Source organism: Agelaius tricolor, unplaced genomic scaffold (assembly GCF_023055355.1).
Source record: "Agelaius tricolor isolate 1412-34295 unplaced genomic scaffold, bAgeTri1.0.p SCAF_31, whole genome shotgun sequence".
In the NCBI taxonomy this organism is placed as follows: domain Eukaryota; kingdom Metazoa; phylum Chordata; class Aves; order Passeriformes; family Icteridae; genus Agelaius; species Agelaius tricolor.
Genome location: NW_027269291.1, coordinates 6653979 through 6725133, shown reverse-complemented (window position 1 = coordinate 6725133; position 71155 = coordinate 6653979).

The window sequence follows — 71155 nt, the reverse complement described above, 5'->3', positions numbered from 1 at the left end:
GCTTAGAGCCTGAAAGGCCACCTTGAATATATTACTGTGACCCTGGGTAAAGGACATTTTTCCCATGGGAGATGGCCTTCAATTGTGGCCACTTGGCCTGGCAGGCAGGGCAGTGCCAAGCGAGAAATTTGCAATCTGTGCTGGATTCTTCCAAAACTAAAGCTGGCAGCAACTAGGACCCTGCAAGTCCTTAGAGCCCCAGATGCCACCTTTCATCTGATACCCAGACCCTGGGGACAAGACTTATTTTCCCCATGGAACATGGGGTCAGTTTGTGGCCACTCGCCCGGGCCATCTGCTTTGTTCCCTGTCTGAAATTTGCAAACTTGGCTGATTTTCTCCAAAACTAAAGCTGCTGGCAACGAGGAGCCTGCAGCTCCTTAGAGCCCCAAACATCACCTCTCTGCTGATACCCCGATCATGGGGAAATTACTTCTTTTTCCCATGGGAAATAGTATCCCTGTTTGGCCCCCTGCCCTGGCAGAAAGTGGGGAGCCAAGGAGGAAATTTGAAAATTCTGCTGGATTTCCCTAAAAGTAAAGCTGGCAGCAACTCGGACCCTGCAAGTCCTTAGAGCCCCAGATGCCACCTTTCATCTGATACCCAGACCCTGGGCCAATGACTTCATTTTCCCCATGGAAAATGGCCTCCATTTCTGGCCTCTCGCCCTGGCCAATAGGGTGGTGCCCAGCAAGAAATTTGCAATCTTTGCTGGATTTCTCCAAATCTAAAGCTGCCAGTAAGAAGTACCCTGCATGTCCTTAGAGCCCCAAAGGCCACCTTTCATTTGATTTGCAGACCGTGGGGAAAGGACTTCTTTTTCCCATGGGAAATGGCCTCGGTTTGCAGCCAATCACCCTTGCAGAAAGTGGGCAGCAGAGCTAGAGTGATGCAATCTTTGCTGGATTTTTCCAAACCTAAAGCTGGCGGCAACTCGGACCCTGTAAGTCCTTAGAGCCCCAGATGCCACCTTTCATCTGATACCCAGACCCTGGGCCAATGACTTCATTTTCCCCGTGGAAAATGGCCTCCATTTGTGGCCACTTGGCCTGGCAGGCAGGGCAGTGCCAAGCGAGAAATTTGCAAACTGTGCTGGGTTTCCCTAAATTAAAGCTGGCAGCAACTAGGACCCTGCAAGTGCTTAGAGCCCCAGATGCCACCTTTCATCTGATACCCAGACCCTGGGGACATGACTTCTTTTCCCCATGGAACATGGGGTCAGTTTGGGGCCACTCGCCCTGGCCATCTGCTTCGTTCCCTGTCTGAAATTTGCAAACTTGGCTGATTTTCTCCAAAACTAAAGCTGCTGGCAACGAGGAGCCTGCAGCTCCTTAGGGCCCCAAACATCACCTCTCTGCTGATACCCAAATCATGGGGAAATTACTTCTTTTTCCCATACAAATAGTATCCCTGTGCGGCCACTTGCCCTGGCAGAAAGTGGGGTGCCAAGTAGGAAATTTGAAAATTCTCCTGGATTTCCCTAAAAGTACAGCTGGCAGCTACTCGGACCCTGCAAGTCCTTAGAGCCCCAGATGCCACCTTTCATCTGATACCCAGACCCTGGGCCAATGACTTCATTTTCCCCATGGAAAATGGCCTCCATTTCTGGCCTCTCGCCCTGGCCAATAGGGTGGTGCCCAGCAAGAAATTTGCAATCTTTGCCGGATTTCTCCAAATCTAAAGCTGCCTGTAAGATATACCCTGCATGTCCTTAGAGCCCCAAAGGCCACCTTTCATTTGATTTGCAGACCGTGGGGAAAGGACTTCTTTCTCCCATGGGAAATGGCCTCGGTTTGCAGCCAATCACCCTTGCAGAAAGTGGGCAGCAGAGCTAGAGTGATGCAATCTTTGCTGGATTTTTCCAAACCTAAAGCTGGCAGCAACTCAGACCCTGTAAGTCCTTAGAGCCCCAGAGGCCACCTTTCATCTGATACCCAGACCCTGGGTAAAGGACATTTTTCCCATGGAAACTGGCCTTCATTTGTGGCCACTTGGCCTGGGAGGCAGGGCAGTGCCAAGCGAGAAATTTGCAAACTGTGCTGGGTTTCCCTAAATTAAAGCTGGCAGCAACTAGGACCCTGCAAGTGCTTAGAGCCCCAGATGCCACCTTTCATCTGATACCCAGACCCTGGGGACATGACTTCTTTTCCCCATGGAACATGGGGTCAGTTTGGGGCCACTCGCCCTGACCATCTGCTTAGTTCCCTGTCTGAAATTTGCAAACTTGGCTGATTTTCTCCAAAACTAAAGCTGCTGGCAACGAGGAGCCTGCAGCTCCTTAGGGCCCCAAACATACCCGCTCTGCTGATACCCAAATCATGGGGAAATTACTTCTTTTTCCCATACAAATAGTATCCCTGTGCGGCCGCTTGCCCTGGCAGAAAGTGGGGTGCCGGGCAGGAAATTTGAAAATTCTCCTGGATTTCCCTAAAAGTACAGCTGGCAGCAACTAGGACCCTGCAAGTTCTTAGAGCCCCAGATGCCACCTTTCATCTGATACCCAGACCCTGGGCCAATGACTTCATTTTCCCCATGGAAAATGGCCTCCATTTGTGGCCTCTCGCCCTGGCCAATAGGGTGGTGCCCAGCAAGAAATTTGCAATCTTTGCCGGATTTCTCCAAATCTAAAGCTGTCAGTAAGAAGTACCCTGCATGTCCTTAGAGCCCCAAAGGCCACCTTTCATTTGACTTCAGACCATGGGGAAAGGACTTCTTTTTCCCATGGGAAATGGCCTCCGTTTGCAGCCACTCACCCAGGCAAAAAGAGGGCACCCAAGCTAGAGTGATGCAATCTTTGCTGGTTTTTTCCAAACCTAAAGCTGGCAGCAACTGGGACCCTGCAAGTGCTTAGAGCCTGAAAGGCCACCTTGAATATATTACTGTGACCCTGGGTAAAGGACATTTTTCCCATGGGAGATGGCCTTCAATTGTGGCCACTTGGCCTGGCAGGCAGGGCAGTGCCAAGCGAGAAATTTGCAATCTGTGCTGGATTCTTCCAAAACTAAAGCTGGCAGCAACTAGGACCCTGCAAGTCCTTAGAGCCCCAGATGCCACCTTTCATCTGATACCCAGACCCTGGGGACAAGACTTATTTTCCCCATGGAACATGGGGTCAGTTTGTGGCCACTCGCCCGGGCCATCTGCTTTGTTCCCTGTCTGAAATTTGCAAACTTGGCTGATTTTCTCCAAAACTAAAGCTGCTGGCAACGAGGAGCCTGCAGCTCCTTAGAGCCCCAAACATCACCTCTCTGCTGATACCCCGATCATGGGGAAATTACTTCTTTTTCCCATGGGAAATAGTATCCCTGTTTGGCCCCCTGCCCTGGCAGAAAGTGGGGAGCCAAGGAGGAAATTTGAAAATTCTGCTGGATTTCCCTAAAAGTAAAGCTGGCAGCAACTCGGACCCTGCAAGTCCTTAGAGCCCCAGATGCCACCTTTCATCTGATACCCAGACCCTGGGCCAATGACTTCATTTTCCCCATGGAAAATGGCCTCCATTTCTGGCCTCTCGCCCTGGCCAATAGGGTGGTGCCCAGCAAGAAATTTGCAATCTTTGCTGGATTTCTCCAAATCTAAAGCTGCCAGTAAGAAGTACCCTGCATGTCCTTAGAGCCCCAAAGGCCACCTTTCATTTGATTTGCAGACCGTGGGGAAAGGACTTCTTTTTCCCATGGGAAATGGCCTCGGTTTGCAGCCAATCACCCTTGCAGAAAGTGGGCAGCAGAGCTAGAGTGATGCAATCTTTGCTGGATTTTTCCAAACCTAAAGCTGGCGGCAACTCGGACCCTGTAAGTCCTTAGAGCCCCAGATGCCACCTTTCATCTGATACCCAGACCCTGGGCCAATGACTTCATTTTCCCCGTGGAAAATGGCCTCCATTTGTGGCCACTTGGCCTGGCAGGCAGGGCAGTGCCAAGCGAGAAATTTGCAAACTGTGCTGGGTTTCCCTAAATTAAAGCTGGCAGCAACTAGGACCCTGCAAGTGCTTAGAGCCCCAGATGCCACCTTTCATCTGATACCCAGACCCTGGGGACATGACTTCTTTTCCCCATGGAACATGGGGTCAGTTTGGGGCCACTCGCCCTGGCCATCTGCTTCGTTCCCTGTCTGAAATTTGCAAACTTGGCTGATTTTCTCCAAAACTAAAGCTGCTGGCAACGAGGAGCCTGCAGCTCCTTAGGGCCCCAAACATCACCTCTCTGCTGATACCCAAATCATGGGGAAATTACTTCTTTTTCCCATACAAATAGTATCCCTGTGCGGCCACTTGCCCTGGCAGAAAGTGGGGTGCCAAGTAGGAAATTTGAAAATTCTCCTGGATTTCCCTAAAAGTAAAGCTGGCAGCTACTCGGACCCTGCAAGTCCTTAGAGCCCCAGATGCCACCTTTCATCTGATACCCAGACCCTGGGCCAATGACTTCATTTTCCCCATGGAAAATGGCCTCCATTTCTGGCCTCTCGCCCTGGCCAATAGGGTGGTGCCCAGCAAGAAATTTGCAATCTTTGCCGGATTTCTCCAAATCTAAAGCTGCCTGTAAGATATACCCTGCATGTCCTTAGAGCCCCAAAGGCCACCTTTCATTTGATTTGCAGACCGTGGGGAAAGGACTTCTTTCTCCCATGGGAAATGGCCTCGGTTTGCAGCCAATCACCCTTGCAGAAAGTGGGCAGCAGAGCTAGAGTGATGCAATCTTTGCTGGATTTTTCCAAACCTAAAGCTGGCAGCAACTCAGACCCTGTAAGTCCTTAGAGCCCCAGAGGCCACCTTTCATCTGATACCCAGACCCTGGGTAAAGGACATTTTTCCCATGGAAACTGGCCTTCATTTGTGGCCACTTGGCCTGGGAGGCAGGGCAGTGCCAAGCGAGAAATTTGCAAACTGTGCTGGGTTTCCCTAAATTAAAGCTGGCAGCAACTAGGACCCTGCAAGTGCTTAGAGCCCCAGATGCCACCTTTCATCTGATACCCAGACCCTGGGGACATGACTTCTTTTCCCCATGGAACATGGGGTCAGTTTGGGGCCACTCGCCCTGACCATCTGCTTAGTTCCCTGTCTGAAATTTGCAAACTTGGCTGATTTTCTCCAAAACTAAAGCTGCTGGCAACGAGGAGCCTGCAGCTCCTTAGGGCCCCAAACATACCCGCTCTGCTGATACCCAAATCATGGGGAAATTACTTCTTTTTCCCATACAAATAGTATCCCTGTGCGGCCGCTTGCCCTGGCAGAAAGTGGGGTGCCGGGCAGGAAATTTGAAAATTCTCCTGGATTTCCCTAAAAGTACAGCTGGCAGCAACTAGGACCCTGCAAGTTCTTAGAGCCCCAGATGCCACCTTTCATCTGATACCCAGACCCTGGGCCAATGACTTCATTTTCCCCATGGAAAATGGCCTCCATTTGTGGCCTCTCGCCCTGGCCAATAGGGTGGTGCCCAGCAAGAAATTTGCAATCTTTGCCGGATTTCTCCAAATCTAAAGCTGTCAGTAAGAAGTACCCTGCATGTCCTTAGAGCCCCAAAGGCCACCTTTCATTTGACTTCAGACCATGGGGAAAGGACTTCTTTTTCCCATGGGAAATGGCCTCCGTTTGCAGCCACTCACCCAGGCAAAAAGAGGGCACCCAAGCTAGAGTGATGCAATCTTTGCTGGTTTTTTCCAAACCTAAAGCTGGCAGCAACTGGGACCCTGCAAGTGCTTAGAGCCTGAAAGGCCACCTTGAATATATTACTGTGACCCTGGGTAAAGGACATTTTTCCCATGGGAGATGGCCTTCAATTGTGGCCACTTGGCCTGGCAGGCAGGGCAGTGCCAAGCGAGAAATTTGCAATCTGTGCTGGATTCTTCCAAAACTAAAGCTGGCAGCAACTAGGACCCTGCAAGTCCTTAGAGCCCCAGATGCCACCATTCATCTGATACCCAGACCCTGGGGACAAGACTTATTTTCCCCATGGAACATGGGGTCAGTTTGTGGCCACTCGCCCGGGCCATCTGCTTTGTTCCCTGTCTGAAATTTGCAAACTTGGCTGATTTTCTCCAAAACTAAAGCTGCTGGCAACGAGGAGCCTGCAGCTCCTTAGAGCCCCAAACATCACCTCTCTGCTGATACCCCGATCATGGGGAAATTACTTCTTTTTCCCATGGGAAATAGTATCCCTGTTTGGCCCCCTGCCCTGGCAGAAAGTGGGGAGCCAAGGAGGAAATTTGAAAATTCTGCTGGATTTCCCTAAAAGTAAAGCTGGCAGCAACTCGGACCCTGCAAGTCCTTAGAGCCCCAGATGCCACCTTTCATCTGATACCCAGACCCTGGGCCAATGACTTCATTTTCCCCATGGAAAATGGCCTCCATTTGTGGCCTCTCGCCCTGGCCAATAGGATGGTGCCCAGCAAGAAATTTGCAATCTTTGCTGGATTTCTCCAAATCTAAAGCTGCCAGTAAGAAGTACCCTGCATGTCCTTAGAGCCCCAAAGGCCACCTTTCATTTGATTTGCAGACCGTGGGGAAAGGACTTCTTTCTCCCATGGGAAATGGCCTCGGTTTGCAGCCAATCACCCTTGCAGAAAGTGGGCAGCAGAGCTAGAGTGATGCAATCTTTGCTGGATTTTTCCAAACCTAAAGCTGGCAGCAACTCAGACCCTGTAAGTCCTTAGAGCCCCAGATGCCGCCTTTCATCTGATACCCAGACCCTGGGCCAATGACTTCATTTTCCCCGTGGAAACTGGCCTCCATTTGTGGCCACTTGGCCTGGCAGGCAGGGCAGTGCCAAGCGAGAAATTTGCAAACTGTGCTGGATTTCCCTAAAAGTAAAGCTGGCAGCAACTAGGACCATGCAAGTCCTTAGAGCCCCAGATGCCACCTTTCATCTGATACCCAGACCCTGGGGAGAAGACTTCTTTTCCCCATGGAACATGGGGTCAGTTTGGGGCCACTCGCCCTGGCCATCTGCTTCGTTCCCTGTCTGAAATTTGCAAACTTGGCTGATTTTCTCCAAAACTAAAGCTGCTGGCAACGAGGAGCCTGCAGCCCCTTAGGGCCCCAAACATCACCTCTCTGCTGATACCCAAATCATGGGGAAATTACTTCTTTTTCCCATACAAATGGTATCCCTGTGCGGCCACTTGCCCTGGCAGAAAGTGGGGTGCCGAGCAGGAAATTTGAAAATTCTCCTGGATTTCCATAAAAGTAAAGCTGGCAGCAACTCGGTCCCTGCAAGTCCGTAGAGCCCCAGATGCCACCTTTCATCTGATACCCAGACCCTGGGGACATGACTTCATTTTCCCCATGGAAAATGGCCTCCATTTGTGGCCTCTCGCCCTGGCCAATAGGGTGGTGCCCAGCAAGAAATTTGCAACCTTTGCTGGATTTCTCCAAATCTAAAGCTGCCAGTAAGAAGTACCCTGCATGTCCTTAGAGCCCCAAAGGCCACCTTTCATTGGATTTGCAGACCGTGGGGAAAGGACTTCTTTTTCCCATGGCATATGGCCTCCGTTTGCAGCCACTCACGCTGGCAGAAAGTGGGCAGCCAAGCTAGAGTGATGCAATCTTTGCTGGTTTTTTCCAAACCTAAAGCTGGCAGCAACTGGGACCCTGTACGTCCTTAGAGCCTGAAAGGCCACCTTGAATATATTACTGTGACCCTGGGTAAAGGACATTTTTCCCATGGGAGATGGCCTTCAATTGTGCCCACTTGGCCTGGCAGGCAGGGCAGTGCTAAGCGAGAAATTTGCAAACTGTGCTGGATTCTTCCAAAACTAAAGCTGGCAGCAACTAGGACCCTGCAAGTGCTTAGAGCCCCAGATGCCACCTTTCATCTGATACCCAGACCCTGGGCCAATGACTTCATTTTCCCCATGGAAAATGGCCTCCATTTCTGGCCTCTCGCCCTGGCCAATAGGATGGTGCCCAGCAAGAAATTTGCAATCTTTGCCGGATTTCTCCAAATCTAAAGCTGCCAGTAAGAAGTACCCTGCATGTCCTTAGAGCCCCAGATGCCACCTTTCATCTGATACCCAGACCCTGGGGACATGACTTCATTTTTCCCATGGGAAATGGCCTCGGTTTGCAGCCAATCACCCTTGCAGAAAGTGGGCAGCAGAGCTAGAGTGATGCAATCTTTGCTGGATTTGTCCAAACCTAAAGCTGGCGGCAACTCGGACCCTGTAAGTCCTTAGAGCCCCAGATGCCACCTTTCATCTGATACCCAGACCCTGGGCCAATGACTTCATTTTCCCCGTGGAAAATGGCCTCCATTTGTGGCCACTTGGCCTGGCAGGCAGGGCAGTGCCAAGCGAGAAATTTGCAAACTGTGCTGGGTTTCCCTAAATTAAAGCTGGCAGCAACTAGGACCCTGCAAGTGCTTAGAGCCCCAGATGCCACCTTTCATCTGATACCCAGACCCTGGGGACATGACTTCTTTTCCCCATGGAACATGGGGTCAGTTTGGGGCCACTCGCCCTGGCCATCTGCTTCGTTCCCTGTCTGAAATTTGCAAACTTGGCTGATTTTCTCCAAAACTAAAGCTGCTGGCAACGAGGAGCCTGCAGCTCCTTAGGGCCCCAAACATCACCTCTCTGCTGATACCCAAATCATGGGGAAATTACTTCTTTTTCCCATACAAATAGTATCCCTGTGCGGCCGCTTGCCCTGGCAGAAAGTGGGGTGCCGGGCAGGAAATTTGAAAATTCTCCTGGATTTCCCTAAAAGTACAGCTGGCAGCAACTAGGACCCTGCAAGTTCTTAGAGCCCCAGATGCCACCTTTCATCTGATACCCAGACCCTGGGGACATGACTTCATTTTCCCCATGGAAAATGGCCTCCATTTGTGGCCTCTCGCCCTGGCCAATAGGGTGGTGCCCAGCAAGAAATTTGCAATCTTTGCCGGATTTCTCCAAATCTAAAGCTGTCAGTAAGAAGTACCCTGCATGTCCTTAGAGCCCCAAAGGCCACCTTTCATTTGACTTCAGACCATGGGGAAAGGACTTCTTTTTCCCATGGGAAATGGCCTCCGTTTGCAGCCACTCACCCAGGCAAAAAGAGGGCACCCAAGCTAGAGTGATGCAATCTTTGCTGGTTTTTTCCAAACCTAAAGCTGGCAGCAACTGGGACCCTGCAAGTGCTTAGAGCCTGAAAGGCCACCTTGAATATATTACTGTGACCCTGGGTAAAGGACATTTTTCCCATGGGAGATGGCCTTCAATTGTGGCCACTTGGCCTGGCAGGCAGGGCAGTGCCAAGCGAGAAATTTGCAATCTGTGCTGGATTCTTCCAAAACTAAAGCTGGCAGCAACTAGGACCCTGCAAGTCCTTAGAGCCCCAGATGCCACCTTTCATCTGATACCCAGACCCTGGGGACAAGACTTATTTTCCCCATGGAACATGGGGTCAGTTTGTGGCCACTCGCCCGGGCCATCTGCTTTGTTCCCTGTCTGAAATTTGCAAACTTGGCTGATTTTCTCCAAAACTAAAGCTGCTGGCAACGAGGAGCCTGCAGCTCCTTAGAGCCCCAAACATCACCTCTCTGCTGATACCCCGATCATGGGGAAATTACTTCTTTTTCCCATGGGAAATAGTATCCCTGTTTGGCCCCCTGCCCTGGCAGAAAGTGGGGAGCCAAGGAGGAAATTTGAAAATTCTGCTGGATTTCCCTAAAAGTAAAGCTGGCAGCAACTCGGACCCTGCAAGTCCTTAGAGCCCCAGATGCCACCTTTCATCTGATACCCAGACCCTGGGCCAATGACTTCATTTTCCCCATGGAAAATGGCCTCCATTTGTGGCCTCTCGCCCTGGCCAATAGGATGGTGCCCAGCAAGAAATTTGCAATCTTTGCTGGATTTCTCCAAATCTAAAGCTGCCAGTAAGAAGTACCCTGCATGTCCTTAGAGCCCCAAAGGCCACCTTTCATTTGATTTGCAGACCGTGGGGAAAGGACTTCTTTCTCCCATGGGAAATGGCCTCGGTTTGCAGCCAATCACCCTTGCAGAAAGTGGGCAGCAGAGCTAGAGTGATGCAATCTTTGCTGGATTTTTCCAAACCTAAAGCTGGCAGCAACTCAGACCCTGTAAGTCCTTAGAGCCCCAGATGCCGCCTTTCATCTGATACCCAGACCCTGGGCCAATGACTTCATTTTCCCCGTGGAAACTGGCCTCCATTTGTGGCCACTTGGCCTGGCAGGCAGGGCAGTGCCAAGCGAGAAATTTGCAAACTGTGCTGGATTTCCCTAAAAGTAAAGCTGGCAGCAACTAGGACCATGCAAGTCCTTAGAGCCCCAGATGCCACCTTTCATCTGATACCCAGACCCTGGGGAGAAGACTTCTTTTCCCCATGGAACATGGGGTCAGTTTGGGGCCACTCGCCCTGGCCATCTGCTTCGTTCCCTGTCTGAAATTTGCAAACTTGGCTGATTTTCTCCAAAACTAAAGCTGCTGGCAACGAGGAGCCTGCAGCCCCTTAGGGCCCCAAACATCACCTCTCTGCTGATACCCAAATCATGGGGAAATTACTTCTTTTTCCCATACAAATGGTATCCCTGTGCGGCCACTTGCCCTGGCAGAAAGTGGGGTGCCGAGCAGGAAATTTGAAAATTCTCCTGGATTTCCATAAAAGTAAAGCTGGCAGCAACTCGGTCCCTGCAAGTCCGTAGAGCCCCAGATGCCACCTTTCATCTGATACCCAGACCCTGGGGACATGACTTCATTTTCCCCATGGAAAATGGCCTCCATTTGTGGCCTCTCGCCCTGGCCAATAGGGTGGTGCCCAGCAAGAAATTTGCAACCTTTGCTGGATTTCTCCAAATCTAAAGCTGCCAGTAAGAAGTACCCTGCATGTCCTTAGAGCCCCAAAGGCCACCTTTCATTGGATTTGCAGACCGTGGGGAAAGGACTTCTTTTTCCCATGGCATATGGCCTCCGTTTGCAGCCACTCACGCTGGCAGAAAGTGGGCAGCCAAGCTAGAGTGATGCAATCTTTGCTGGTTTTTTCCAAACCTAAAGCTGGCAGCAACTGGGACCCTGTACGTCCTTAGAGCCTGAAAGGCCACCTTGAATATATTACTCACACCCTGGGTAAAGGACATTTTTCCCATGGGAGATGGCCTTCAATTGTGCCCACTTGGCCTGGCAGGCAGGGCAGTGCTAAGCGAGAAATTTGCAAACTGTGCTGGATTCTTCCAAAACTAAAGCTGGCAGCAACTAGGACCCTGCAAGTGCTTAGAGCCCCAGATGCCACCTTTCATCTGATACCCAGACCCTGGGCCAATGACTTCATTTTCCCCATGGAAAATGGCCTCCATTTGTGGCCTCTCGCCCTGGCCAATAGGGTGGTGCCCAGCAAGAAATTTGCAATCTTTGCCGGATTTCTCCAAATCTAAAGCTGCCAGTAAGAAGTACCCTGCATGTCCTTAGAGCCCCAGATGCCACCTTTCATCTGATACCCAGACCCTGGGGACATGACTTCATTTTTCCCATGGGAAATGGCCTCGGTTTGCAGCCAATCACCCTTGCAGAAAGTGGGCAGCAGAGCTAGAGTGATGCAATCTTTGCTGGATTTTTCCAAACCTAAAGCTGGCGGCAACTCGGACCCTGTAAGTCCTTAGAGCCCCAGATGCCACCTTTCATCTGATACCCAGACCCTGGGCCAATGACTTCATTTTCCCCGTGGAAAATGGCCTCCATTTGTGGCCACTTGGCCTGGCAGGCAGGGCAGTGCCAAGCGAGAAATTTGCAAACTGTGCTGGGTTTCCCTAAATTAAAGCTGGCAGCAACTAGGACCCTGCAAGTGCTTAGAGCCCCAGATGCCACCTTTCATCTGATACCCAGACCCTGGGGACATGACTTCTTTTCCCCATGGAACATGGGGTCAGTTTGGGGCCACTCGCCCTGGCCATCTGCTTCGTTCCCTGTCTGAAATTTGCAAACTTGGCTGATTTTCTCCAAAACTAAAGCTGCTGGCAACGAGGAGCCTGCAGCTCCTTAGGGCCCCAAACATCACCTCTCTGCTGATACCCAAATCATGGGGAAATTACTTCTTTTTCCCATACAAATAGTATCCCTGTGCGGCCACTTGCCCTGGCAGAAAGTGGGGTGCCAAGTAGGAAATTTGAAAATTCTCCTGGATTTCCCTAAAAGTAAAGCTGGCAGCTACTCGGTCCCTGCAAGTCCTTAGAGCCCCAGATGCCACCTTTCATCTGATACCCAGACCCTGGGCCAATGACTTCATTTTCCCCATGGAAAATGGCCTCCATTTCTGGCCTCTCGCCCTGGCCAATAGGGTGGTGCCCAGCAAGAAATTTGCAATCTTTGCCGGATTTCTCCAAATCTAAAGCTGCCTGTAAGATATACCCTGCATGTCCTTAGAGCCCCAAAGGCCACCTTTCATTTGATTTGCAGACCGTGGGGAAAGGACTTCTTTCTCCCATGGGAAATGGCCTCGGTTTGCAGCCAATCACCCTTGCAGAAAGTGGGCAGCAGAGCTAGAGTGATGCAATCTTTGCTGGATTTTTCCAAACCTAAAGCTGGCAGCAACTCAGACCCTGTAAGTCCTTAGAGCCCCAGAGGCCACCTTTCATCTGATACCCAGACCCTGGGTAAAGGACATTTTTCCCATGGAAACTGGCCTTCATTTGTGGCCACTTGGCCTGGGAGGCAGGGCAGTGCCAAGCGAGAAATTTGCAAACTGTGCTGGGTTTCCCTAAATTAAAGCTGGCAGCAACTAGGACCCTGCAAGTGCTTAGAGCCCCAGATGCCACCTTTCATCTGATACCCAGACCCTGGGGACATGACTTCTTTTCCCCATGGAACATGGGGTCAGTTTGGGGCCACTCGCCCTGACCATCTGCTTAGTTCCCTGTCTGAAATTTGCAAACTTGGCTGATTTTCTCCAAAACTAAAGCTGCTGGCAACGAGGAGCCTGCAGCTCCTTAGGGCCCCAAACATACCCGCTCTGCTGATACCCAAATCATGGGGAAATTACTTCTTTTTCCCATACAAATAGTATCCCTGTGCGGCCGCTTGCCCTGGTAGAAAGTGGGGTGCCGGGCAGGAAATTTGAAAATTCTCCTGGATTTCCCTAAAAGTACAGCTGGCAGCAACTAGGACCCTGCAAGTTCTTAGAGCCCCAGATGCCACCTTTCATCTGATACCCAGACCCTGGGCCAATGACTTCATTTTCCCCATGGAAAATGGCCTCCATTTGTGGCCTCTCGCCCTGGCCAATAGGGTGGTGCCCAGCAAGAAATTTGCAATCTTTGCCGGATTTCTCCAAATCTAAAGCTGTCAGTAAGAAGTACCCTGCATGTCCTTAGAGCCCCAAAGGCCACCTTTCATTTGACTTCAGACCATGGGGAAAGGACTTCTTTTTCCCATGGGAAATGGCCTCCGTTTGCAGCCACTCACCCAGGCAAAAAGAGGGCACCCAAGCTAGAGTGATGCAATCTTTGCTGGTTTTTTCCAAACCTAAAGCTGGCAGCAACTGGGACCCTGCAAGTGCTTAGAGCCTGAAAGGCCACCTTGAATATATTACTGTGACCCTGGGTAAAGGACATTTTTCCCATGGGAGATGGCCTTCAATTGTGGCCACTTGGCCTGGCAGGCAGGGCAGTGCCAAGCGAGAAATTTGCAATCTGTGCTGGATTCTTCCAAAACTAAAGCTGGCAGCAACTAGGACCCTGCAAGTCCTTAGAGCCCCAGATGCCACCTTTCATCTGATACCCAGACCCTGGGGACAAGACTTATTTTCCCCATGGAACATGGGGTCAGTTTGTGGCCACTCGCCCGGGCCATCTGCTTTGTTCCCTGTCTGAAATTTGCAAACTTGGCTGATTTTCTCCAAAACTAAAGCTGCTGGCAACGAGGAGCCTGCAGCTCCTTAGAGCCCCAAACATCACCTCTCTGCTGATACCCCGATCATGGGGAAATTACTTCTTTTTCCCATGGGAAATAGTATCCCTGTTTGGCCCCCTGCCCTGGCAGAAAGTGGGGAGCCAAGGAGGAAATTTGAAAATTCTGCTGGATTTCCCTAAAAGTAAAGCTGGCAGCAACTCGGACCCTGCAAGTCCTTAGAGCCCCAGATGCCACCTTTCATCTGATACCCAGACCCTGGGCCAATGACTTCATTTTCCCCATGGAAAATGGCCTCCATTTGTGGCCTCTCGCCCTGGCCAATAGGATGGTGCCCAGCAAGAAATTTGCAATCTTTGCTGGATTTCTCCAAATCTAAAGCTGCCAGTAAGAAGTACCCTGCATGTCCTTAGAGCCCCAAAGGCCACCTTTCATTTGATTTGCAGACCGTGGGGAAAGGACTTCTTTCTCCCATGGGAAATGGCCTCGGTTTGCAGCCAATCACCCTTGCAGAAAGTGGGCAGCAGAGCTAGAGTGATGCAATCTTTGCTGGATTTTTCCAAACCTAAAGCTGGCAGCAACTCAGACCCTGTAAGTCCTTAGAGCCCCAGATGCCGCCTTTCATCTGATACCCAGACCCTGGGCCAATGACTTCATTTTCCCCGTGGAAACTGGCCTCCATTTGTGGCCACTTGGCCTGGCAGGCAGGGCAGTGCCAAGCGAGAAATTTGCAAACTGTGCTGGATTTCCCTAAAAGTAAAGCTGGCAGCAACTAGGACCATGCAAGTCCTTAGAGCCCCAGATGCCACCTTTCATCTGATACCCAGACCCTGGGGAGAAGACTTCTTTTCCCCATGGAACATGGGGTCAGTTTGGGGCCACTCGCCCTGGCCATCTGCTTCGTTCCCTGTCTGAAATTTGCAAACTTGGCTGATTTTCTCCAAAACTAAAGCTGCTGGCAACGAGGAGCCTGCAGCCCCTTAGGGCCCCAAACATCACCTCTCTGCTGATACCCAAATCATGGGGAAATTACTTCTTTTTCCCATACAAATGGTATCCCTGTGCGGCCACTTGCCCTGGCAGAAAGTGGGGTGCCGAGCAGGAAATTTGAAAATTCTCCTGGATTTCCATAAAAGTAAAGCTGGCAGCAACTCGGTCCCTGCAAGTCCGTAGAGCCCCAGATGCCACCTTTCATCTGATACCCAGACCCTGGGGACATGACTTCATTTTCCCCATGGAAAATGGCCTCCATTTGTGGCCTCTCGCCCTGGCCAATAGGGTGGTGCCCAGCAAGAAATTTGCAACCTTTGCTGGATTTCTCCAAATCTAAAGCTGCCAGTAAGAAGTACCCTGCATGTCCTTAGAGCCCCAAAGGCCACCTTTCATTGGATTTGCAGACCGTGGGGAAAGGACTTCTTTTTCCCATGGCATATGGCCTCCGTTTGCAGCCACTCACGCTGGCAGAAAGTGGGCAGCCAAGCTAGAGTGATGCAATCTTTGCTGGTTTTTTCCAAACCGAAAGCTGGCAGCAACTGGGACCCTGTACGTCCTTAGAGCCTGAAAGGCCACCTTGAATATATTACTCACACCCTGGGTAAAGGACATTTTTCCCATGGGAGATGGCCTTCAATTGTGCCCACTTGGCCTGGCAGGCAGGGCAGTGCTAAGCGAGAAATTTGCAAACTGTGCTGGATTCTTCCAAAACTAAAGCTGGCAGCAACTAGGACCCTGCAAGTGCTTAGAGCCCCAGATGCCACCTTTCATCTGATACCCAGACCCTGGGCCAATGACTTCATTTTCCCCGTGGAAAATGGCCTCCATTTGTGGCCACTTGGCCTGGCAGGCAGGGCAGTGCCAAGCGAGAAATTTGCAAACTGTGCTGGGTTTCCCTAAATTAAAGCTGGCAGCAACTAGGACCCTGCAAGTGCTTAGAGCCCCAGATGCCACCTTTCATCTGATACCCAGACCCTGGGGACATGACTTCTTTTCCCCATGGAACATGGGGTCAGTTTGGGGCCACTCGCCCTGGCCATCTGCTTCGTTCCCTGTCTGAAATTTGCAAACTTGGCTGATTTTCTCCAAAACTAAAGCTGCTGGCAACGAGGAGCCTGCAGCTCCTTAGGGCCCCAAACATCACCTCTCTGCTGATACCCAAATCATGGGGAAATTACTTCTTTTTCCCATACAAATAGTATCCCTGTGCGGCCACTTGCCCTGGCAGAAAGTGGGGTGCCAAGCAGGAAATTTGAAAATTCTCCTGGATTTCCCTAAAAGTAAAGCTGGCAGCTACTCGGTCCCTGCAAGTCCTTAGAGCCCCAGATGCCACCTTTCATCTGATACCCAGACCCTGGGCCAATGACTTCATTTTCCCCATGGAAAATGGCCTCCATTTGTGGCCTCTCGCCCTGGCCAATAGGGTGGTGCCCAGCAAGAAATTTGCAATCTTTGCCGGATTTCTCCAAATCTAAAGCTGCCTGTAAGATATACCCTGCATGTCCTTAGAGCCCCAAAGGCCACCTTTCATTTGATTTGCAGACCGTGGGGAAAGGACTTCTTTCTCCCATGGGAAATGGCCTCGGTTTGCAGCCAATCACCCTTGCAGAAAGTGGGCAGCAGAGCTAGAGTGATGCAATCTTTGCTGGATTTTTCCAAACCTAAAGCTGGCAGCAACTCAGACCCTGTAAGTCCTTAGAGCCCCAGAGGCCACCTTTCATCTGATACCCAGACCCTGGGTAAAGGACATTTTTCCCATGGAAACTGGCCTTCATTTGTGGCCACTTGGCCTGGGAGGCAGGGCAGTGCCAAGCGAGAAATTTGCAAACTGTGCTGGGTTTCCCTAAATTAAAGCTGGCAGCAACTAGGACCCTGCAAGTGCTTAGAGCCCCAGATGCCACCTTTCATCTGATACCCAGACCCTGGGGACATGACTTCTTTTCCCCATGGAACATGGGGTCAGTTTGGGGCCACTCGCCCTGGCCATCTGCTTCGTTCCCTGTCTGAAATTTGCAAACTTGGCTGATTTTCTCCAAAACTAAAGCTGCTGGCAACGAGGAGCCTGCAGCTCCTTAGGGCCCCAAACATCACCTCTCTGCTGATACCCAAATCATGGGGAAATTACTTCTTTTTCCCATACAAATAGTATCCCTGTGCGGCCACTTGCCCTGGCAGAAAGTGGGGTGCCAAGTAGGAAATTTGAAAATTCTCCTGGATTTCCCTAAAAGTACAGCTGGCAGCTACTCGGACCCTGCAAGTCCTTAGAGCCCCAGATGCCACCTTTCATCTGATACCCAGACCCTGGGCCAATGACTTCATTTTCCCCATGGAAAATGGCCTCCATTTCTGGCCTCTCGCCCTGGCCAATAGGGTGGTGCCCAGCAAGAAATTTGCAATCTTTGCCGGATTTCTCCAAATCTAAAGCTGCCTGTAAGATATACCCTGCATGTCCTTAGAGCCCCAAAGGCCACCTTTCATTTGATTTGCAGACCGTGGGGAAAGGACTTCTTTCTCCCATGGGAAATGGCCTCGGTTTGCAGCCAATCACCCTTGCAGAAAGTGGGCAGCAGAGCTAGAGTGATGCAATCTTTGCTGGATTTTTCCAAACCTAAAGCTGGCAGCAACTCAGACCCTGTAAGTCCTTAGAGCCCCAGAGGCCACCTTTCATCTGATACCCAGACCCTGGGTAAAGGACATTTTTCCCATGGAAACTGGCCTTCATTTGTGGCCACTTGGCCTGGGAGGCAGGGCAGTGCCAAGCGAGAAATTTGCAAACTGTGCTGGGTTTCCCTAAATTAAAGCTGGCAGCAACTAGGACCCTGCAAGTGCTTAGAGCCCCAGATGCCACCTTTCATCTGATACCCAGACCCTGGGGACATGACTTCTTTTCCCCATGGAACATGGGGTCAGTTTGGGGCCACTCGCCCTGACCATCTGCTTAGTTCCCTGTCTGAAATTTGCAAACTTGGCTGATTTTCTCCAAAACTAAAGCTGCTGGCAACGAGGAGCCTGCAGCTCCTTAGGGCCCCAAACATACCCGCTCTGCTGATACCCAAATCATGGGGAAATTACTTCTTTTTCCCATACAAATAGTATCCCTGTGCGGCCGCTTGCCCTGGCAGAAAGTGGGGTGCCGGGCAGGAAATTTGAAAATTCTCCTGGATTTCCCTAAAAGTACAGCTGGCAGCAACTAGGACCCTGCAAGTTCTTAGAGCCCCAGATGCCACCTTTCATCTGATACCCAGACCCTGGGCCAATGACTTCATTTTCCCCATGGAAAATGGCCTCCATTTGTGGCCTCTCGCCCTGGCCAATAGGGTGGTGCCCAGCAAGAAATTTGCAATCTTTGCCGGATTTCTCCAAATCTAAAGCTGTCAGTAAGAAGTACCCTGCATGTCCTTAGAGCCCCAAAGGCCACCTTTCATTTGACTTCAGACCATGGGGAAAGGACTTCTTTTTCCCATGGGAAATGGCCTCCGTTTGCAGCCACTCACCCAGGCAAAAAGAGGGCACCCAAGCTAGAGTGATGCAATCTTTGCTGGTTTTTTCCAAACCTAAAGCTGGCAGCAACTGGGACCCTGCAAGTGCTTAGAGCCTGAAAGGCCACCTTGAATATATTACTGTGACCCTGGGTAAAGGACATTTTTCCCATGGGAGATGGCCTTCAATTGTGGCCACTTGGCCTGGCAGGCAGGGCAGTGCCAAGCGAGAAATTTGCAATCTGTGCTGGATTCTTCCAAAACTAAAGCTGGCAGCAACTAGGACCCTGCAAGTCCTTAGAGCCCCAGATGCCACCTTTCATCTGATACCCAGACCCTGGGGACAAGACTTCTTTTCCCCATGGAACATGGGGTCAGTTTGTGGCCACTCGCCCGGGCCATCTGCTTTGTTCCCTGTCTGAAATTTGCAAACTTGGCTGATTTTCTCCAAAACTAAAGCTGCTGGCAACGAGGAGCCTGCAGCTCCTTAGAGCCCCAAACATCACCTCTCTGCTGATACCCCGATCATGGGGAAATTACTTCTTTTTCCCATGGGAAATAGTATCCCTGTTTGGCCCCCTGCCCTGGCAGAAAGTGGGGAGCCAAGGAGGAAATTTGAAAATTCTGCTGGATTTCCCTAAAAGTAAAGCTGGCAGCAACTCGGACCCTGCAAGTCCTTAGAGCCCCAGATGCCACCTTTCATCTGATACCCAGACCCTGGGCCAATGACTTCATTTTCCCCATGGAAAATGGCCTCCATTTCTGGCCTCTCGCCCTGGCCAATAGGGTGGTGCCCAGCAAGAAATTTGCAATCTTTGCTGGATTTCTCCAAATCTAAAGCTGCCAGTAAGAAGTACCCTGCATGTCCTTAGAGCCCCAAAGGCCACCTTTCATTTGATTTGCAGACCGTGGGGAAAGGACTTCTTTTTCCCATGGGAAATGGCCTCGGTTTGCAGCCAATCACCCTTGCAGAAAGTGGGCAGCAGAGCTAGAGTGATGCAATCTTTGCTGGATTTTTCCAAACCTAAAGCTGGCGGCAACTCGGACCCTGTAAGTCCTTAGAGCCCCAGATGCCACCTTTCATCTGATACCCAGACCCTGGGCCAATGACTTCATTTTCCCCGTGGAAAATGGCCTCCATTTGTGGCCACTTGGCCTGGCAGGCAGGGCAGTGCCAAGCGAGAAATTTGCAAACTGTGCTGGGTTTCCCTAAATTAAAGCTGGCAGCAACTAGGACCCTGCAAGTGCTTAGAGCCCCAGATGCCACCTTTCATCTGATACCCAGACCCTGGGGACATGACTTCTTTTCCCCATGGAACATGGGGTCAGTTTGGGGCCACTCGCCCTGGCCATCTGCTTCGTTCCCTGTCTGAAATTTGCAAACTTGGCTGATTTTCTCCAAAACTAAAGCTGCTGGCAACGAGGAGCCTGCAGCTCCTTAGGGCCCCAAACATCACCTCTCTGCTGATACCCAAATCATGGGGAAATTACTTCTTTTTCCCATACAAATAGTATCCCTGTGCGGCCACTTGCCCTGGCAGAAAGTGGGGTGCCAAGTAGGAAATTTGAAAATTCTCCTGGATTTCCCTAAAAGTAAAGCTGGCAGCTACTCGGACCCTGCAAGTCCTTAGAGCCCCAGATGCCACCTTTCATCTGATACCCAGACCCTGGGCCAATGACTTCATTTTCCCCATGGAAAATGGCCTCCATTTCTGGCCTCTCGCCCTGGCCAATAGGGTGGTGCCCAGCAAGAAATTTGCAATCTTTGCCGGATTTCTCCAAATCTAAAGCTGCCTGTAAGATATACCCTGCATGTCCTTAGAGCCCCAAAGGCCACCTTTCATTTGATTTGCAGACCGTGGGGAAAGGACTTCTTTCTCCCATGGGAAATGGCCTCGGTTTGCAGCCAATCACCCTTGCAGAAAGTGGGCAGCAGAGCTAGAGTGATGCAATCTTTGCTGGATTTTTCCAAACCTAAAGCTGGCAGCAACTCAGACCCTGTAAGTCCTTAGAGCCCCAGAGGCCACCTTTCATCTGATACCCAGACCCTGGGTAAAGGACATTTTTCCCATGGAAACTGGCCTTCATTTGTGGCCACTTGGCCTGGGAGGCAGGGCAGTGCCAAGCGAGAAATTTGCAAACTGTGCTGGGTTTCCCTAAATTAAAGCTGGCAGCAACTAGGACCCTGCAAGTGCTTAGAGCCCCAGATGCCACCTTTCATCTGATACCCAGACCCTGGGGACATGACTTCTTTTCCCCATGGAACATGGGGTCAGTTTGGGGCCACTCGCCCTGACCATCTGCTTAGTTCCCTGTCTGAAATTTGCAAACTTGGCTGATTTTCTCCAAAACTAAAGCTGCTGGCAACGAGGAGCCTGCAGCTCCTTAGGGCCCCAAACATACCCGCTCTGCTGATACCCAAATCATGGGGAAATTACTTCTTTTTCCCATACAAATAGTATCCCTGTGCGGCCGCTTGCCCTGGCAGAAAGTGGGGTGCCGGGCAGGAAATTTGAAAATTCTCCTGGATTTCCCTAAAAGTACAGCTGGCAGCAACTAGGACCCTGCAAGTTCTTAGAGCCCCAGATGCCACCTTTCATCTGATACCCAGACCCTGGGCCAATGACTTCATTTTCCCCATGGAAAATGGCCTCCATTTGTGGCCTCTCGCCCTGGCCAATAGGGTGGTGCCCAGCAAGAAATTTGCAATCTTTGCCGGATTTCTCCAAATCTAAAGCTGTCAGTAAGAAGTACCCTGCATGTCCTTAGAGCCCCAAAGGCCACCTTTCATTTGACTTCAGACCATGGGGAAAGGACTTCTTTTTCCCATGGGAAATGGCCTCCGTTTGCAGCCACTCACCCAGGCAAAAAGAGGGCACCCAAGCTAGAGTGATGCAATCTTTGCTGGTTTTTTCCAAACCTAAAGCTGGCAGCAACTGGGACCCTGCAAGTGCTTAGAGCCTGAAAGGCCACCTTGAATATATTACTGTGACCCTGGGTAAAGGACATTTTTCCCATGGGAGATGGCCTTCAATTGTGGCCACTTGGCCTGGCAGGCAGGGCAGTGCCAAGCGAGAAATTTGCAATCTGTGCTGGATTCTTCCAAAACTAAAGCTGGCAGCAACTAGGACCCTGCAAGTCCTTAGAGCCCCAGATGCCACCATTCATCTGATACCCAGACCCTGGGGACAAGACTTATTTTCCCCATGGAACATGGGGTCAGTTTGTGGCCACTCGCCCGGGCCATCTGCTTTGTTCCCTGTCTGAAATTTGCAAACTTGGCTGATTTTCTCCAAAACTAAAGCTGCTGGCAACGAGGAGCCTGCAGCTCCTTAGAGCCCCAAACATCACCTCTCTGCTGATACCCCGATCATGGGGAAATTACTTCTTTTTCCCATGGGAAATAGTATCCCTGTTTGGCCCCCTGCCCTGGCAGAAAGTGGGGAGCCAAGGAGGAAATTTGAAAATTCTGCTGGATTTCCCTAAAAGTAAAGCTGGCAGCAACTCGGACCCTGCAAGTCCTTAGAGCCCCAGATGCCACCTTTCATCTGATACCCAGACCCTGGGCCAATGACTTCATTTTCCCCATGGAAAATGGCCTCCATTTGTGGCCTCTCGCCCTGGCCAATAGGATGGTGCCCAGCAAGAAATTTGCAATCTTTGCTGGATTTCTCCAAATCTAAAGCTGCCAGTAAGAAGTACCCTGCATGTCCTTAGAGCCCCAAAGGCCACCTTTCATTTGATTTGCAGACCGTGGGGAAAGGACTTCTTTCTCCCATGGGAAATGGCCTCGGTTTGCAGCCAATCACCCTTGCAGAAAGTGGGCAGCAGAGCTAGAGTGATGCAATCTTTGCTGGATTTTTCCAAACCTAAAGCTGGCAGCAACTCAGACCCTGTAAGTCCTTAGAGCCCCAGATGCCGCCTTTCATCTGATACCCAGACCCTGGGCCAATGACTTCATTTTCCCCGTGGAAACTGGCCTCCATTTGTGGCCACTTGGCCTGGCAGGCAGGGCAGTGCCAAGCGAGAAATTTGCAAACTGTGCTGGATTTCCCTAAAAGTAAAGCTGGCAGCAACTAGGACCATGCAAGTCCTTAGAGCCCCAGATGCCACCTTTCATCTGATACCCAGACCCTGGGGAGAAGACTTCTTTTCCCCATGGAACATGGGGTCAGTTTGGGGCCACTCGCCCTGGCCATCTGCTTCGTTCCCTGTCTGAAATTTGCAAACTTGGCTGATTTTCTCCAAAACTAAAGCTGCTGGCAACGAGGAGCCTGCAGCCCCTTAGGGCCCCAAACATCACCTCTCTGCTGATACCCAAATCATGGGGAAATTACTTCTTTTTCCCATACAAATGGTATCCCTGTGCGGCCACTTGCCCTGGCAGAAAGTGGGGTGCCGAGCAGGAAATTTGAAAATTCTCCTGGATTTCCATAAAAGTAAAGCTGGCAGCAACTCGGTCCCTGCAAGTCCGTAGAGCCCCAGATGCCACCTTTCATCTGATACCCAGACCCTGGGGGACATGACTTCATTTTCCCCATGGAAAATGGCCTCCATTTGTGGCCTCTCGCCCTGGCCAATAGGGTGGTGCCCAGCAAGAAATTTGCAACCTTTGCTGGATTTCTCCAAATCTAAAGCTGCCAGTAAGAAGTACCCTGCATGTCCTTAGAGCCCCAAAGGCCACCTTTCATTGGATTTGCAGACCGTGGGGAAAGGACTTCTTTTTCCCATGGCATATGGCCTCCGTTTGCAGCCACTCACGCTGGCAGAAAGTGGGCAGCCAAGCTAGAGTGATGCAATCTTTGCTGGTTTTTTCCAAACCTAAAGCTGGCAGCAACTGGGACCCTGTACGTCCTTAGAGCCTGAAAGGCCACCTTGAATATATTACTGTGACCCTGGGTAAAGGACATTTTTCCCATGGGAGATGGCCTTCAATTGTGCCCACTTGGCCTGGCAGGCAGGGCAGTGCTAAGCGAGAAATTTGCAAACTGTGCTGGATTCTTCCAAAACTAAAGCTGGCAGCAACTAGGACCCTGCAAGTGCTTAGAGCCCCAGATGCCACCTTTCATCTGATACCCAGACCCTGGGCCAATGACTTCATTTTCCCCATGGAAAATGGCCTCCATTTCTGGCCTCTCGCCCTGGCCAATAGGATGGTGCCCAGCAAGAAATTTGCAATCTTTGCCGGATTTCTCCAAAATCTAAAGCTGCCAGTAAGAAGTACCCTGCATGTCCTTAGAGCCCCAGATGCCACCTTTCATCTGATACCCAGACCCTGGGGACATGACTTCATTTTTTCCCATGGGAAATGGCCTCGGTTTGCAGCCAATCACCCTTGCAGAAAGTGGGCAGCAGAGCTAGAGTGATGCAATCTTTGCTGGATTTGTCCAAACCTAAAGCTGGCGGCAACTCGGACCCTGTAAGTCCTTAGAGCCCCAGATGCCACCTTTCATCTGATACCCAGACCCTGGGCCAATGACTTCATTTTCCCCGTGGAAAATGGCCTCCATTTGTGGCCACTTGGCCTGGCAGGCAGGGCAGTGCCAAGCGAGAAATTTGCAAACTGTGCTGGGTTTCCCTAAATTAAAGCTGGCAGCAACTAGGACCCTGCAAGTGCTTAGAGCCCCAGATGCCACCTTTCATCTGATACCCAGACCCTGGGGACATGACTTCTTTTCCCCATGGAACATGGGGTCAGTTTGGGGCCACTCGCCCTGGCCATCTGCTTCGTTCCCTGTCTGAAATTTGCAAACTTGGCTGATTTTTCTCCAAAACTAAAGCTGCTGGCAACGAGGAGCCTGCAGCTCCTTAGGGCCCCAAACATCACCTCTCTGCTGATACCCAAATCATGGGGAAATTACTTCTTTTTCCCATACAAATAGTATCCTGTGCGGCCGCTTGCCCTGGCAGAAAGTGGGGTGCCGGGCAGGAAATTTGAAAATTCTCCTGGATTTCCCTAAAAGTACAGCTGGCAGCAACTAGGACCCTGCAAGTTCTTAGAGCCCCAGATGCCACCTTTCATCTGATACCCAGACCCTGGGGACATGACTTCATTTTCCCCATGGAAAATGGCCTCCATTTGTGGCCTCTCGCCCTGGCCAATAGGGTGGGCCCAGCAAGAAATTTGCAATCTTTGCCGGATTTCTCCAAATCTAAAGCTGTCAGTAAGAAGTACCCTGCATGTCCTTAGAGCCCCAAAGGCCACCTTTCATTTGACTTCAGACCATGGGGAAAGGACTTCTTTTTCCCATGGGAAATGGCCTCCGTTTGCAGCCACTCACCCAGGCAAAAAGAGGGCACCCAAGCTAGAGTGATGCAATCTTTGCTGGTTTTTTCCAAACCTAAAGCTGGCAGCAACTGGGACCCTGCAAGTGCTTAGAGCCTGAAAGGCCACCTTGAATATATTACTGTGACCCTGGGTAAAGGACATTTTTCCCATGGGAGATGGCCTTCAATTGTGGCCACTTGGCCTGGCAGGCAGGGCAGTGCCAAGCGAGAAATTTGCAATCTGTGCTGGATTCTTCCAAAACTAAAGCTGGCAGCAACTAGGACCCTGCAAGTCCTTAGAGCCCCAGATGCCACCTTTCATCTGATACCCAGACCCTGGGGACAAGACTTATTTTCCCCATGGAACATGGGGTCAGTTTGTGGCCACTCGCCCGGGCCATCTGCTTTGTTCCCTGTCTGAAATTTGCAAACTTGGCTGATTTTCTCCAAAACTAAAGCTGCTGGCAACGAGGAGCCTGCAGCTCCTTAGAGCCCCAAACATCACCTCTCTGCTGATACCCCGATCATGGGGAAATTACTTCTTTTTCCCATGGGAAATAGTATCCCTGTTTGGCCCCCTGCCCTGGCAGAAAGTGGGGAGCCAAGGAGGAAATTTGAAAATTCTGCTGGATTTCCCTAAAAGTAAAGCTGGCAGCAACTCGGACCCTGCAAGTCCTTAGAGCCCCAGATGCCACCTTTCATCTGATACCCAGACCCTGGGCCAATGACTTCATTTTCCCCATGGAAAATGGCCTCCATTTGTGGCCTCTCGCCCTGGCCAATAGGATGGTGCCCAGCAAGAAATTTGCAATCTTTGCTGGATTTCTCCAAATCTAAAGCTGCCAGTAAGAAGTACCCTGCATGTCCTTAGAGCCCCAAAGGCCACCTTTCATTTGATTTGCAGACCGTGGGGAAAGGACTTCTTTCTCCCATGGGAAATGGCCTCGGTTTGCAGCCAATCACCCTTGCAGAAAGTGGGCAGCAGAGCTAGAGTGATGCAATCTTTGCTGGATTTTTCCAAACCTAAAGCTGGCAGCAACTCAGACCCTGTAAGTCCTTAGAGCCCCAGATGCCGCCTTTCATCTGATACCCAGACCCTGGGCCAATGACTTCATTTTCCCCGTGGAAACTGGCCTCCATTTGTGGCCACTTGGCCTGGCAGGCAGGGCAGTGCCAAGCGAGAAATTTGCAAACTGTGCTGGATTTCCCTAAAAGTAAAGCTGGCAGCAACTAGGACCATGCAAGTCCTTAGAGCCCCAGATGCCACCTTTCATCTGATACCCAGACCCTGGGGAGAAGACTTCTTTTCCCCATGGAACATGGGGTCAGTTTGGGGCCACTCGCCCTGGCCATCTGCTTCGTTCCCTGTCTGAAATTTGCAAACTTGGCTGATTTTCTCCAAAACTAAAGCTGCTGGCAACGAGGAGCCTGCAGCCCCTTAGGGCCCCAAACATCACCTCTCTGCTGATACCCAAATCATGGGGAAATTACTTCTTTTTCCCATACAAATGGTATCCCTGTGCGGCCACTTGCCCTGGCAGAAAGTGGGGTGCCGAGCAGGAAATTTGAAAATTCTCCTGGATTTCCATAAAAGTAAAGCTGGCAGCAACTCGGTCCCTGCAAGTCCGTAGAGCCCCAGATGCCACCTTTCATCTGATACCCAGACCCTGGGGACATGACTTCATTTTCCCCATGGAAAATGGCCTCCATTTGTGGCCTCTCGCCCTGGCCAATAGGGTGGTGCCCAGCAAGAAATTTGCAACCTTTGCTGGATTTCTCCAAATCTAAAGCTGCCAGTAAGAAGTACCCTGCATGTCCTTAGAGCCCCAAAGGCCACCTTTCATTGGATTTGCAGACCGTGGGGAAAGGACTTCTTTTTCCCATGGCATATGGCCTCCGTTTGCAGCCACTCACGCTGGCAGAAAGTGGGCAGCCAAGCTAGAGTGATGCAATCTTTGCTGGTTTTTTCCAAACCTAAAGCTGGCAGCAACTGGGACCCTGTACGTCCTTAGAGCCTGAAAGGCCACCTTGAATATATTACTCACACCCTGGGTAAAGGACATTTTTCCCATGGGAGATGGCCTTCAATTGTGCCCACTTGGCCTGGCAGGCAGGGCAGTGCTAAGCGAGAAATTTGCAAACTGTGCTGGATTCTTCCAAAACTAAAGCTGGCAGCAACTAGGACCCTGCAAGTGCTTAGAGCCCCAGATGCCACCTTTCATCTGATACCCAGACCCTGGGCCAATGACTTCATTTTCCCCATGGAAAATGGCCTCCATTTGTGGCCTCTCGCCCTGGCCAATAGGGTGGTGCCCAGCAAGAAATTTGCAATCTTTGCCGGATTTCTCCAAATCTAAAGCTGCCAGTAAGAAGTACCCTGCATGTCCTTAGAGCCCCAGATGCCACCTTTCATCTGATACCCAGACCCTGGGGACATGACTTCATTTTTCCCATGGGAAATGGCCTCGGTTTGCAGCCAATCACCCTTGCAGAAAGTGGGCAGCAGAGCTAGAGTGATGCAATCTTTGCTGGATTTTTCCAAACCTAAAGCTGGCGGCAACTCGGACCCTGTAAGTCCTTAGAGCCCCAGATGCCACCTTTCATCTGATACCCAGACCCTGGGCCAATGACTTCATTTTCCCCGTGGAAAATGGCCTCCATTTGTGGCCACTTGGCCTGGCAGGCAGGGCAGTGCCAAGCGAGAAATTTGCAAACTGTGCTGGGTTTCCCTAAATTAAAGCTGGCAGCAACTAGGACCCTGCAAGTGCTTAGAGCCCCAGATGCCACCTTTCATCTGATACCCAGACCCTGGGGACATGACTTCTTTTCCCCATGGAACATGGGGTCAGTTTGGGGCCACTCGCCCTGGCCATCTGCTTCGTTCCCTGTCTGAAATTTGCAAACTTGGCTGATTTTCTCCAAAACTAAAGCTGCTGGCAACGAGGAGCCTGCAGCTCCTTAGGGCCCCAAACATCACCTCTCTGCTGATACCCAAATCATGGGGAAATTACTTCTTTTTCCCATACAAATAGTATCCCTGTGCGGCCACTTGCCCTGGCAGAAAGTGGGGTGCCAAGTAGGAAATTTGAAAATTCTCCTGGATTTCCCTAAAAGTAAAGCTGGCAGCTACTCGGTCCCTGCAAGTCCTTAGAGCCCCAGATGCCACCTTTCATCTGATACCCAGACCCTGGGCCAATGACTTCATTTTCCCCATGGAAAATGGCCTCCATTTCTGGCCTCTCGCCCTGGCCAATAGGGTGGTGCCCAGCAAGAAATTTGCAATCTTTGCCGGATTTCTCCAAATCTAAAGCTGCCTGTAAGATATACCCTGCATGTCCTTAGAGCCCCAAAGGCCACCTTTCATTTGATTTGCAGACCGTGGGGAAAGGACTTCTTTCTCCCATGGGAAATGGCCTCGGTTTGCAGCCAATCACCCTTGCAGAAAGTGGGCAGCAGAGCTAGAGTGATGCAATCTTTGCTGGATTTTTCCAAACCTAAAGCTGGCAGCAACTCAGACCCTGTAAGTCCTTAGAGCCCCAGAGGCCACCTTTCATCTGATACCCAGACCCTGGGTAAAGGACATTTTTCCCATGGAAACTGGCCTTCATTTGTGGCCACTTGGCCTGGGAGGCAGGGCAGTGCCAAGCGAGAAATTTGCAAACTGTGCTGGGTTTCCCTAAATTAAAGCTGGCAGCAACTAGGACCCTGCAAGTGCTTAGAGCCCCAGATGCCACCTTTCATCTGATACCCAGACCCTGGGGACATGACTTCTTTTCCCCATGGAACATGGGGTCAGTTTGGGGCCACTCGCCCTGACCATCTGCTTAGTTCCCTGTCTGAAATTTGCAAACTTGGCTGATTTTCTCCAAAACTAAAGCTGCTGGCAACGAGGAGCCTGCAGCTCCTTAGGGCCCCAAACATACCCGCTCTGCTGATACCCAAATCATGGGGAAATTACTTCTTTTTCCCATACAAATAGTATCCCTGTGCGGCCGCTTGCCCTGGTAGAAAGTGGGGTGCCGGGCAGGAAATTTGAAAATTCTCCTGGATTTCCCTAAAAGTACAGCTGGCAGCAACTAGGACCCTGCAAGTTCTTAGAGCCCCAGATGCCACCTTTCATCTGATACCCAGACCCTGGGCCAATGACTTCATTTTCCCCATGGAAAATGGCCTCCATTTGTGGCCTCTCGCCCTGGCCAATAGGGTGGTGCCCAGCAAGAAATTTGCAATCTTTGCCGGATTTCTCCAAATCTAAAGCTGTCAGTAAGAAGTACCCTGCATGTCCTTAGAGCCCCAAAGGCCACCTTTCATTTGACTTCAGACCATGGGGAAAGGACTTCTTTTTCCCATGGGAAATGGCCTCCGTTTGCAGCCACTCACCCAGGCAAAAAGAGGGCACCCAAGCTAGAGTGATGCAATCTTTGCTGGTTTTTTCCAAACCTAAAGCTGGCAGCAACTGGGACCCTGCAAGTGCTTAGAGCCTGAAAGGCCACCTTGAATATATTACTGTGACCCTGGGTAAAGGACATTTTTCCCATGGGAGATGGCCTTCAATTGTGGCCACTTGGCCTGGCAGGCAGGGCAGTGCCAAGCGAGAAATTTGCAATCTGTGCTGGATTCTTCCAAAACTAAAGCTGGCAGCAACTAGGACCCTGCAAGTCCTTAGAGCCCCAGATGCCACCTTTCATCTGATACCCAGACCCTGGGGACAAGACTTATTTTCCCCATGGAACATGGGGTCAGTTTGTGGCCACTCGCCCGGGCCATCTGCTTTGTTCCCTGTCTGAAATTTGCAAACTTGGCTGATTTTCTCCAAAACTAAAGCTGCTGGCAACGAGGAGCCTGCAGCTCCTTAGAGCCCCAAACATCACCTCTCTGCTGATACCCCGATCATGGGGAAATTACTTCTTTTTCCCATGGGAAATAGTATCCCTGTTTGGCCCCCTGCCCTGGCAGAAAGTGGGGAGCCAAGGAGGAAATTTGAAAATTCTGCTGGATTTCCCTAAAAGTAAAGCTGGCAGCAACTCGGACCCTGCAAGTCCTTAGAGCCCCAGATGCCACCTTTCATCTGATACCCAGACCCTGGGCCAATGACTTCATTTTCCCCATGGAAAATGGCCTCCATTTGTGGCCTCTCGCCCTGGCCAATAGGATGGTGCCCAGCAAGAAATTTGCAATCTTTGCTGGATTTCTCCAAATCTAAAGCTGCCAGTAAGAAGTACCCTGCATGTCCTTAGAGCCCCAAAGGCCACCTTTCATTTGATTTGCAGACCGTGGGGAAAGGACTTCTTTCTCCCATGGGAAATGGCCTCGGTTTGCAGCCAATCACCCTTGCAGAAAGTGGGCAGCAGAGCTAGAGTGATGCAATCTTTGCTGGATTTTTCCAAACCTAAAGCTGGCAGCAACTCAGACCCTGTAAGTCCTTAGAGCCCCAGATGCCGCCTTTCATCTGATACCCAGACCCTGGGCCAATGACTTCATTTTCCCCGTGGAAACTGGCCTCCATTTGTGGCCACTTGGCCTGGCAGGCAGGGCAGTGCCAAGCGAGAAATTTGCAAACTGTGCTGGATTTCCCTAAAAGTAAAGCTGGCAGCAACTAGGACCATGCAAGTCCTTAGAGCCCCAGATGCCACCTTTCATCTGATACCCAGACCCTGGGGAGAAGACTTCTTTTCCCCATGGAACATGGGGTCAGTTTGGGGCCACTCGCCCTGGCCATCTGCTTCGTTCCCTGTCTGAAATTTGCAAACTTGGCTGATTTTCTCCAAAACTAAAGCTGCTGGCAACGAGGAGCCTGCAGCCCCTTAGGGCCCCAAACATCACCTCTCTGCTGATACCCAAATCATGGGGAAATTACTTCTTTTTCCCATACAAATGGTATCCCTGTGCGGCCACTTGCCCTGGCAGAAAGTGGGGTGCCGAGCAGGAAATTTGAAAATTCTCCTGGATTTCCATAAAAGTAAAGCTGGCAGCAACTCGGTCCCTGCAAGTCCGTAGAGCCCCAGATGCCACCTTTCATCTGATACCCAGACCCTGGGGACATGACTTCATTTTCCCCATGGAAAATGGCCTCCATTTGTGGCCTCTCGCCCTGGCCAATAGGGTGGTGCCCAGCAAGAAATTTGCAACCTTTGCTGGATTTCTCCAAATCTAAAGCTGCCAGTAAGAAGTACCCTGCATGTCCTTAGAGCCCCAAAGGCCACCTTTCATTGGATTTGCAGACCGTGGGGAAAGGACTTCTTTTTCCCATGGCATATGGCCTCCGTTTGCAGCCACTCACGCTGGCAGAAAGTGGGCAGCCAAGCTAGAGTGATGCAATCTTTGCTGGTTTTTTCCAAACCGAAAGCTGGCAGCAACTGGGACCCTGTACGTCCTTAGAGCCTGAAAGGCCACCTTGAATATATTACTCACACCCTGGGTAAAGGACATTTTTCCCATGGGAGATGGCCTTCAATTGTGCCCACTTGGCCTGGCAGGCAGGGCAGTGCTAAGCGAGAAATTTGCAAACTGTGCTGGATTCTTCCAAAACTAAAGCTGGCAGCAACTAGGACCCTGCAAGTGCTTAGAGCCCCAGATGCCACCTTTCATCTGATACCCAGACCCTGGGCCAATGACTTCATTTTCCCCGTGGAAAATGGCCTCCATTTGTGGCCACTTGGCCTGGCAGGCAGGGCAGTGCCAAGCGAGAAATTTGCAAACTGTGCTGGGTTTCCCTAAATTAAAGCTGGCAGCAACTAGGACCCTGCAAGTGCTTAGAGCCCCAGATGCCACCTTTCATCTGATACCCAGACCCTGGGGACATGACTTCTTTTCCCCATGGAACATGGGGTCAGTTTGGGGCCACTCGCCCTGGCCATCTGCTTCGTTCCCTGTCTGAAATTTGCAAACTTGGCTGATTTTCTCCAAAACTAAAGCTGCTGGCAACGAGGAGCCTGCAGCTCCTTAGGGCCCCAAACATCACCTCTCTGCTGATACCCAAATCATGGGGAAATTACTTCTTTTTCCCATACAAATAGTATCCCTGTGCGGCCACTTGCCCTGGCAGAAAGTGGGGTGCCAAGCAGGAAATTTGAAAATTCTCCTGGATTTCCCTAAAAGTAAAGCTGGCAGCTACTCGGTCCCTGCAAGTCCTTAGAGCCCCAGATGCCACCTTTCATCTGATACCCAGACCCTGGGCCAATGACTTCATTTTCCCCATGGAAAATGGCCTCCATTTGTGGCCTCTCGCCCTGGCCAATAGGGTGGTGCCCAGCAAGAAATTTGCAATCTTTGCCGGATTTCTCCAAATCTAAAGCTGCCTGTAAGATATACCCTGCATGTCCTTAGAGCCCCAAAGGCCACCTTTCATTTGATTTGCAGACCGTGGGGAAAGGACTTCTTTCTCCCATGGGAAATGGCCTCGGTTTGCAGCCAATCACCCTTGCAGAAAGTGGGCAGCAGAGCTAGAGTGATGCAATCTTTGCTGGATTTTTCCAAACCTAAAGCTGGCAGCAACTCAGACCCTGTAAGTCCTTAGAGCCCCAGAGGCCACCTTTCATCTGATACCCAGACCCTGGGTAAAGGACATTTTTCCCATGGAAACTGGCCTTCATTTGTGGCCACTTGGCCTGGGAGGCAGGGCAGTGCCAAGCGAGAAATTTGCAAACTGTGCTGGGTTTCCCTAAATTAAAGCTGGCAGCAACTAGGACCCTGCAAGTGCTTAGAGCCCCAGATGCCACCTTTCATCTGATACCCAGACCCTGGGGACATGACTTCTTTTCCCCATGGAACATGGGGTCAGTTTGGGGCCACTCGCCCTGGCCATCTGCTTCGTTCCCTGTCTGAAATTTGCAAACTTGGCTGATTTTCTCCAAAACTAAAGCTGCTGGCAACGAGGAGCCTGCAGCTCCTTAGGGCCCCAAACATACCCGCTCTGCTGATACCCAAATCATGGGGAAATTACTTCTTTTTCCCATACAAATAGTATCCCTGTGCGGCCGCTTGCCCTGGCAGAAAGTGGGGTGCCGGGCAGGAAATTTGAAAATTCTCCTGGATTTCCCTAAAAGTACAGCTGGCAGCAACTAGGACCCTGCAAGTTCTTAGAGCCCCAGATGCCACCTTTCATCTGATACCCAGACCCTGGGGACATGACTTCATTTTCCCCATGGAAAATGGCCTCCATTTGTGGCCTCTCGCCCTGGCCAATAGGGTGGTGCCCAGCAAGAAATTTGCAATCTTTGCCGGATTTCTCCAAATCTAAAGCTGTCAGTAAGAAGTACCCTGCATGTCCTTAGAGCCCCAAAGGCCACCTTTCATTTGACTTCAGACCATGGGGAAAGGACTTCTTTTTCCCATGGGAAATGGCCTCCGTTTGCAGCCACTCACCCAGGCAAAAAGAGGGCAGCCAAGCTAGAGTGATGCAATCTTTGCTGGTTTTTTCCAAACCTAAAGCTGGCAGCAACTGGGACCCTGCAAGTGCTTAGAGCCTGAAAGGCCACCTTGAATATATTACTGTGACCCTGGGTAAAGGACATTTTTCCCATGGGAGATGGCCTTCAATTGTGGCCACTTGGCCTGGCAGGCAGGGCAGTGCCAAGCGAGAAATTTGCAATCTGTGCTGGATTCTTCCAAAACTAAAGCTGGCAGCAACTAGGACCCTGCAAGTCCTTAGAGCCCCAGATGCCACCTTTCATCTGATACCCAGACCCTGGGGACAAGACTTATTTTCCCCATGGAACATGGGGTCAGTTTGTGGCCACTCGCCCGGGCCATCTGCTTTGTTCCCTGTCTGAAATTTGCAAACTTGGCTGATTTTCTCCAAAACTAAAGCTGCTGGCAACGAGGAGCCTGCAGCTCCTTAGAGCCCCAAACATCACCTCTCTGCTGATACCCCGATCATGGGGAAATTACTTCTTTTTCCCATGGGAAATAGTATCCCTGTTTGGCCCCCTGCCCTGGCAGAAAGTGGGGAGCCAAGGAGGAAATTTGAAAATTCTGCTGGATTTCCCTAAAAGTAAAGCTGGCAGCAACTCGGACCCTGCAAGTCCTTAGAGCCCCAGATGCCACCTTTCATCTGATACCCAGACCCTGGGCCAATGACTTCATTTTCCCCATGGAAAATGGCCTCCATTTGTGGCCTCTCGCCCTGGCCAATAGGATGGTGCCCAGCAAGAAATTTGCAATCTTTGCTGGATTTCTCCAAATCTAAAGCTGCCAGTAAGAAGTACCCTGCATGTCCTTAGAGCCCCAAAGGCCACCTTTCATTTGATTTGCAGACCGTGGGGAAAGGACTTCTTTCTCCCATGGGAAATGGCCTCGGTTTGCAGCCAATCACCCTTGCAGAAAGTGGGCAGCAGAGCTAGAGTGATGCAATCTTTGCTGGATTTTTCCAAACCTAAAGCTGGCAGCAACTCAGACCCTGTAAGTCCTTAGAGCCCCAGATGCCGCCTTTCATCTGATACCCAGACCCTGGGCCAATGACTTCATTTTCCCCGTGGAAACTGGCCTCCATTTGTGGCCACTTGGCCTGGCAGGCAGGGCAGTGCCAAGCGAGAAATTTGCAAACTGTGCTGGATTTCCCTAAAAGTAAAGCTGGCAGCAACTAGGACCATGCAAGTCCTTAGAGCCCCAGATGCCACCTTTCATCTGATACCCAGACCCTGGGGAGAAGACTTCTTTTCCCCATGGAACATGGGGTCAGTTTGGGGCCACTCGCCCTGGCCATCTGCTTCGTTCCCTGTCTGAAATTTGCAAACTTGGCTGATTTTCTCCAAAACTAAAGCTGCTGGCAACGAGGAGCCTGCAGCCCCTTAGGGCCCCAAACATCACCTCTCTGCTGATACCCAAATCATGGGGAAATTACTTCTTTTTCCCATACAAATGGTATCCCTGTGCGGCCACTTGCCCTGGCAGAAAGTGGGGTGCCGAGCAGGAAATTTTAAAATTCTCCTGGATTTCCATAAAAGTAAAGCTGGCAGCAACTCGGTCCCTGCAAGTCCTTAGAGCCCCAGATGCCACCTTTCATCTGATACCCAGACCCTGGGCCAATGACTTCATTTTCCCCATGGAAAATGGCCTCCATTTGTGGCCTCTCGCCCTGGCCAATAGGGTGGTGCCCAGCAAGAAATTTGCAACCTTTGCTGGATTTCTCCAAATCTAAAGCTGCCAGTAAGAAGTACCCTGCATGTCCTTAGAGCCCCAAAGGCCACCTTTCATTGGATTTGCAGACCGTGGGGAAAGGACTTCTTTTTCCCATGGCATATGGCCTCCGTTTGCAGCCACTCACGCTGGCAGAAAGTGGGCAGCCAAGCTAGAGTGATGCAATCTTTGCTGGTTTTTTCCAAACCTAAAGCTGGCAGCAACTGGGACCCTGTACGTCCTTAGAGCCTGAAAGGCCACCTTGAATATATTACTCACACCCTGGGTAAAGGACATTTTTCCCATGGGAGATGGCCTTCAATTGTGCCCACTTGGCCTGGCAGGCAGGGCAGTGCTAAGCGAGAAATTTGCAAACTGTGCTGGATTCTTCCAAAACTAAAGCTGGCAGCAACTAGGACCCTGCAAGTGCTTAGAGCCCCAGATGCCACCTTTCATCTGATACCCAGACCCTGGGGAGAAGACTTCTTTTCCCCATGGAACATGGGGTCAGTTTGGGGCCACTCGCCCTGGCCATCTGCTTCGTTCCCTGTCTGAAATTTGCAAACTTGGCTGATTTTCTCCAAAACTAAAGCTGCTGGCAACGAGGAGCCTGCAGCCCCTTAGGGCCCCAAACATCACCTCTCTGCTGATACCCAAATCATGGGGAAATTACTTCTTTTTCCCATACAAATGGTATCCCTGTGCGGCCACTTGCCCTGGCAGAAAGTGGGGTGCCGAGCAGGAAATTTGAAAATTCTCCTGGATTTCCATAAAAGTAAAGCTGGCAGCAACTCGGTCCCTGCAAGTCCGTAGAGCCCCAGATGCCACCTTTCATCTGATACCCAGACCCTGGGGACATGACTTCATTTTCCCCATGGAAAATGGCCTCCATTTGTGGCCTCTCGCCCTGGCCAATAGGGTGGTGCCCAGCAAGAAATTTGCAACCTTTGCTGGATTTCTCCAAATCTAAAGCTGCCAGTAAGAAGTACCCTGCATGTCCTTAGAGCCCCAAAGGCCACCTTTCATTGGATTTGCAGACCGTGGGGAAAGGACTTCTTTTTCCCATGGCATATGGCCTCCGTTTGCAGCCACTCACGCTGGCAGAAAGTGGGCAGCCAAGCTAGAGTGATGCAATCTTTGCTGGTTTTTTCCAAACCTAAAGCTGGCAGCAACTGGGACCCTGTACGTCCTTAGAGCCTGAAAGGCCACCTTGAATATATTACTCACACCCTGGGTAAAGGACATTTTTCCCATGGGAGATGGCCTTCAATTGTGCCCACTTGGCCTGGCAGGCAGGGCAGTGCTAAGCGAGAAATTTGCAAACTGTGCTGGATTCTTCCAAAACTAAAGCTGGCAGCAACTAGGACCCTGCAAGTGCTTAGAGCCCCAGATGCCACCTTTCATCTGATACCCAGACCCTGGGCCAATGACTTCATTTTCCCCATGGAAAATGGCCTCCATTTCTGGCCTCTCGCCCTGGCCAATAGGGTGGTGCCCACCAAGAAATTTGCAATCTTTGCCGGATTTCTCCAAATCTAAAGCTGCCAGTAAGAAGTACCCTGCATGTCCTTAGAGCCCCAAAGGCCACCTTTCATTTGATTTGCAGACCGTGGGGAAAGGACTTCTTTTTCCCATGGGAAATGGCCTCGGTTTGCAGCCAATCACCCTTGCAGAAAGTGGGCAGCAGAGCTAGAGTGATGCAATCTTTGCTGGATTTTTCCAAACCTAAAGCTGGCGGCAACTCGGACCCTGTAAGTCCTTAGAGCCCCAGATGCCACCTTTCATCTGATACCCAGACCCTGGGCCAATGACTTCATTTTCCCCGTGGAAAATGGCCTCCATTTGTGGCCACTTGGCCTGGCAGGCAGGGCAGTGCCAAGCGAGAAATTTGCAAACTGTGCTGGGTTTCCCTAAATTAAAGCTGGCAGCAACTAGGACCCTGCAAGTGCTTAGAGCCCCAGATGCCACCTTTCATCTGATACCCAGACCCTGGGGACATGACTTCTTTTCCCCATGGAACATGGGGTCAGTTTGGGGCCACTCGCCCTGGCCATCTGCTTCGTTCCCTGTCTGAAATTTGCAAACTTGGCTGATTTTCTCCAAAACTAAAGCTGCTGGCAACGAGGAGCCTGCAGCTCCTTAGGGCCCCAAACATCACCTCTCTGCTGATACCCAAATCATGGGGAAATTACTTCTTTTTCCCATACAAATAGTATCCCTGTGCGGCCACTTGCCCTGGCAGAAAGTGGGGTGCCAAGCAGGAAATTTGAAAATTCTCCTGGATTTCCCTAAAAGTAAAGCTGGCAGCTACTCGGTCCCTGCAAGTCCTTAGAGCCCCAGATGCCACCTTTCATCTGATACCCAGACCCTGGGCCAATGACTTCATTTTCCCCATGGAAAATGGCCTCCATTTGTGGCCTCTCGCCCTGGCCAATAGGGTGGTGCCCAGCAAGAAATTTGCAATCTTTGCCGGATTTCTCCAAATCTAAAGCTGCCTGTAAGATATACCCTGCATGTCCTTAGAGCCCCAAAGGCCACCTTTCATTTGATTTGCAGACCGTGGGGAAAGGACTTCTTTCTCCCATGGGAAATGGCCTCGGTTTGCAGCCAATCACCCTTGCAGAAAGTGGGCAGCAGAGCTAGAGTGATGCAATCTTTGCTGGATTTTTCCAAACCTAAAGCTGGCAGCAACTCAGACCCTGTAAGTCCTTAGAGCCCCAGAGGCCACCTTTCATCTGATACCCAGACCCTGGGTAAAGGACATTTTTCCCATGGAAACTGGCCTTCATTTGTGGCCACTTGGCCTGGGAGGCAGGGCAGTGCCAAGCGAGAAATTTGCAAACTGTGCTGGGTTTCCCTAAATTAAAGCTGGCAGCAACTAGGACCCTGCAAGTGCTTAGAGCCCCAGATGCCACCTTTCATCTGATACCCAGACCCTGGGGACATGACTTCTTTTCCCCATGGAACATGGGGTCAGTTTGGGGCCACTCGCCCTGGCCATCTGCTTCGTTCCCTGTCTGAAATTTGCAAATTTGGCTGATTTTCTCGAAAACTAAAGCTGCTGGCAAGGAGGAGCCTGCAGCTCCTTAGGGCCCCAAACATCACCTCTCTGCTGATACCCAAATCATGGGGAAATTACTTCTTTTTCCCATACAAATGGTATCCCTGTGCGGCCGCTTGCCCTGGCAGAAAGTGGGGTGCCGAGCAGGAAATTTTAAAATTCTCCTGGATTTCCATAAAAGTAAAGCTGGCAGCAACTCGGTCCCTGCAAGTCCTTAGAGCCCCAGATGCCACCTTTCATCTGATACCCAGACCCTGGGCCAATGACTTCATTTTCCCCATGGAAAATGGCCTCCATTTGTGGCCTCTCGCCCTGGCCAATAGGGTGGTGCCCACCAAGAAATTTGCAATCTTTGCTGGATTTCTCCAAATCTAAAGCTGCCAGTAAGATATACCCTGCATGTCCTTAGAGCCCCAAAGGCCACCTTTCATTTGATTTGCAGACCGTGGGGAAAGGACTTCTTTTTCCCATGGGAAATGGCCTCGGTTTGCAGCCAATCACCCTTGCAGAAAGTGGGCAGCAGAGCTAGAGTGATGCAATCTTTGCTGGATTTTTCCAAACCTAAAGCTGGCGGCAACTCAGACCCTGTAAGTCCTTATAGCCCCAGAGGCCACCTTTCTTCTGATACCCAGACCCTGGGTAAAGGACATTTTTCCCATGGAAAATGGCCTCCATTTGTGGCCACTTGGCCTGGCAGGCAGGGCAGTGCCAAGCGAGAAATTTGCAAACTGTGCTGGATTTCCCTAAAAGTAAAGCTGGCAGCAACTAGGACCATGCAAGTCCTTAGAGCCCCAGATGCCACCTTTCATCTGATACCCAGACCCTGGGGAGAAGACTTCTTTTCCCCATGGAACATGGGGTCAGTTTGGGGCCACTCGCCCTGGCCATCTGCTTCGTTCCCTGTCTGAAATTTGCAAACTTGGCTGATTTTCTCCAAAACTAAAGCTGCTGGCAACGAGGAGCCTGCAGCCCCTTAGGGCCCCAAACATCACCTCTCTGCTGATACCCAAATCATGGGGAAATTACTTCTTTTTCCCATACAAATGGTATCCCTGTGCGGCCACTTGCCCTGGCAGAAAGTGGGGTGCCGAGCAGGAAATTTGAAAATTCTCCTGGATTTCCATAAAAGTAAAGCTGGCAGCAACTCGGTCCCTGCAAGTCCGTAGAGCCCCAGATGCCACCTTTCATCTGATACCCAGACCCTGGGGACATGACTTCATTTTCCCCATGGAAAATGGCCTCCATTTGTGGCCTCTCGCCCTGGCCAATAGGGTGGTGCCCAGCAAGAAATTTGCAACCTTTGCTGGATTTCTCCAAATCTAAAGCTGCCAGTAAGAAGTACCCTGCATGTCCTTAGAGCCCCAAAGGCCACCTTTCATTGGATTTGCAGACCGTGGGGAAAGGACTTCTTTTTCCCATGGCATATGGCCTCCGTTTGCAGCCACTCACGCTGGCAGAAAGTGGGCAGCCAAGCTAGAGTGATGCAATCTTTGCTGGTTTTTTCCAAACCTAAAGCTGGCAGCAACTGGGACCCTGTACGTCCTTAGAGCCTGAAAGGCCACCTTGAATATATTACTCACACCCTGGGTAAAGGACATTTTTCCCATGGGAGATGGCCTTCAATTGTGCCCACTTGGCCTGGCAGGCAGGGCAGTGCTAAGCGAGAAATTTGCAAACTGTGCTGGATTCTTCCAAAACTAAAGCTGGCAGCAACTAGGACCCTGCAAGTGCTTAGAGCCCCAGATGCCACCTTTCATCTGATACCCAGACCCTGGGCCAATGACTTCATTTTCCCCGTGGAAAATGGCCTCCATTTGTGGCCACTTGGCCTGGCAGGCAGGGCAGTGCCAAGCGAGAAATTTGCAAACTGTGCTGGGTTTCCCTAAATTAAAGCTGGCAGCAACTAGGACCCTGCAAGTGCTTAGAGCCCCAGATGCCACCTTTCATCTGATACCCAGACCCTGGGGACATGACTTCTTTTCCCCATGGAACATGGGGTCAGTTTGGGGCCACTCGCCCTGGCCATCTGCTTCGTTCCCTGTCTGAAATTTGCAAACTTGGCTGATTTTCTCCAAAACTAAAGCTGCTGGCAACGAGGAGCCTGCAGCTCCTTAGGGCCCCAAACATCACCTCTCTGCTGATACCCAAATCATGGGGAAATTACTTCTTTTTCCCATACAAATAGTATCCCTGTGCGGCCACTTGCCCTGGCAGAAAGTGGGGTGCCAAGCAGGAAATTTGAAAATTCTCCTGGATTTCCCTAAAAGTAAAGCTGGCAGCTACTCGGTCCCTGCAAGTCCTTAGAGCCCCAGATGCCACCTTTCATCTGATACCCAGACCCTGGGCCAATGACTTCATTTTCCCCATGGAAAATGGCCTCCATTTGTGGCCTCTCGCCCTGGCCAATAGGGTGGTGCCCAGCAAGAAATTTGCAATCTTTGCCGGATTTCTCCAAATCTAAAGCTGCCTGTAAGATATACCCTGCATGTCCTTAGAGCCCCAAAGGCCACCTTTCATTTGATTTGCAGACCGTGGGGAAAGGACTTCTTTCTCCCATGGGAAATGGCCTCGGTTTGCAGCCAATCACCCTTGCAGAAAGTGGGCAGCAGAGCTAGAGTGATGCAATCTTTGCTGGATTTTTCCAAACCTAAAGCTGGCAGCAACTCAGACCCTGTAAGTCCTTAGAGCCCCAGAGGCCACCTTTCATCTGATACCCAGACCCTGGGTAAAGGACATTTTTCCCATGGAAACTGGCCTTCATTTGTGGCCACTTGGCCTGGCAGGCAGGGCAGTGCCAAGCGAGAAATTTGCAAACTGTGCTGGGTTTCCCTAAATTAAAGCTGGCAGCAACTAGGACCCTGCAAGTGCTTAGAGCCCCAGATGCCACCTTTCATCTGATACCCAGACCCTGGGGACATGACTTCTTTTCCCCATGGAACATGGGGTCAGTTTGGGGCCACTCGCCCTGGCCATCTGCTTTGTTCCCTGTCTGAAATTTGCAAACTTGGCTGATTTTCTCCAAAACTAAAGCTGCTGGCAACGAGGAGCCTGCAGCTCCTTAGGGCCCCAAACATACCCGCTCTGCTGATACCCAAATCATGGGGAAATTACTTCTTTTTCCCATACAAATAGTATCCCTGTGCGGCCGCTTGCCCTGGCAGAAAGTGGGGTGCCGGGCAGGAAATTTGAAAATTCTCCTGGATTTCCCTAAAAGTACAGCTGGCAGCAACTAGGACCCTGCAAGTTCTTAGAGCCCCAGATGCCACCTTTCATCTGATACCCAGACCCTGGGCCAATGACTTCATTTTCCCCATGGAAAATGGCCTCCATTTCTGGCCTCTCGCCCTGGCCAATAGGGTGGTGCCCAGCAAGAAATTTGCAATCTTTGCCGGATTTCTCCAAATCTAAAGCTGTCAGTAAGAAGTACCCTGCATGTCCTTAGAGCCCCAAAGGCCACCTTTCATTTGACTTCAGACCATGGGGAAAGGACTTCTTTTTCCCATGGGAAATGGCCTCCGTTTGCAGCCACTCACCCAGGCAAAAAGAGGGCACCCAAGCTAGAGTGATGCAATCTTTGCTGGTTTTTTCCAAACCTAAAGCTGGCAGCAACTGGGACCCTGCAAGTGCTTAGAGCCTGAAAGGCCACCTTGAATATATTACTGTGACCCTGGGTAAAGGACATTTTTCCCATGGGAGATGGCCTTCAATTGTGGCCACTTGGCCTGGCAGGCAGGGCAGTGCCAAGCGAGAAATTTGCAATCTGTGCTGGATTCTTCCAAAACTAAAGCTGGCAGCAACTAGGACCCTGCAAGTCCTTAGAGCCCCAGATGCCACCTTTCATCTGATACCCAGACCCTGGGGACAAGACTTATTTTCCCCATGGAACATGGGGTCAGTTTGTGGCCACTCGCCCGGGCCATCTGCTTTGTTCCCTGTCTGAAATTTGCAAACTTGGCTGATTTTCTCCAAAACTAAAGCTGCTGGCAACGAGGAGCCTGCAGCTCCTTAGAGCCCCAAACATCACCTCTCTGCTGATACCCCGATCATGGGGAAATTACTTCTTTTTCCCATGGGAAATAGTATCCCTGTTTGGCCCCCTGCCCTGGCAGAAAGTGGGGAGCCAAGGAGGAAATTTGAAAATTCTGCTGGATTTCCCTAAAAGTAAAGCTGGCAGCAACTCGGACCCTGCAAGTCCTTAGAGCCCCAGATGCCACCTTTCATCTGATACCCAGACCCTGGGCCAATGACTTCATTTTCCCCATGGAAAATGGCCTCCATTTGTGGCCTCTCGCCCTGGCCAATAGGATGGTGCCCAGCAAGAAATTTGCAATCTTTGCTGGATTTCTCCAAATCTAAAGCTGCCAGTAAGAAGTACCCTGCATGTCCTTAGAGCCCCAAAGGCTACCTTTCATTTGATTTGCAGACCGTGGGGAAAGGACTTCTTTCTCCCATGGGAAATGGCCTCGGTTTGCAGCCAATCACCCTTGCAGAAAGTGGGCAGCAGAGCTAGAGTGATGCAATCTTTGCTGGATTTTTCCAAACCTAAAGCTGGCAGCAACTCAGACCCTGTAAGTCCTTAGAGCCCCAGATGCCGCCTTTCATCTGATACCCAGACCCTGGGCCAATGACTTCATTTTCCCCGTGGAAAATGGCCTCCATTTGTGGCCACTTGGCCTGGCAGGCAGGGCAGTGCCAAGCGAGAAATTTGCAAACTGTGCTGGATTTCCCTAAAAGTAAAGCTGGCAGCAACTAGGACCATGCAAGTCCTTAGAGCCCCAGATGCCACCTTTCATCTGATACCCAGACCCTGGGGAGAAGACTTCTTTTCCCCATGGAACATGGGGTCAGTTTGGGGCCACTCGCCCTGGCCATCTGCTTCGTTCCCTGTCTGAAATTTGCAAACTTGGCTGATTTTCTCCAAAACTAAAGCTGCTGGCAACGAGGAGCCTGCAGCCCCTTAGGGCCCCAAACATCACCTCTCTGCTGATACCCAAATCATGGGGAAATTACTTCTTTTTCCCATACAAATGGTATCCCTGTGCGGCCACTTGCCCTGGCAGAAAGTGGGGTGCCGAGCAGGAAATTTGAAAATTCTCCTGGATTTCCATAAAAGTAAAGCTGGCAGCAACTCGGTCCCTGCAAGTCCGTAGAGCCCCAGATGCCACCTTTCATCTGATACCCAGACCCTGGGGACATGACTTCATTTTCCCCATGGAAAATGGCCTCCATTTGTGGCCTCTCGCCCTGGCCAATAGGGTGGTGCCCAGCAAGAAATTTGCAACCTTTGCTGGATTTCTCCAAATCTAAAGCTGCCAGTAAGAAGTACCCTGCATGTCCTTAGAGCCCCAAAGGCCACCTTTCATTGGATTTGCAGACCGTGGGGAAAGGACTTCTTTTTCCCATGGCATATGGCCTCCGTTTGCAGCCACTCACGCTGGCAGAAAGTGGGCAGCCAAGCTAGAGTGATGCAATCTTTGCTGGTTTTTTCCAAACCTAAAGCTGGCAGCAACTGGGACCCTGTACGTCCTTAGAGCCTGAAAGGCCACCTTGAATATATTACTGTGACCCTGGGTAAAGGACATTTTTCCCATGGGAGATGGCCTTCAATTGTGCCCACTTGGCCTGGCAGGCAGGGCAGTGCTAAGCGAGAAATTTGCAAACTGTGCTGGATTCTTCCAAAACTAAAGCTGGCAGCAACTAGGACCCTGCAAGTGCTTAGAGCCCCAGATGCCACCTTTCATCTGATACCCAGACCCTGGGCCAATGACTTCATTTTCCCCATGGAAAATGGCCTCCATTTCTGGCCTCTCGCCCTGGCCAATAGGGTGGTGCCCACCAAGAAATTTGCAATCTTTGCCGGATTTCTCCAAATCTAAAGCTGCCAGTAAGAAGTACCCTGCATGTCCTTAGAGCCCCAAAGGCCACCTTTCATTTGATTTGCAGACCGTGGGGAAAGGACTTCTTTTTCCCATGGGAAATGGCCTCGGTTTGCAGCCAATCACCCTTGCAGAAAGTGGGCAGCAGAGCTAGAGTGATGCAATCTTTGCTGGATTTTTCCAAACCTAAAGCTGGCGGCAACTCGGACCCTGTAAGTCCTTAGAGCCCCAGATGCCACCTTTCATCTGATACCCAGACCCTGGGCCAATGACTTCATTTTCCCCGTGGAAAATGGCCTCCATTTGTGGCCACTTGGCCTGGCAGGCAGGGCAGTGCCAAGCGAGAAATTTGCAAACTGTGCTGGGTTTCCCTAAATTAAAGCTGGCAGCAACTAGGACCCTGCAAGTGCTTAGAGCCCCAGATGCCACCTTTCATCTGATACCCAGACCCTGGGGAGAAGACTTCTTTTCCCCATGGAACATGGGGTCAGTTTGGGGCCACTCGCCCTGGCCATCTGCTTCGTTCCCTGTCTGAAATTTGCAAACTTGGCTGATTTTCTCCAAAACTAAAGCTGCTGGCAACGAGGAGCCTGCAGCTCCTTAGGGCCCCAAACATCACCTCTCTGCTGATACCCAAATCATGGGGAAATTACTTCTTTTTCCCATACAAATAGTATCCCTGTGCGGCCACTTGCCCTGGCAGAAAGTGGGGTGCCAAGCAGGAAATTTGAAAATTCTCCTGGATTTCCCTAAAAGTAAAGCTGGCAGCTACTCGGTCCCTGCAAGTCCTTAGAGCCCCAGATGCCACCTTTCATCTGATACCCAGACCCTGGGCCAATGACTTCATTTTCCCCATGGAAAATGGCCTCCATTTGTGGCCTCTCGCCCTGGCCAATAGGGTGGTGCCCAGCAAGAAATTTGCAATCTTTGCCGGATTTCTCCAAATCTAAAGCTGCCTGTAAGATATACCCTGCATGTCCTTAGAGCCCCAAAGGCCACCTTTCATTTGATTTGCAGACCGTGGGGAAAGGACTTCTTTCTCCCATGGGAAATGGCCTCGGTTTGCAGCCAATCACCCTTGCAGAAAGTGGGCAGCAGAGCTAGAGTGATGCAATCTTTGCTGGATTTTTCCAAACCTAAAGCTGGCAGCAACTCAGACCCTGTAAGTCCTTAGAGCCCCAGAGGCCACCTTTCATCTGATACCCAGACCCTGGGTAAAGGACATTTTTCCCATGGAAACTGGCCTTCATTTGTGGCCACTTGGCCTGGGAGGCAGGGCAGTGCCAAGCGAGAAATTTGCAAACTGTGCTGGGTTTCCCTAAATTAAAGCTGGCAGCAACTAGGACCCTGCAAGTGCTTAGAGCCCCAGATGCCACCTTTCATCTGATACCCAGACCCTGGGGACATGACTTCTTTTCCCCATGGAACATGGGGTCAGTTTGGGGCCACTCGCCCTGACCATCTGCTTAGTTCCCTGTCTGAAATTTGCAAACTTGGCTGATTTTCTCCAAAACTAAAGCTGCTGGCAACGAGGAGCCTGCAGCTCCTTAGGGCCCCAAACATACCCGCTCTGCTGATACCCAAATCATGGGGAAATTACTTCTTTTTCCCATACAAATAGTATCCCTGTGCGGCCGCTTGCCCTGGCAGAAAGTGGGGTGCCGGGCAGGAAATTTGAAAATTCTCCTGGATTTCCCTAAAAGTACAGCTGGCAGCAACTAGGACCCTGCAAGTTCTTAGAGCCCCAGATGCCACCTTTCATCTGATACCCAGACCCTGGGCCAATGACTTCATTTTCCCCATGGAAAATGGCCTCCATTTCTGGCCTCTCGCCCTGGCCAATAGGGTGGTGCCCAGCAAGAAATTTGCAATCTTTGCCGGATTTCTCCAAATCTAAAGCTGTCAGTAAGAAGTACCCTGCATGTCCTTAGAGCCCCAAAGGCCACCTTTCATTTGACTTCAGACCATGGGGAAAGGACTTCTTTTTCCCATGGGAAATGGCCTCCGTTTGCAGCCACTCACCCAGGCAAAAAGAGGGCACCCAAGCTAGAGTGATGCAATCTTTGCTGGTTTTTTCCAAACCTAAAGCTGGCAGCAACTGGGACCCTGCAAGTGCTTAGAGCCTGAAAGGCCACCTTGAATATATTACTGTGACCCTGGGTAAAGGACATTTTTCCCATGGGAGATGGCCTTCAATTGTGGCCACTTGGCCTGGCAGGCAGGGCAGTGCCAAGCGAGAAATTTGCAATCTGTGCTGGATTCTTCCAAAACTAAAGCTGGCAGCAACTAGGACCCTGCAAGTCCTTAGAGCCCCAGATGCCACCTTTCATCTGATACCCAGACCCTGGGGAGAAGACTTCTTTTCCCCATGGAACATGGGGTCAGTTTGTGGCCACTCGCCCGGGCCATCTGCTTTGTTCCCTGTCTGAAATTTGCAAACTTGGCTGATTTTCTCCAAAACTAAAGCTGCTGGCAACGAGGAGCCTGCAGCTCCTTAGAGCCCCAAACATCACCTCTCTGCTGATACCCCGATCATGGGGAAATTACTTCTTTTTCCCATGGGAAATAGTATCCCTGTTTGGCCCCCTGCCCTGGCAGAAAGTGGGGTGCCAAGCAGGAAATTTGAAAATTCTCCTGGATTTCCCTAAAAGTAAAGCTGGCAGCAACTCGGACCCTGCAAGTCCTTAGAGCCCCAGATGCCACCTTTCATCTGATACCCAGACCCTGGGCCAATGACTTCATTTTCCCCATGGAAAATGGCCTCCATTTGTGGCCTCTCGCCCTGGCCAATAGGATGGTGCCCAGCAAGAAATTTGCAATCTTTGCTGGATTTCTCCAAATCTAAAGCTGCCAGTAAGAAGTACCCTGCATGTCCTTAGAGCCCCAAAGGCCACCTTTCATTTGATTTGCAGACCGTGGGGAAAGGACTTCTTTCTCCCATGGGAAATGGCCTCGGTTTGCAGCCAATCACCCTTGCAGAAAGTGGGCAGCAGAGCTAGAGTGATGCAATCTTTGCTGGATTTTTCCAAACCTAAAGCTGGCAGCAACTCAGACCCTGTAAGTCCTTAGAGCCCCAGATGCCGCCTTTCATCTGATACCCAGACCCTGGGCCAATGACTTCATTTTCCCCGTGGAAAATGGCCTCCATTTGTGGCCACTTGGCCTGGCAGGCAGGGCAGTGCCAAGCGAGAAATTTGCAAACTGTGCTGGATTTCCCTAAAAGTAAAGCTGGCAGCAACTAGGACCATGCAAGTCCTTAGAGCCCCAGATGCCACCTTTCATCTGATACCCAGACCCTGGGGAGAAGACTTCTTTTCCCCATGGAACATGGGGTCAGTTTGGGGCCACTCGCCCTGGCCATCTGCTTCGTTCCCTGTCTGAAATTTGCAAACTTGGCTGATTTTCTCCAAAACTAAAGCTGCTGGCAATGAGGAGCCTGCAGCCCCTTAGGGCCCCAAACATCACCTCTCTGCTGATACCCAAATCATGGGGAAATTACTTCTTTTTCCCATACAAATGGTATCCCTGTGCGGCCACTTGCCCTGGCAGAAAGTGGGGTGCCGAGCAGGAAATTTGAAAATTCTCCTGGATTTCCATAAAAGTAAAGCTGGCAGCAACTCGGTCCCTGCAAGTCCGTAGAGCCCCAGATGCCACCTTTCATCTGATACCCAGACCCTGGGGACATGACTTCATTTTCCCCATGGAAAATGGCCTCCATTTGTGGCCTCTCGCCCTGGCCAATAGGGTGGTGCCCAGCAAGAAATTTGCAACCTTTGCTGGATTTCTCCAAATCTAAAGCTGCCAGTAAGAAGTACCCTGCATGTCCTTAGAGCCCCAAAGGCCACCTTTCATTGGATTTGCAGACCGTGGGGAAAGGACTTCTTTTTCCCATGGCATATGGCCTCCGTTTGCAGCCACTCACGCTGGCAGAAAGTGGGCAGCCAAGCTAGAGTGATGCAATCTTTGCTGGTTTTTTCCAAACCTAAAGCTGGCAGCAACTGGGACCCTGTACGTCCTTAGAGCCTGAAAGGCCACCTTGAATATATTACTCACACCCTGGGTAAAGGACATTTTTCCCATGGGAGATGGCCTTCAATTGTGCCCACTTGGCCTGGCAGGCAGGGCAGTGCTAAGCGAGAAATTTGCAAACTGTGCTGGATTCTTCCAAAACTAAAGCTGGCAGCAACTAGGACCCTGCAAGTGCTTAGAGCCCCAGATGCCACCTTTCATCTGATACCCAGACCCTGGGGAGAAGACTTCTTTTCCCCATGGAACATGGGGTCAGTTTGGGGCCACTCGCCCTGGCCATCTGCTTCGTTCCCTGTCTGAAATTTGCAAACTTGGCTGATTTTCTCCAAAACTAAAGCTGCTGGCAACGAGGAGCCTGCAGCCCCTTAGGGCCCCAAACATCACCTCTCTGCTGATACCCAAATCATGGGGAAATTACTTCTTTTTCCCATACAAATGGTATCCCTGTGCGGCCACTTGCCCTGGCAGAAAGTGGGGTGCCGAGCAGGAAATTTGAAAATTCTCCTGGATTTCCATAAAAGTAAAGCTGGCAGCAACTCGGTCCCTGCAAGTCCGTAGAGCCCCAGATGCCACCTTTCATCTGATACCCAGACCCTGGGGACATGACTTCATTTTCCCCATGGAAAATGGCCTCCATTTGTGGCCTCTCGCCCTGGCCAATAGGGTGGTGCCCAGCAAGAAATTTGCAACCTTTGCTGGATTTCTCCAAATCTAAAGCTGCCAGTAAGAAGTACCCTGCATGTCCTTAGAGCCCCAAAGGCCACCTTTCATTGGATTTGCAGACCGTGGGGAAAGGACTTCTTTTTCCCATGGCATATGGCCTCCGTTTGCAGCCACTCACGCTGGCAGAAAGTGGGCAGCCAAGCTAGAGTGATGCAATCTTTGCCGGTTTTTTCCAAACCTAAAGCTGGCAGCAACTGGGACCCTGTACGTCCTTAGAGCCTGAAAGGCCACCTTGAATATATTACTCACACCCTGGGTAAAGGACATTTTTCCCATGGGAGATGGCCTTCAATTGTGCCCACTTGGCCTGGCAGGCAGGGCAGTGCTAAGCGAGAAATTTGCAAACTGTGCTGGATTCTTCCAAAACTAAAGCTGGCAGCAACTAGGACCCTGCAAGTGCTTAGAGCCCCAGATGCCACCTTTCATCTGATACCCAGACCCTGGGCCAATGACTTCATTTTCCCCATGGAAAATGGCCTCCATTTCTGGCCTCTCGCCCTGGCCAATAGGGTGGTGCCCAGCAAGAAATTTGCAATCTTTGCCGGATTTCTCCAAATCTAAAGCTGCCAGTAAGAAGTACCCTGCATGTCCTTAGAGCCCCAAAGGCCACCTTTCATTTGATTTGCAGACCGTGGGGAAAGGACTTCTTTTTCCCATGGGAAATGGCCTCGGTTTGCAGCCAATCACCCTTGCAGAAAGTGGGCAGCAGAGCTAGAGTGATGCAATCTTTGCTGGATTTTTCCAAACCTAAAGCTGGCGGCAACTCGGACCCTGTAAGTCCTTAGAGCCCCAGATGCCACCTTTCATCTGATACCCAGACCCTGGGCCAATGACTTCATTTTCCCCGTGGAAAATGGCCTCCATTTGTGGCCACTTGGCCTGGCAGGCAGGGCAGTGCCAAGCGAGAAATTTGCAAACTGTGCTGGGTTTCCCTAAATTAAAGCTGGCAGCAACTAGGACCCTGCAAGTGCTTAGAGCCCCAGATGCCACCTTTCATCTCATACCCAGACCCTGGGGACATGACTTCTTTTCCCCATGGAACATGGGGTCAGTTTGGGGCCACTCGCCCTGGCCATCTGCTTCGTTCCCTGTCTGAAATTTGCAAACTTGGCTGATTTTCTCCAAAACTAAAGCTGCTGGCAACGAGGAGCCTGCAGCTCCTTAGGGCCCCAAACATCACCTCTCTGCTGATACCCAAATCATGGGGAAATTACTTCTTTTTCCCATACAAATAGTATCCCTGTGCGGCCACTTGCCCTGGCAGAAAGTGGGGTGCCAAGCAGGAAATTTGAAAATTCTCCTGGATTTCCCTAAAAGTAAAGCTGGCAGCTACTCGGTCCCTGCAAGTCCTTAGAGCCCCAGATGCCACCTTTCATCTGATACCCAGACCCTGGGCCAATGACTTCATTTTCCCCATGGAAAATGGCCTCCATTTGTGGCCTCTCGCCCTGGCCAATAGGGTGGTGCCCAGCAAGAAATTTGCAATCTTTGCCGGATTTCTCCAAATCTAAAGCTGCCTGTAAGATATACCCTGCATGTCCTTAGAGCCCCAAAGGCCACCTTTCATTTGATTTGCAGACCGTGGGGAAAGGACTTCTTTCTCCCATGGGAAATGGCCTCGGTTTGCAGCCAATCACCCTTGCAGAAAGTGGGCAGCAGAGCTAGAGTGATGCAATCTTTGCTGGATTTTTCCAAACCTAAAGCTGGCAGCAACTCAGACCCTGTAAGTCCTTAGAGCCCCAGAGGCCACCTTTCATCTGATACCCAGACCCTGGGTAAAGGACATTTTTCCCATGGAAACTGGCCTTCATTTGTGGCCACTTGGCCTGGGAGGCAGGGCAGTGCCAAGCGAGAAATTTGCAAACTGTGCTGGGTTTCCCTAAATTAAAGCTGGCAGCAACTAGGACCCTGCAAGTGCTTAGAGCCCCAGATGCCACCTTTCATCTGATACCCAGACCCTGGGGACATGACTTCTTTTCCCCATGGAACATGGGGTCAGTTTGGGGCCACTCGCCCTGACCATCTGCTTAGTTCCCTGTCTGAAATTTGCAAACTTGGCTGATTTTCTCCAAAACTAAAGCTGCTGGCAACGAGGAGCCTGCAGCTCCTTAGGGCCCCAAACATACCCGCTCTGCTGATACCCAAATCATGGGGAAATTACTTCTTTTTCCCATACAAATAGTATCCCTGTGCGGCCGCTTGCCCTGGCAGAAAGTGGGGTGCCGGGCAGGAAATTTGAAAATTCTCCTGGATTTCCCTAAAAGTACAGCTGGCAGCAACTAGGACCCTGCAAGTTCTTAGAGCCCCAGATGCCACCTTTCATCTGATACCCAGACCCTGGGCCAATGACTTCATTTTCCCCATGGAAAATGGCCTCCATTTCTGGCCTCTCGCCCTGGCCAATAGGGTGGTGCCCAGCAAGAAATTTGCAATCTTTGCCGGATTTCTCCAAATCTAAAGCTGTCAGTAAGAAGTACCCTGCATGTCCTTAGAGCCCCAAAGGCCACCTTTCATTTGACTTCAGACCATGGGGAAAGGACTTCTTTTTCCCATGGGAAATGGCCTCCGTTTGCAGCCACTCACCCAGGCAAAAAGAGGGCAGCCAAGCTAGAGTGATGCAATCTTTGCTGGTTTTTTCCAAACCTAAAGCTGGCAGCAACTGGGACCCTGCAAGTGCTTAGAGCCTGAAAGGCCACCTTGAATATATTACTGTGACCCTGGGTAAAGGACATTTTTCCCATGGGAGATGGCCTTCAATTGTGGCCACTTGGCCTGGCAGGCAGGGCAGTGCCAAGCGAGAAATTTGCAATCTGTGCTGGATTCTTCCAAAACTAAAGCTGGCAGCAACTAGGACCCTGCAAGTCCTTAGAGCCCCAGATGCCACCTTTCATCTGATACCCAGACCCTGGGGACAAGACTTCTTTTCCCCATGGAACATGGGGTCAGTTTGGGGCCACTCGCCCTGGCCATCTGCTTCGTTCCCTGTCTGAAATTTGCAAACTTGGCTGATTTTCTCCAAAACTAAAGCTGCTGGCAACGAGGAGCCTGCAGCTCCTTAGAGCCCCAAACATCACCTCTCTGCTGATACCCCGATCATGGGGAAATTACTTCTTTTTCCCATACAAATGGTATCCCTGTGCGGCCACTTGCCCTGGCAGAAAGTGGGGTGCCGAGCAGGAAATTTGAAAATTCTCCTGGATTTCCATAAAAGTAAAGCTGGCAGCAACTCGGTCCCTGCAAGTCCGTAGAGCCCCAGATGCCACCTTTCATCTGATACCCAGACCCTGGGGACATGACTTCATTTTCCCCATGGAAAATGGCCTCCATTTGTGGCCTCTCGCCCTGGCCAATAGGGTGGTGCCCAGCAAGAAATTTGCAACCTTTGCTGGATTTCTCCAAATCTAAAGCTGCCAGTAAGAAGTACCCTGCATGTCCTTAGAGCCCCAAAGGCCACCTTTCATTGGATTTGCAGACCGTGGGGAAAGGACTTCTTTTTCCCATGGCATATGGCCTCCGTTTGCAGCCACTCACGCTGGCAGAAAGTGGGCAGCCAAGCTAGAGTGATGCAATCTTTGCCGGTTTTTTCCAAACCTAAAGCTGGCAGCAACTGGGACCCTGTACGTCCTTAGAGCCTGAAAGGCCACCTTGAATATATTACTCACACCCTGGGTAAAGGACATTTTTCCCATGGGAGATGGCCTTCAATTGTGCCCACTTGGCCTGGCAGGCAGGGCAGTGCTAAGCGAGAAATTTGCAAACTGTGCTGGATTCTTCCAAAACTAAAGCTGGCAGCAACTAGGACCCTGCAAGTGCTTAGAGCCCCAGATGCCACCTTTCATCTGATACCCAGACCCTGGGCCAATGACTTCATTTTCCCCATGGAAAATGGCCTCCATTTCTGGCCTCTCGCCCTGGCCAATAGGGTGGTGCCCAGCAAGAAATTTGCAATCTTTGCCGGATTTCTCCAAATCTAAAGCTGCCAGTAAGAAGTACCCTGCATGTCCTTAGAGCCCCAAAGGCCACCTTTCATTTGATTTGCAGACCGTGGGGAAAGGACTTCTTTTTCCCATGGGAAATGGCCTCGGTTTGCAGCCAATCACCCTTGCAGAAAGTGGGCAGCAGAGCTAGAGTGATGCAATCTTTGCTGGATTTTTCCAAACCTAAAGCTGGCGGCAACTCGGACCCTGTAAGTCCTTAGAGCCCCAGATGCCACCTTTCATCTGATACCCAGACCCTGGGCCAATGACTTCATTTTCCCCGTGGAAAATGGCCTCCATTTGTGGCCACTTGGCCTGGCAGGCAGGGCAGTGCCAAGCGAGAAATTTGCAAACTGTGCTGGGTTTCCCTAAATTAAAGCTGGCAGCAACTAGGACCCTGCAAGTGCTTAGAGCCCCAGATGCCACCTTTCATCTGATACCCAGACCCTGGGGACATGACTTCTTTTCCCCATGGAACATGGGGTCAGTTTGGGGCCACTCGCCCTGGCCATCTGCTTCGTTCCCTGTCTGAAATTTGCAAACTTGGCTGATTTTCTCCAAAACTAAAGCTGCTGGCAACGAGGAGCCTGCAGCTCCTTAGGGCCCCAAACATCACCTCTCTGCTGATACCCAAATCATGGGGAAATTACTTCTTTTTCCCATACAAATAGTATCCCTGTGCGGCCACTTGCCCTGGCAGAAAGTGGGGTGCCAAGCAGGAAATTTGAAAATTCTCCTGGATTTCCCTAAAAGTAAAGCTGGCAGCTACTCGGTCCCTGCAAGTCCTTAGAGCCCCAGATGCCACCTTTCATCTGATACCCAGACCCTGGGCCAATGACTTCATTTTCCCCATGGAAAATGGCCTCCATTTGTGGCCTCTCGCCCTGGCCAATAGGGTGGTGCCCAGCAAGAAATTTGCAATCTTTGCCGGATTTCTCCAAATCTAAAGCTGCCTGTAAGATATACCCTGCATGTCCTTAGAGCCCCAAAGGCCACCTTTCATTTGATTTGCAGACCGTGGGGAAAGGACTTCTTTCTCCCATGGGAAATGGCCTCGGTTTGCAGCCAATCACCCTTGCAGAAAGTGGGCAGCAGAGCTAGAGTGATGCAATCTTTGCTGGATTTTTCCAAACCTAAAGCTGGCAGCAACTCAGACCCTGTAAGTCCTTAGAGCCCCAGAGGCCACCTTTCATCTGATACCCAGACCCTGGGTAAAGGACATTTTTCCCATGGAAACTGGCCTTCATTTGTGGCCACTTGGCCTGGGAGGCAGGGCAGTGCCAAGCGAGAAATTTGCAAACTGTGCTGGGTTTCCCTAAATTAAAGCTGGCAGCAACTAGGACCCTGCAAGTGCTTAGAGCCCCAGATGCCACCTTTCATCTGATACCCAGACCCTGGGGACATGACTTCTTTTCCCCATGGAACATGGGGTCAGTTTGGGGCCACTCGCCCTGACCATCTGCTTAGTTCCCTGTCTGAAATTTGCAAACTTGGCTGATTTTCTCCAAAACTAAAGCTGCTGGCAACGAGGAGCCTGCAGCTCCTTAGGGCCCCAAACATACCCGCTCTGCTGATACCCAAATCATGGGGAAATTACTTCTTTTTCCCATACAAATAGTATCCCTGTGCGGCCGCTTGCCCTGGCAGAAAGTGGGGTGCCGGGCAGGAAATTTGAAAATTCTCCTGGATTTCCCTAAAAGTACAGCTGGCAGCAACTAGGACCCTGCAAGTTCTTAGAGCCCCAGATGCCACCTTTCATCTGATACCCAGACCCTGGGCCAATGACTTCATTTTCCCCATGGAAAATGGCCTCCATTTGTGGCCTCTCGCCCTGGCCAATAGGGTGGTGCCCAGCAAGAAATTTGCAATCTTTGCCGGATTTCTCCAAATCTAAAGCTGTCAGTAAGAAGTACCCTGCATGTCCTTAGAGCCCCAAAGGCCACCTTTCATTTGACTTCAGACCATGGGGAAAGGACTTCTTTTTCCCATGGGAAATGGCCTCCGTTTGCAGCCACTCACCCAGGCAAAAAGAGGGCACCCAAGCTAGAGTGATGCAATCTTTGCTGGTTTTTTCCAAACCTAAAGCTGGCAGCAACTGGGACCCTGCAAGTGCTTAGAGCCTGAAAGGCCACCTTGAATATATTACTGTGACCCTGGGTAAAGGACATTTTTCCCATGGGAGATGGCCTTCAATTGTGGCCACTTGGCCTGGCAGGCAGGGCAGTGCCAAGCGAGAAATTTGCAATCTGTGCTGGATTCTTCCAAAACTAAAGCTGGCAGCAACTAGGACCCTGCAAGTCCTTAGAGCCCCAGATGCCACCTTTCATCTGATACCCAGACCCTGGGGAGAAGACTTCTTTTCCCCATGGAACATGGGGTCAGTTTGTGGCCACTCGCCCGGGCCATCTGCTTTGTTCCCTGTCTGAAATTTGCAAACTTGGCTGATTTTCTCCAAAACTAAAGCTGCTGGCAACGAGGAGCCTGCAGCTCCTTAGAGCCCCAAACATCACCTCTCTGCTGATACCCCGATCATGGGGAAATTACTTCTTTTTCCCATGGGAAATAGTATCCCTGTTTGGCCCCCTGCCCTGGCAGAAAGTGGGGTGCCAAGGAGGAAATTTGAAAATTCTGCTGGATTTCCCTAAAAGTAAAGCTGGCAGCAACTCGGACCCTGCAAGTCCTTAGAGCCCCAGATGCCACCTTTCATCTGATACCCAGACCCTGGGCCAATGACTTCATTTTCCCCATGGAAAATGGCCTCCATTTGTGGCCTCTCGCCCTGGCCAATAGGATGGTGCCCAGCAAGAAATTTGCAATCTTTGCTGGATTTCTCCAAATCTAAAGCTGCCAGTAAGAAGTACCCTGCATGTCCTTAGAGCCCCAAAGGCCACCTTTCATTTGATTTGCAGACCGTGGGGAAAGGACTTCTTTCTCCCATGGGAAATGGCCTCGGTTTGCAGCCAATCACCCTTGCAGAAAGTGGGCAGCAGAGCTAGAGTGATGCAATCTTTGCTGGATTTTTCCAAACCTAAAGCTGGCAGCAACTCAGACCCTGTAAGTCCTTAGAGCCCCAGATGCCGCCTTTCATCTGATACCCAGACCCTGGGCCAATGACTTCATTTTCCCCGTGGAAAATGGCCTCCATTTGTGGCCACTTGGCCTGGCAGGCAGGGCAGTGCCAAGCGAGAAATTTGCAAACTGTGCTGGATTTCCCTAAAAGTAAAGCTGGCAGCAACTAGGACCATGCAAGTGCTTAGAGCCCCAGATGCCACCTTTCATCTGATACCCAGACCCTGGGGAGAAGACTTCTTTTCCCCATGGAACATGGGGTCAGTTTGGGGCCACTCGCCCTGGCCATCTGCTTCGTTCCCTGTCTGAAATTTGCAAACTTGGCTGATTTTCTCCAAAACTAAAGCTGCTGGCAACGAGGAGCCTGCAGCCCCTTAGGGCCCCAAACATCACCTCTCTGCTGATACCCAAATCATGGGGAAATTACTTCTTTTTCCCATACAAATGGTATCCCTGTGCGGCCACTTGCCCTGGCAGAAAGTGGGGTGCCGAGCAGGAAATTTGAAAATTCTCCTGGATTTCCATAAAAGTAAAGCTGGCAGCAACTCGGTCCCTGCAAGTCCGTAGAGCCCCAGATGCCACCTTTCATCTGATACCCAGACCCTGGGGACATGACTTCATTTTCCCCATGGAAAATGGCCTCCATTTGTGGCCTCTCGCCCTGGCCAATAGGGTGGTGCCCAGCAAGAAATTTGCAACCTTTGCTGGATTTCTCCAAATCTAAAGCTGCCAGTAAGAAGTACCCTGCATGTCCTTAGAGCCCCAAAGGCCACCTTTCATTGGATTTGCAGACCGTGGGGAAAGGACTTCTTTTTCCCATGGCATATGGCCTCCGTTTGCAGCCACTCACGCTGGCAGAAAGTGGGCAGCCAAGCTAGAGTGATGCAATCTTTGCTGGTTTTTTCCAAACCTAAAGCTGGCAGCAACTGGGACCCTGTACGTCCTTAGAGCCTGAAAGGCCACCTTGAATATATTACTCACACCCTGGGTAAAGGACATTTTTCCCATGGGAGATGGCCTTCAATTGTGCCCACTTGGCCTGGCAGGCAGGGCAGTGCTAAGCGAGAAATTTGCAAACTGTGCTGGATTCTTCCAAAACTAAAGCTGGCAGCAACTAGGACCCTGCAAGTGCTTAGAGCCCCAGATGCCACCTTTCATCTGATACCCAGACCCTGGGGAGAAGACTTCTTTTCCCCATGGAACATGGGGTCAGTTTGGGGCCACTCGCCCTGGCCATCTGCTTCGTTCCCTGTCTGAAATTTGCAAACTTGGCTGATTTTCTCCAAAACTAAAGCTGCTGGCAACGAGGAGCCTGCAGCCCCTTAGGGCCCCAAACATCACCTCTCTGCTGATACCCAAATCATGGGGAAATTACTTCTTTTTCCCATACAAATGGTATCCCTGTGCGGCCACTTGCCCTGGCAGAAAGTGGGGTGCCGAGCAGGAAATTTGAAAATTCTCCTGGATTTCCATAAAAGTAAAGCTGGCAGCAACTCGGTCCCTGCAAGTCCGTAGAGCCCCAGATGCCACCTTTCATCTGATACCCAGACCCTGGGGACATGACTTCATTTTCCCCATGGAAAATGGCCTCCATTTGTGGCCTCTCGCCCTGGCCAATAGGGTGGTGCCCAGCAAGAAATTTGCAACCTTTGCTGGATTTCTCCAAATCTAAAGCTGCCAGTAAGAAGTACCCTGCATGTCCTTAGAGCCCCAAAGGCCACCTTTCATTGGATTTGCAGACCGTGGGGAAAGGACTTCTTTTTCCCATGGCATATGGCCTCCGTTTGCAGCCACTCACGCTGGCAGAAAGTGGGCAGCCAAGCTAGAGTGATGCAATCTTTGCCGGTTTTTTCCAAACCTAAAGCTGGCAGCAACTGGGACCCTGTACGTCCTTAGAGCCTGAAAGGCCACCTTGAATATATTACTCACACCCTGGGTAAAGGACATTTTTCCCATGGGAGATGGCCTTCAATTGTGCCCACTTGGCCTGGCAGGCAGGGCAGTGCTAAGCGAGAAATTTGCAAACTGTGCTGGATTCTTCCAAAACTAAAGCTGGCAGCAACTAGGACCCTGCAAGTGCTTAGAGCCCCAGATGCCACCTTTCATCTGATACCCAGACCCTGGGCCAATGACTTCATTTTCCCCATGGAAAATGGCCTCCATTTCTGGCCTCTCGCCCTGGCCAATAGGGTGGTGCCCAGCAAGAAATTTGCAATCTTTGCCGGATTTCTCCAAATCTAAAGCTGCCAGTAAGAAGTACCCTGCATGTCCTTAGAGCCCCAAAGGCCACCTTTCATTTGATTTGCAGACCGTGGGGAAAGGACTTCTTTTTCCCATGGGAAATGGCCTCGGTTTGCAGCCAATCACCCTTGCAGAAAGTGGGCAGCAGAGCTAGAGTGATGCAATCTTTGCTGGATTTTTCCAAACCTAAAGCTGGCGGCAACTCGGACCCTGTAAGTCCTTAGAGCCCCAGATGCCACCTTTCATCTGATACCCAGACCCTGGGCCAATGACTTCATTTTCCCCGTGGAAAATGGCCTCCATTTGTGGCCACTTGGCCTGGCAGGCAGGGCAGTGCCAAGCGAGAAATTTGCAAACTGTGCTGGGTTTCCCTAAATTAAAGCTGGCAGCAACTAGGACCCTGCAAGTGCTTAGAGCCCCAGATGCCACCTTTCATCTGATACCCAGACCCTGGGGACATGACTTCTTTTCCCCATGGAACATGGGGTCAGTTTGGGGCCACTCGCCCTGGCCATCTGCTTCGTTCCCTGTCTGAAATTTGCAAACTTGGCTGATTTTCTCCAAAACTAAAGCTGCTGGCAACGAGGAGCCTGCAGCTCCTTAGGGCCCCAAACATCACCTCTCTGCTGATACCCAAATCATGGGGAAATTACTTCTTTTTCCCATACAAATAGTATCCCTGTGCGGCCACTTGCCCTGGCAGAAAGTGGGGTGCCAAGCAGGAAATTTGAAAATTCTCCTGGATTTCCCTAAAAGTAAAGCTGGCAGCTACTCGGTCCCTGCAAGTCCTTAGAGCCCCAGATGCCACCTTTCATCTGATACCCAGACCCTGGGCCAATGACTTCATTTTCCCCATGGAAAATGGCCTCCATTTGTGGCCTCTCGCCCTGGCCAATAGGGTGGTGCCCAGCAAGAAATTTGCAATCTTTGCCGGATTTCTCCAAATCTAAAGCTGCCTGTAAGATATACCCTGCATGTCCTTAGAGCCCCAAAGGCCACCTTTCATTTGATTTGCAGACCGTGGGGAAAGGACTTCTTTCTCCCATGGGAAATGGCCTCGGTTTGCAGCCAATCACCCTTGCAGAAAGTGGGCAGCAGAGCTAGAGTGATGCAATCTTTGCTGGATTTTTCCAAACCTAAAGCTGGCAGCAACTCAGACCCTGTAAGTCCTTAGAGCCCCAGAGGCCACCTTTCATCTGATACCCAGACCCTGGGTAAAGGACATTTTTCCCATGGAAACTGGCCTTCATTTGTGGCCACTTGGCCTGGGAGGCAGGGCAGTGCCAAGCGAGAAATTTGCAAACTGTGCTGGGTTTCCCTAAATTAAAGCTGGCAGCAACTAGGACCCTGCAAGTGCTTAGAGCCCCAGATGCCACCTTTCATCTGATACCCAGACCCTGGGGACATGACTTCTTTTCCCCATGGAACATGGGGTCAGTTTGGGGCCACTCGCCCTGACCATCTGCTTAGTTCCCTGTCTGAAATTTGCAAACTTGGCTGATTTTCTCCAAAACTAAAGCTGCTGGCAACGAGGAGCCTGCAGCTCCTTAGGGCCCCAAACATACCCGCTCTGCTGATACCCAAATCATGGGGAAATTACTTCTTTTTCCCATACAAATAGTATCCCTGTGCGGCCGCATGCCCTGGCAGAAAGTGGGGTGCCGGGCAGGAAATTTGAAAATTCTCCTGGATTTCCCTAAAAGTACAGCTGGCAGCAACTAGGACCCTGCAAGTTCTTAGAGCCCCAGATGCCACCTTTCATCTGATACCCAGACCCTGGGCCAATGACTTCATTTTCCCCATGGAAAATGGCCTCCATTTCTGGCCTCTCGCCCTGGCCAATAGGGTGGTGCCCAGCAAGAAATTTGCAATCTTTGCCGGATTTCTCCAAATCTAAAGCTGTCAGTAAGAAGTACCCTGCATGTCCTTAGAGCCCCAAAGGCCACCTTTCATTTGACTTCAGACCATGGGGAAAGGACTTCTTTTTCCCATGGGAAATGGCCTCCGTTTGCAGCCACTCACCCAGGCAAAAAGAGGGCACCCAAGCTAGAGTGATGCAATCTTTGCTGGTTTTTTCCAAACCTAAAGCTGGCAGCAACTGGGACCCTGCAAGTGCTTAGAGCCTGAAAGGCCACCTTGAATATATTACTGTGACCCTGGGTAAAGGACATTTTTCCCATGGGAGATGGCCTTCAATTGTGGCCACTTGGCCTGGCAGGCAGGGCAGTGCCAAGCGAGAAATTTGCAATCTGTGCTGGATTCTTCCAAAACTAAAGCTGGCAGCAACTAGGACCCTGCAAGTCCTTAGAGCCCCAGATGCCACCTTTCATCTGATACCCAGACCCTGGGGACAAGACTTCTTTTCCCCATGGAACATGGGGTCAGTTTGGGGCCACTCGCCCTGGCCATCTGCTTCGTTCCCTGTCTGAAATTTGCAAACTTGGCTGATTTTCTCCAAAACTAAAGCTGCTGGCAACGAGGAGCCTGCAGCTCCTTAGAGCCCCAAACATCACCTCTCTGCTGATACCCCGATCATGGGGAAATTACTTCTTTTTCCCATACAAATGGTATCCCTGTGCGGCCACTTGCCCTGGCAGAAAGTGGGGTGCCGAGCAGGAAATTTGAAAATTCTCCTGGATTTCCATAAAAGTAAAGCTGGCAGCAACTCGGTCCCTGCAAGTCCGTAGAGCCCCAGATGCCACCTTTCATCTGATACCCAGACCCTGGGGACATGACTTCATTTTCCCCATGGAAAATGGCCTCCATTTGTGGCCTCTCGCCCTGGCCAATAGGGTGGTGCCCAGCAAGAAATTTGCAACCTTTGCTGGATTTCTCCAAATCTAAAGCTGCCAGTAAGAAGTACCCTGCATGTCCTTAGAGCCCCAAAGGCCACCTTTCATTGGATTTGCAGACCGTGGGGAAAGGACTTCTTTTTCCCATGGCATATGGCCTCCGTTTGCAGCCACTCACGCTGGCAGAAAGTGGGCAGCCAAGCTAGAGTGATGCAATCTTTGCCGGTTTTTTCCAAACCTAAAGCTGGCAGCAACTGGGACCCTGTACGTCCTTAGAGCCTGAAAGGCCACCTTGAATATATTACTCACACCCTGGGTAAAGGACATTTTTCCCATGGGAGATGGCCTTCAATTGTGCCCACTTGGCCTGGCAGGCAGGGCAGTGCTAAGCGAGAAATTTGCAAACTGTGCTGGATTCTTCCAAAACTAAAGCTGGCAGCAACTAGGACCCTGCAAGTGCTTAGAGCCCCAGATGCCACCTTTCATCTGATACCCAGACCCTGGGCCAATGACTTCATTTTCCCCATGGAAAATGGCCTCCATTTCTGGCCTCTCGCCCTGGCCAATAGGGTGGTGCCCAGCAAGAAATTTGCAATCTTTGCCTGATTTCTCCAAATCTAAAGCTGCCAGTAAGAAGTACCCTGCATGTCCTTAGAGCCCCAAAGGCCACCTTTCATTTGATTTGCAGACCGTGGGGAAAGGACTTCTTTTTCCCATGGGAAATGGCCTCGGTTTGCAGCCAATCACCCTTGCAGAAAGTGGGCAGCAGAGCTAGAGTGATGCAATCTTTGCTGGATTTTTCCAAACCTAAAGCTGGCGGCAACTCGGACCCTGTAAGTCCTTAGAGCCCCAGATGCCACCTTTCATCTGATACCCAGACCCTGGGCCAATGACTTCATTTTCCCCGTGGAAAATGGCCTCCATTTGTGGCCACTTGGCCTGGCAGGCAGGGCAGTGCCAAGCGAGAAATTTGCAAACTGTGCTGGGTTTCCCTAAATTAAAGCTGGCAGCAACTAGGACCCTGCAAGTGCTTAGAGCCCCAGATGCCACCTTTCATCTGATACCCAGACCCTGGGGACATGACTTCTTTTCCCCATGGAACATGGGGTCAGTTTGGGGCCACTCGCCCTGGCCATCTGCTTCGTTCCCTGTCTGAAATTTGCAAACTTGGCTGATTTTCTCCAAAACTAAAGCTGCTGGCAACGAGGAGCCTGCAGCTCCTTAGGGCCCCAAACATCACCTCTCTGCTGATACCCAAATCATGGGGAAATTACTTCTTTTTCCCATACAAATAGTATCCCTGTGCGGCCACTTGCCCTGGCAGAAAGTGGGGTGCCAAGCAGGAAATTTGAAAATTCTCCTGGATTTCCCTAAAAGTAAAGCTGGCAGCTACTCGGTCCCTGCAAGTCCTTAGAGCCCCAGATGCCACCTTTCATCTGATACCCAGACCCTGGGCCAATGACTTCATTTTCCCCATGGAAAATGGCCTCCATTTGTGGCCTCTCGCCCTGGCCAATAGGGTGGTGCCCAGCAAGAAATTTGCAATCTTTGCCGGATTTCTCCAAATCTAAAGCTGCCTGTAAGATATACCCTGCATGTCCTTAGAGCCCCAAAGGCCACCTTTCATTTGATTTGCAGACCGTGGGGAAAGGACTTCTTTCTCCCATGGGAAATGGCCTCGGTTTGCAGCCAATCACCCTTGCAGAAAGTGGGCAGCAGAGCTAGAGTGATGCAATCTTTGCTGGATTTTTCCAAACCTAAAGCTGGCAGCAACTCAGACCCTGTAAGTCCTTAGAGCCCCAGAGGCCACCTTTCATCTGATACCCAGACCCTGGGTAAAGGACATTTTTCCCATGGAAACTGGCCTTCATTTGTGGCCACTTGGCCTGGGAGGCAGGGCAGTGCCAAGCGAGAAATTTGCAAACTGTGCTGGGTTTCCCTAAATTAAAGCTGGCAGCAACTAGGACCCTGCAAGTGCTTAGAGCCCCAGATGCCACCTTTCATCTGATACCCAGACCCTGGGGACATGACTTCTTTTCCCCATGGAACATGGGGTCAGTTTGGGGCCACTCGCCCTGACCATCTGCTTAGTTCCCTGTCTGAAATTTGCAAACTTGGCTGATTTTCTCCAAAACTAAAGCTGCTGGCAACGAGGAGCCTGCAGCTCCTTAGGGCCCCAAACATACCCGCTCTGCTGATACCCAAATCATGGGGAAATTACTTCTTTTTCCCATACAAATAGTATCCCTGTGCGGCCGCTTGCCCTGGCAGAAAGTGGGGTGCCGGGCAGGAAATTTGAAAATTCTCCTGGATTTCCCTAAAAGTACAGCTGGCAGCAACTAGGACCCTGCAAGTTCTTAGAGCCCCAGATGCCACCTTTCATCTGATACCCAGACCCTGGGCCAATGACTTCATTTTCCCCATGGAAAATGGCCTCCATTTGTGGCCTCTCGCCCTGGCCAATAGGGTGGTGCCCAGCAAGAAATTTGCAATCTTTGCCGGATTTCTCCAAATCTAAAGCTGTCAGTAAGAAGTACCCTGCATGTCCTTAGAGCCCCAAAGGCCACCTTTCATTTGACTTCAGACCATGGGGAAAGGACTTCTTTTTCCCATGGGAAATGGCCTCCGTTTGCAGCCACTCACCCAGGCAAAAAGAGGGCACCCAAGCTAGAGTGATGCAATCTTTGCTGGTTTTTTCCAAACCTAAAGCTGGCAGCAACTGGGACCCTGCAAGTGCTTAGAGCCTGAAAGGCCACCTTGAATATATTACTGTGACCCTGGGTAAAGGACATTTTTCCCATGGGAGATGGCCTTCAATTGTGGCCACTTGGCCTGGCAGGCAGGGCAGTGCCAAGCGAGAAATTTGCAATCTGTGCTGGATTCTTCCAAAACTAAAGCTGGCAGCAACTAGGACCCTGCAAGTCCTTAGAGCCCCAGATGCCACCTTTCATCTGATACCCAGACCCTGGGGACAAGACTTCTTTTCCCCATGGAACATGGGGTCAGTTTGTGGCCACTCGCCCGGGCCATCTGCTTTGTTCCCTGTCTGAAATTTGCAAACTTGGCTGATTTTCTCCAAAACTAAAGCTGCTGGCAACGAGGAGCCTGCAGCTCCTTAGAGCCCCAAACATCACCTCTCTGCTGATACCCCGATCATGGGGAAATTACTTCTTTTTCCCATGGGAAATAGTATCCCTGTTTGGCCCCCTGCCCTGGCAGAAAGTGGGGTGCCAAGGAGGAAATTTGAAAATTCTGCTGGATTTCCCTAAAAGTAAAGCTGGCAGCAACTCGGACCCTGCAAGTCCTTAGAGCCCCAGATGCCACCTTTCATCTGATACCCAGACCCTGGGCCAATGACTTCATTTTCCCCATGGAAAATGGCCTCCATTTGTGGCCTCTCGCCCTGGCCAATAGGATGGTGCCCAGCAAGAAATTTGCAATCTTTGCTGGATTTCTCCAAATCTAAAGCTGCCAGTAAGAAGTACCCTGCATGTCCTTAGAGCCCCAAAGGCCACCTTTCATTTGATTTGCAGACCGTGGGGAAAGGACTTCTTTCTCCCATGGGAAATGGCCTCGGTTTGCAGCCAATCACCCTTGCAGAAAGTGGGCAGCAGAGCTAGAGTGATGCAATCTTTGCTGGATTTTTCCAAACCTAAAGCTGGCAGCAACTCAGACCCTGTAAGTCCTTAGAGCCCCAGATGCCGCCTTTCATCTGATACCCAGACCCTGGGCCAATGACTTCATTTTCCCCGTGGAAAATGGCCTCCATTTGTGGCCACTTGGCCTGGCAGGCAGGGCAGTGCCAAGCGAGAAATTTGCAAACTGTGCTGGATTTCCCTAAAAGTAAAGCTGGCAGCAACTAGGACCATGCAAGTCCTTAGAGCCCCAGATGCCACCTTTCATCTGATACCCAGACCCTGGGGAGAAGACTTCTTTTCCCCATGGAACATGGGGTCAGTTTGGGGCCACTCGCCCTGGCCATCTGCTTCGTTCCCTGTCTGAAATTTGCAAACTTGGCTGATTTTCTCCAAAACTAAAGCTGCTGGCAACGAGGAGCCTGCAGCCCCTTAGGGCCCCAAACATCACCTCTCTGCTGATACCCAAATCATGGGGAAATTACTTCTTTTTCCCATACAAATGGTATCCCTGTGCGGCCACTTGCCCTGGCAGAAAGTGGGGTGCCGAGCAGGAAATTTGAAAATTCTCCTGGATTTCCATAAAAGTAAAGCTGGCAGCAACTCGGTCCCTGCAAGTCCGTAGAGCCCCAGATGCCACCTTTCATCTGATACCCAGACCCTGGGGACATGACTTCATTTTCCCCATGGAAAATGGCCTCCATTTGTGGCCTCTCGCCCTGGCCAATAGGGTGGTGCCCAGCAAGAAATTTGCAACCTTTGCTGGATTTCTCCAAATCTAAAGCTGCCAGTAAGAAGTACCCTGCATGTCCTTAGAGCCCCAAAGGCCACCTTTCATTGGATTTGCAGACCGTGGGGAAAGGACTTCTTTTTCCCATGGCATATGGCCTCCGTTTGCAGCCACTCACGCTGGCAGAAAGTGGGCAGCCAAGCTAGAGTGATGCAATCTTTGCTGGTTTTTTCCAAACCTAAAGCTGGCAGCAACTGGGACCCTGTACGTCCTTAGAGCCTGAAAGGCCACCTTGAATATATTACTCACACCCTGGGTAAAGGACATTTTTCCCATGGGAGATGGCCTTCAATTGTGCCCACTTGGCCTGGCAGGCAGGGCAGTGCTAAGCGAGAAATTTGCAAACTGTGCTGGATTCTTCCAAAACTAAAGCTGGCAGCAACTAGGACCCTGCAAGTGCTTAGAGCCCCAGATGCCACCTTTCATCTGATACCCAGACCCTGGGGAGAAGACTTCTTTTCCCCATGGAACATGGGGTCAGTTTGGGGCCACTCGCCCTGGCCATCTGCTTCGTTCCCTGTCTGAAATTTGCAAACTTGGCTGATTTTCTCCAAAACTAAAGCTGCTGGCAACGAGGAGCCTGCAGCCCCTTAGGGCCCCAAACATCACCTCTCTGCTGATACCCAAATCATGGGGAAATTACTTCTTTTTCCCATACAAATGGTATCCCTGTGCGGCCACTTGCCCTGGCAGAAAGTGGGGTGCCGAGCAGGAAATTTGAAAATTCTCCTGGATTTCCATAAAAGTAAAGCTGGCAGCAACTCGGTCCCTGCAAGTCCGTAGAGCCCCAGATGCCACCTTTCATCTGATACCCAGACCCTGGGGACATGACTTCATTTTCCCCATGGAAAATGGCCTCCATTTGTGGCCTCTCGCCCTGGCCAATAGGGTGGTGCCCAGCAAGAAATTTGCAACCTTTGCTGGATTTCTCCAAATCTAAAGCTGCCAGTAAGAAGTACCCTGCATGTCCTTAGAGCCCCAAAGGCCACCTTTCATTGGATTTGCAGACCGTGGGGAAAGGACTTCTTTTTCCCATGGCATATGGCCTCCGTTTGCAGCCACTCACGCTGGCAGAAAGTGGGCAGCCAAGCTAGAGTGATGCAATCTTTGCCGGTTTTTTCCAAACCTAAAGCTGGCAGCAACTGGGACCCTGTACGTCCTTAGAGCCTGAAAGGCCACCTTGAATATATTACTCACACCCTGGGTAAAGGACATTTTTCCCATGGGAGATGGCCTTCAATTGTGCCCACTTGGCCTGGCAGGCAGGGCAGTGCTAAGCGAGAAATTTGCAAACTGTGCTGGATTCTTCCAAAACTAAAGCTGGCAGCAACTAGGACCCTGCAAGTGCTTAGAGCCCCAGATGCCACCTTTCATCTGATACCCAGACCCTGGGCCAATGACTTCATTTTCCCCATGGAAAATGGCCTCCATTTGTGGCCTCTCGCCCTGGCCAATAGGGTGGTGCCCAGCAAGAAATTTGCAATCTTTGCCGGATTTCTCCAAATCTAAAGCTGCCAGTAAGAAGTACCCTGCATGTCCTTAGAGCCCCAAAGGCCACCTTTCATTTGATTTGCAGACCGTGGGGAAAGGACTTCTTTTTCCCATGGGAAATGGCCTCGGTTTGCAGCCAATCACCCTTGCAGAAAGTGGGCAGCAGAGCTAGAGTGATGCAATCTTTGCTGGATTTTTCCAAACCTAAAGCTGGCGGCAACTCGGACCCTGTAAGTCCTTAGAGCCCCAGATGCCACCTTTCATCTGATACCCAGACCCTGGGCCAATGACTTCATTTTCCCCGTGGAAAATGGCCTCCATTTGTGGCCACTTGGCCTGGCAGGCAGGGCAGTGCCAAGCGAGAAATTTGCAAACTGTGCTGGGTTTCCCTAAATTAAAGCTGGCAGCAACTAGGACCCTGCAAGTGCTTAGAGCCCCAGATGCCACCTTTCATCTGATACCCAGACCCTGGGGACATGACTTCTTTTCCCCATGGAACATGGGGTCAGTTTGGGGCCACTCGCCCTGGCCATCTGCTTCGTTCCCTGTCTGAAATTTGCAAACTTGGCTGATTTTCTCCAAAACTAAAGCTGCTGGCAACGAGGAGCCTGCAGCTCCTTAGGGCCCCAAACATCACCTCTCTGCTGATACCCAAATCATGGGGAAATTACTTCTTTTTCCCATACAAATAGTATCCCTGTGCGGCCACTTGCCCTGGCAGAAAGTGGGGTGCCAAGCAGGAAATTTGAAAATTCTCCTGGATTTCCCTAAAAGTAAAGCTGGCAGCTACTCGGTCCCTGCAAGTCCTTAGAGCCCCAGATGCCACCTTTCATCTGATACCCAGACCCTGGGCCAATGACTTCATTTTCCCCATGGAAAATGGCCTCCATTTGTGGCCTCTCGCCCTGGCCAATAGGGTGGTGCCCAGCAAGAAATTTGCAATCTTTGCCGGATTTCTCCAAATCTAAAGCTGCCTGTAAGATATACCCTGCATGTCCTTAGAGCCCCAAAGGCCACCTTTCATTTGATTTGCAGACCGTGGGGAAAGGACTTCTTTCTCCCATGGGAAATGGCCTCGGTTTGCAGCCAATCACCCTTGCAGAAAGTGGGCAGCAGAGCTAGAGTGATGCAATCTTTGCTGGATTTTTCCAAACCTAAAGCTGGCAGCAACTCAGACCCTGTAAGTCCTTAGAGCCCCAGATGCCGCCTTTCATCTGATACCCAGACCCTGGGCCAATGACTTCATTTTCCCCGTGGAAAATGGCCTCCATTTGTGGCCACGTGGCCTGGCAGGCAGGGCAGTGCCAAGCGAGAAATTTGCAAACTGTGCTGGATTTCCCTAAATTAAAGCTGGCAGCAACTAGGACCCTGCAAGTGCTTAGAGCCCCAGATGCCACCTTTCATCTGATACCCAGACCCTGGGGACATGACTTCTTTTCCCCATGGAACATGGGGTCAGTTTGGGGCCACTCGCCCTGACCATCTGCTTAGTTCCCTGTCTGAAATTTGCAAACTTGGCTGATTTTCTCCAAAACTAAAGCTGCTGGCAACGAGGAGCCTGCAGCTCCTTAGGGCCCCAAACATACCCGCTCTGCTGATACCCAAATCATGGGGAAATTACTTCTTTTTCCCATACAAATAGTATCCCTGTGCGGCCGCTTGCCCTGGCAGAAAGTGGGGTGCCGGGCAGGAAATTTGAAAATTCTCCTGGATTTCCCTAAAAGTACAGCTGGCAGCAACTAGGACCCTGCAAGTTCTTAGAGCCCCAGATGCCACCTTTCATCTGATACCCAGACCCTGGGCCAATGACTTCATTTTCCCCATGGAAAATGGCCTCCATTTCTGGCCTCTCGCCCTGGCCAATAGGGTGGTGCCCAGCAAGAAATTTGCAATCTTTGCCGGATTTCTCCAAATCTAAAGCTGTCAGTAAGAAGTACCCTGCATGTCCTTAGAGCCCCAAAGGCCACCTTTCATTTGACTTCAGACCATGGGGAAAGGACTTCTTTTTCCCATGGGAAATGGCCTCCGTTTGCAGCCACTCACCCAGGCAAAAAGAGGGCACCCAAGCTAGAGTGATGCAATCTTTGCTGGTTTTTTCCAAACCTAAAGCTGGCAGCAACTGGGACCCTGCAAGTGCTTAGAGCCTGAAAGGCCACCTTGAATATATTACTGTGACCCTGGGTAAAGGACATTTTTCCCATGGGAGATGGCCTTCAATTGTGGCCACTTGGCCTGGCAGGCAGGGCAGTGCCAAGCGAGAAATTTGCAATCTGTGCTGGATTCTTCCAAAACTAAAGCTGGCAGCAACTAGGACCCTGCAAGTCCTTAGAGCCCCAGATGCCACCTTTCATCTGATACCCAGACCCTGGGGAGAAGACTTCTTTTCCCCATGGAACATGGGGTCAGTTTGGGGCCACTCGCCCTGGCCATCTGCTTCGTTCCCTGTCTGAAATTTGCAAACTTGGCTGATTTTCTCCAAAACTAAAGCTGCTGGCAACGAGGAGCCTGCAGCTCCTTAGAGCCCCAAACATCACCTCTCTGCTGATACCCCGATCATGGGGAAATTACTTCTTTTTCCCATACAAATGGTATCCCTGTGCGGCCACTTGCCCTGGCAGAAAGTGGGGTGCCGAGCAGGAAATTTGAAAATTCTCCTGGATTTCCATAAAAGTAAAGCTGGCAGCAACTCGGTCCCTGCAAGTCCGTAGAGCCCCAGATGCCACCTTTCATCTGATACCCAGACCCTGGGGACATGACTTCATTTTCCCCATGGAAAATGGCCTCCATTTGTGGCCTCTCGCCCTGGCCAATAGGGTGGTGCCCAGCAAGAAATTTGCAACCTTTGCTGGATTTCTCCAAATCTAAAGCTGCCAGTAAGAAGTACCCTGCATGTCCTTAGAGCCCCAAAGGCCACCTTTCATTGGATTTGCAGACCGTGGGGAAAGGACTTCTTTTTCCCATGGCATATGGCCTCCGTTTGCAGCCACTCACGCTGGCAGAAAGTGGGCAGCCAAGCTAGAGTGATGCAATCTTTGCCGGTTTTTTCCAAACCTAAAGCTGGCAGCAACTGGGACCCTGTACGTCCTTAGAGCCTGAAAGGCCACCTTGAATATATTACTCACACCCTGGGTAAAGGACATTTTTCCCATGGGAGATGGCCTTCAATTGTGCCCACTTGGCCTGGCAGGCAGGGCAGTGCTAAGCGAGAAATTTGCAAACTGTGCTGGATTCTTCCAAAACTAAAGCTGGCAGCAACTAGGACCCTGCAAGTGCTTAGAGCCCCAGATGCCACCTTTCATCTGATACCCAGACCCTGGGCCAATGACTTCATTTTCCCCATGGAAAATGGCCTCCATTTCTGGCCTCTCGCCCTGGCCAATAGGGTGGTGCCCAGCAAGAAATTTGCAATCTTTGCCGGATTTCTCCAAATCTAAAGCTGCCAGTAAGAAGTACCCTGCATGTCCTTAGAGCCCCAAAGGCCACCTTTCATTTGATTTGCAGACCGTGGGGAAAGGACTTCTTTTTCCCATGGGAAATGGCCTCGGTTTGCAGCCAATCACCCTTGCAGAAAGTGGGCAGCAGAGCTAGAGTGATGCAATCTTTGCTGGATTTTTCCAAACCTAAAGCTGGCGGCAACTCGGACCCTGTAAGTCCTTAGAGCCCCAGATGCCACCTTTCATCTGATACCCAGACCCTGGGCCAATGACTTCATTTTCCCCGTGGAAAATGGCCTCCATTTGTGGCCACTTGGCCTGGCAGGCAGGGCAGTGCCAAGCGAGAAATTTGCAAACTGTGCTGGGTTTCCCTAAATTAAAGCTGGCAGCAACTAGGACCCTGCAAGTGCTTAGAGCCCCAGATGCCACCTTTCATCTGATACCCAGACCCTGGGGACATGACTTCTTTTCCCCATGGAACATGGGGTCAGTTTGGGGCCACTCGCCCTGGCCATCTGCTTCGTTCCCTGTCTGAAATTTGCAAACTTGGCTGATTTTCTCCAAAACTAAAGCTGCTGGCAACGAGGAGCCTGCAGCTCCTTAGGGCCCCAAACATCACCTCTCTGCTGATACCCAAATCATGGGGAAATTACTTCTTTTTCCCATACAAATAGTATCCCTGTGCGGCCACTTGCCCTGGCAGAAAGTGGGGTGCCAAGCAGGAAATTTGAAAATTCTCCTGGATTTCCCTAAAAGTAAAGCTGGCAGCTACTCGGTCCCTGCAAGTCCTTAGAGCCCCAGATGCCACCTTTCATCTGATACCCAGACCCTGGGCCAATGACTTCATTTTCCCCATGGAAAATGGCCTCCATTTGTGGCCTCTCGCCCTGGCCAATAGGGTGGTGCCCAGCAAGAAATTTGCAATCTTTGCCGGATTTCTCCAAATCTAAAGCTGCCTGTAAGATATACCCTGCATGTCCTTAGAGCCCCAAAGGCCACCTTTCATTTGATTTGCAGACCGTGGGGAAAGGACTTCTTTCTCCCATGGGAAATGGCCTCGGTTTGCAGCCAATCACCCTTGCAGAAAGTGGGCAGCAGAGCTAGAGTGATGCAATCTTTGCTGGATTTTTCCAAACCTAAAGCTGGCAGCAACTCAGACCCTGTAAGTCCTTAGAGCCCCAGAGGCCACCTTTCATCTGATACCCAGACCCTGGGTAAAGGACATTTTTCCCATGGAAACTGGCCTTCATTTGTGGCCACTTGGCCTGGGAGGCAGGGCAGTGCCAAGCGAGAAATTTGCAAACTGTGCTGGGTTTCCCTAAATTAAAGCTGGCAGCAACTAGGACCCTGCAAGT